The following is a 72,089-nucleotide window of genomic DNA, read 5'->3' on the forward strand; positions in this document are numbered from 1 at the left end:
TTTCACTCCTGCATTTCTGCTTTCTGTCCAAAATGTTGCTAATGCTTTAGTCCAGCCCTGATTTGGCAGGAATTGAGGGATGACTATATTCTTTGAAAGAAAACTTAGGAATTCCATTGATGAAATGGAATACATCTATAGTATATGATAAATAAATTTTACATTTATAGATTTATACATTTCCAAATACATTTATACATTTATAAGTACATTATACATTTACATTATATTTATGTTTATATAAATACATTTCTACATCTATAGGTAGATTTAGCAGATCTTTCTAGTCCCAGGCCCAAAAGCACCATTGTAACCCCCTCCTGCAGGTTTTTTCCCTGGATGTCATCCTGTTTTTTCTCCTGGAAGCCAATCAATATGACCTGGCCAAACTGGACACAACCTAGGCACTGTTCTTGAAATCTGGATTGTCAAAACATGAATTTTACTACACACCCCATGCAGTCAAACCACATGAGCTCCATGCCTACTTGTCCTAGATTTCTACCATTCCTAGTCCATCTGGGCTACCAGATATCTGTAAATCCTCCAGACCAGTGCCCTGCATGGATTGGATGAGGATTAATATTAAAGCCCTGTAGTCCTCCAAAACTCATACATTGCATGCCTCTCTGTTACACAAATAAATCTTGAGTCTGACACTTTGTTTATTCTCTCAGGGCAAAATTGACAAGCAGATCAAACAAGGGGCTGTATGAACTTGTTCTGCTAATGCAGACACGAGGCACTCAGCTAACATTTGTATAATGCTTTTCTTGTTTAAAAGTATTCGTGAAAGAAGAGCAAACCAGGTTTGCATAGCCTGCAAAAGATCAGAGTTTAAGTTAGATACAAGATCAGATTAAATTCAAATGGTAAAATTCATTTTGACAAAAGCAGACAATGTAATCCAAGGAAAGAAATGTTGATTTCTCCCCACCAGACACACCTTTGTAAGACACAATTTTGTTGAAACTAAGAATGCTGTGACTTTGGGAACAAGTAATGAACTCAGTGCGGGGTTCTTTTAAAATTACTTCCTTAAAAGTTTTACATTTCTTTCTAAACTCTCTAACTCATTTACAGTTACATTTTCATCTGTACATATTAATAAATACATTTTATTAAGAGTTGTGTATTATGAAATGTATTGGGTCTGACTGGGAGGGGGTCAACTTTCCTCACAGTGCCTTTGCAGGGCTGTGCTGTGTATCTGCAGCTAGAAAAGTGTTGATAACACACCAGTGTTTTAGCTACTGCTGAGCAGTTCTCCCACACCTTCATGGTTGTTCCTCCAAAGTGCCACCACCCTGTCCCCAGCCCCAACATCTGGGGCTGGGCAAGAAGTTGGGCCATAGCCAAGACAGCTGTCCTAAACCAACAAAAGGGATATTCAACACCATTTAACTATTCTGAGACATTCTGAGAAAGGGAACATCAAGAATATCATCGAGGAAGAGGAGAAAGGGGTTCTAAATAGAGTAGACAGAGAGAAGAGGAAAGCAGGCCCTGAGGCCAGCAGAGGAAAAGCTGTTTGCAAAGAGGCACAGACAGTGCAGCTGCATTCTGTGTGGTTTTGTATGTGTTCCCTGTTCAACACAGTAAGACCATCCACTCCTTTCCTCATGGTGCTGCCAGAATTAAACTTTTTGCTGATGATGATGTTTGAGCATGCTGAGCTTTTGTGTACCCGAAATAATCCGAATCTCTGGGACAAAACATGGGGAAAAGGAGCTTATCAACTAACAAAGAAATGAAATTTTTAGTTTCTTACTTTTAAAATTCAACTTGAGTCATCTTCAGCCACCAAGTTTGGTCTTTGTCAACAGAAGTTTTCATCCAATTCCTCTGTACTCCAGACACAGTATTCATCTCCGGCTTGGAGGTCGATTTTTAGCATTTTTTAGTATTGTCTGAAAAGCTGTCATATTCTGTGGGAACAGCAGCTTTTAAAGCCGCTTCTTTATCCAAGAGGATCTTTCATGCAGGAAAAAGACTCTTTCTTTCTGCTATGAATTGCATTGGTGCTATGCCCTGTTTTCTCCCAGCTGCTTAGGATATAAATACTTGTTACTAGCTCCATTTTAATGAAACACAAGTAGGAACCATCTTTCGTGCCAGAATTTAAAAAGCTCATTTATCATGGTTAATCTCAGCAGGTGGAAGCAATGCTTGTGCTCTGTAACTCTTGCCACAACTTGAGTTATGGTGCTGGGCAGGTGAGCAATCTGTCTTTGAAGATCATCATTTTCAGTAGATGGTGTCAAACATGTGGATGGACAAAGCCAGCCCAGCCCTAAAGGTCCAGGCATTTGTTGGGAAAACAGTGCTTTTGCAAAGCACTTCTGTCAATAAACACTGAAGGAGTTTTTTCTCAGTTCTTGGCTTTCAGCATGTTTCTCTGTCTCCCTGGATTGTAGCTCCACTTCAAGGCTGTTTGAACCCGACAGCTGGGCTTTTTTGTGTTTGGGGTTTTTTTCTGCATTTTTTGCCCCTCTGTGAAATTCCAACAGACTGGTTTCAAAGAAAGGCATCTGTTACCTTCAGTGCAGAGCTGTTGCAAAGCAAAGTAACTGCCATTCTGTGCCTTTGGAATAGTTTTTCTTTGGATTACCTGCGACTTTTATGAGTCAGGATATGGGACTTGCCATATCCCAGCTGTTCATGAGGCTTCCATTTCTTCAGCTGTGAGATTATTTGAAATAAAACAAACTTCAGACAAACTCAGCCTGACTGCAGAGGAATATACACAGAAGAATTAGGACCTGCAGAGTCATGTAATGCCTGATGGTCCCCTGCATCATTTAGGGTTGTGGTTAACTGGGAAAATGCTGAAATGTTGGCAGGGCTGGATAGAGAGAGGTCGTTAAAACATTTCTACTCTACAAAAGGAAGATAACATACCATCACTGGCATACATGGTTAATTTTTTTCTCTCAGATTGAAGTTAAAATATCCATTTTCTTTGCAGTTTTCAATGCAGAAACTGAAATTTATTTCTCAATTGATTTTTTTCTTTTCTACTTAGATATAGGTATTTCCTAGCTGTCGTCCATGGTTCACCTGGTCAATCTCTGGAGAATGTCTGGTCCATCTGTTTGGGCTTATGACTCTAAGTAGAGTTTTTCTGAGGCCAAGAAATATAATTTGTACAGTATCTTGCACAATAGAGACTTTTCTCTATGCCTGGATTCATCATATGTGAGAGCAAAATAAATGTATAAATGTTCAAGATGTTCCTAAAAAATGTGTGCTGTGAAGAAACCTGTGAGGAGCATATTTCACCTAGACCCTGCTCTGTGCAGTCTTTTTTCCACCCTATGCAGGTTTTAACACTTCCCTTCAAGCTCCTTCATCCCCCTTCCAGTCACTGAACAAACACCTGCAGCCTCAGCTATCACTCAGGGAAAGCCTTTCATGGGACAGGTGAGAAAAATAATTTCTGCTTCTGAGCTCTGTTGCTCTTCACATTGCAGTGGTAGAGAGATGATTGCTGTAGGTGTTGGCATACTTGTCATAGCTGCTACTCCTTTGCCCACTTTATTGGGCAAGGTGAAAGCTGAATTGGGAACATAAGAAGGAGCAGTAGCTGGGTGAACGCTCCTTCAGGTCTGGCTTGGGTGCTGAAGGAGCTCTGTTTGTGGGGCTGGTCTCTGTGCATCAGACGTATGGAGAAATAGCTCAAGATTTGCACAAAGGGTCTTCTACACATTTTAATCTCCAAGGTATCAGCCTGTGTACAGTACACTGAGATGTCTTTATCTGTTAATATATTCTCATGCAGCTCACAGCTGTTTGATCAAAGCAGTGTCTCAATACAGCTGAGCCATGTGAGCCAACACCAGAACAGAGAGGAGCAATCTATATTATTGAACTTTGCCTTTTGTAGTATCAGAGGAGGAGGGGCAGCCCAGTAGTACCACTCCATCCCAATTCGTCTGTGCCTCCCCCCATTCTTCAATTCCCAGCCAGGAAAACATTTTGGTTTCTTTAGCTGTTTTCTCAGCCCTATTCACTCTATTAATTCTTCACACCCTTCAGCATGGATATGTAAGGGAAAATTTACTTATTGAGTTTCATTCTATCCTTTCATATTTCATATTTCAGTTTTTTCTCTTGGGAAGATCCTAGTGTCTGGTGCTAGAGGGAGCTCAAAACCAGTATGAAATCTCATCTGGGTTAGTGGATAAAAATCAGTGTTGAATGTTACATAGAAAAATTGTTCCTTTCTGCTGTGATAATTTTTTTTTGTGGGTTTTTGGGGTTTTTTTCTGCATCTGTTGCAAAGAAGGAAAAAGAAGTCTAACCTTGATGGTTTTTTTTTTTTTTCCTCCAGTTATTAAATTTCCCTTATACTGGTGTGACTTACAACAAGCTTTTGTTATTTTCAAGTGAAATGTTTGGATTTAAGTTTCTGGAACATTTCACAGTGAATAATTTCCAGCTCAATTTCTGATCTCTTTGCACTAGTACAGGCAGTCTTAAACTTACCATAAAGGTATAAATGAGCAAACATTTCATTAAAAATGAAGAGGCTTATGACAATACCTATTCTCCCAAAATGGAACCACCTGAGCTTTTCTAATAGCTGGTGACATCCATTAGCACTTCTCTCAGAAATTGAAAACGTTTTCCATCTGTTCATACACACTCATTACAAAGTAGTTAAGAGCCTATGGGATCACACAGACACATTTTTGCAAATTAAAAAATATCAAGATGAGTTATTGAAGAAGCAGGGATGACTTTGTAATAAGCATCTAGGCCTTAAACTTTCCCTTTCCTCAGACACTGCAGACACCCCATTAGCTGAAGCCTGTTTAGTCTGTAACCTTCCAGAACATGACATTTTGAAACTCTATGCTACACATCCTGTGAGGAGTCCAGCTAGCCTTGCCCATTTACACTACTCTAACAAAGAGCAGAAATCAGTCATTTTTTGGCAGACATCCCTAAGGTCAAGTAGCTAAGAGAACTCAAATAAAAATGGAACATTTACATAAACAATGAGATCAGACAGAATTGTATTGTATTAATATGCAATAAACTTCATGAATAATGTGTTTGCATGTTCTCATGCCTGAAATTATCTCTAACCATTAAGTTTGGATTTGTCTTTCCTGAAGGAAAATTTATTGGGAATGGACATTTTAATAAATTCCTTAAGATGATGGAAGATCTGTGAAAGGCTTCTACAGGCTGGGCTTCTAGAATGACAGAGAAGGCTTTGTTGGAGAGGCATGTCAAAACAAATAAACACAATATGCGTTCAACTATGTTTAGAAGTCTTCCTCAAAAATTAGTCTTCTTGGGAGTGATTCCAGTACCATCTCACTCTATCTATGTTTCTTCACATAACCAACCTCTTGGTCAGACTTCCAGTTTGTACACATATCTAATTGATTACTGAGTACAAATTGAGGGTTACCATATTTTACATTGTTGGGTCCTAAGCCTGATTCAGAGCTCCAAATCTTCTGATTTTTTTTAAGTAAAGTGGTTGCCACATGTCATGATCTTGTGGACATCTTGACAAATTAAATTCCTGAGCAATCACCAGCTATATGAAGTTTAACATGAGCCGATTCTGCACCTGGGATGGGGCAACCCTGGATGTACCCACAGAGCAGGGAGCACGTGGCTGGACAGCTTGCTCAACAAGGAAATATTGTCTGGGGAGACATAAATGTAACTGTGAAGGAAATATAGGAAGGAGGAAGAAGCATTTAGTGTAGGAACCTTGGATTATCCATTAGTGGTGCACATGCTATGCCATGTTTCAGTCCAAAGTTAGTGTCAGCCAACTCCAGGCTGTAGAAAAAAGGTCAGTATGAGCTCACTCAATAAATAAAACATTTTTGGATGTTGCACAAACATACATAAGCATAAGCAAAGAAGGAAGCATAGAACAGTGGTGGGTCATCTGCAAAACAATAGGGTCCAGATGTTCTTAGCACTCATAAAGCAAAAGACTCACTAAGATATTTCTCTGCACCCTTCAATAGTTTCTGTTAAGCTGTGTGATGATGGCACATCTTCCAGCTCCAGGATTTTGTGTTTTACCATACCAGGTGCTGTTTGGAAAGTGATTGGCTTGTTGTATTACATAAACACTGAGATTACTAAAATCTTAACCTGAGCCAACATTAGGGCAGTCAATTTTCCACTTCCATTTTATAGATCAGATTTTCTCAGTCTCTGTTACAAACAAGGAGTTAGTTGCCAGAAGCTCCTTTTTTTTAACGTCGCTTAAATATTTCTTCTTAGTGGCCAACAGAGAAAATAAAGAAGCATGTATTACATAAAACTCTTAGAAGGTGGGCTGTAACAAAGGACTAAATCCTTGCTAAATGTTGACAGATTGCCAGCAGCATACAGTAACAATGAAGACAGTCAGAATTAAGGGCACAATTTGACATTTTTTGCAGAGTAACAGCAACTGCAGTTGCTAGAAGATATCTTTCAGCTGGTTGGCTTTATGAGGACAGAATGAAGACTGAATTATAAGGGAAATGAGATTCCTCCTGTCAGCTGTGATGTATGAGGAAACCTTCTATATCTTAACAATGAAATCCTTTTCAAGCATTACAGGCATGTAAAGATGAGTCAAAGAGAGGTGATGTCATCCATTATAGAAGTGATATATAATAGATTACTATGGGGGATTATGGCCAACATTCCCCAAAAATTATTCTCCCTGGTCTGTGTTTAATCACTGAATGATCTTAGCCAAAATGTTTAAACACAAACACATTAAATGAGCCTTTAATGGTAGAGTTTTTATAAATGCCCAAGTCATCTGAATGTCCCTGTTTCATTGAAAAATGAACTGTGCTTTCATTGCACTTTCATTGTCTCTTGATTAAAGTCTTGTACACATAATGGAGTGAACAGCTTTGAAAATTTCTCTCCTACATTTGTGATCAGTCTTCCAAATATGTATGATATTGGTGAAAACATGAAGGATGAAACCAGCATGCATAATCAAGGCATGGTGTTTTTTAAAGGCCTGTTGGACCCTGATGTTTTTGCTAACATCACTGCTGCAGCCAGCAGAACAGACAGGCCATGTGCTGTGGGTCCTGGGAACAGGCAGAGTGAGGAGATACTTTGGGAGATTTCTGCATGACTATTCCTACCAGAACCTGTCTGTGCTGGGGCTGTAGCCTCAGCTTTCACAGCTTTTTGCCACTGTTGACATTTCTTCATCAAAATCTCCCATGTTTCATACCAAAACCTGAGCAACCCTAAATTTCAATGCCAACTAACTGCCAGTTTCCTGGATAAATAACTGTGAGTAGACTAAGAAACCTGCAGGCCCAGGTTTTCATTTATTAAGACTCAATATATTTACACTGAGTTTATCTGATCTGTAATAATTTTTATCATTTGATGATAGATCTTCCTGTTTAAGCAGAACCACATTTCTACCCTGCCTATGAAATCCAGAGCCTGCATTGCCTTCAATTCATGCATGGGACCTTCAGGAAAACTGCATTTCTTTTTACATGCTTTTGTATTTAAAGGGATAAAAAGAACAAGTCATCTGCTTTGGAGCAAAAGTGCTGTGAACTTAATGAGACCACACTATCAAATTTACTTCAGGATGATACATTTGTTCATTAATTATGATATTTTAGGTGAATGTCATACTTTTCTTTATATGCCTGCTTAACTACACTTCAACCTTTTCAGAAGGTTTTCCACTGAATCATTTTGTGGTGTAAAAGTATTGGAGCCATACCTCCCTTTTCTTTAGAAATACCTCTGCAGTTTTCCTGACCCTACTACTAGCTGGGAGAATAGATTAAAACTTCTGAGCTGTGAGTTACATTAGTGATTTCTATGGTTATCAGTGATAAAGCAAAGTGTTGGCATGTCACATGAGGAACAGACCTCTTTCTATATTAAATAACCTTTTCTTATGGATGATGAAAAAGCCCTGCTAGAATCATAGAAAGATTTGTGCTGGAAGGGTCCTCTGGAGGTTTGTTGTTAGATCAGACTTCTGAGAGGCTTGTCCAGGCAAGTGCTGAAGATATCAAAGGCTCTGGATTTAATTGCAAAATAGTATCCATTGCAGGATTGTCATTCTACAGCTGAATCACATAACAAGCAAATGCACAGCAGGGCCACCATTAATTGAAAGTGAAAGCAGCATCCAAATGAACCCTGCTCTACTTCAAATGAAGCCAAAGATTTGCAATCCTGCTCACAGTGGACCTAAGCTTTCATCAGCTATTTTGCACCCAGTATTCAACTTATTCCATTGTTGGCTTCAAAGGAAAATCCCAGGGATAACAGGCGGGCAAAGAGGGAGCACCCTAAGTCCATGAGCCGAGTGAGAGCCTCCCTGTGCTGATGTGCTGGTCCTGCTGGACCATGCAAGAATCCTTTGTTGTACAGCCATGGTACTGATTCCAGATCTGGAAAACTGCTTTACAGGGAATCATAGAATAGTTTGGGTTTGAAGGCACCATTGCACATCACCCAGTACAACCCCCAAGCTGAAGGATGTAAGGAATCCACCTTAATTAATGTACAGCAAAGCCAACACTTTTAAAAGGAGTTAGAGTGGTTAGGTAGGAGATAGTTGGTTATGTATTACCAGTCCTAGGCAGGAACTGCAGTCAGGAGCCACATTTTCCCAAAACCTCTGCACCCAGCAACACCCCATGCAGAGAGGGAATCAGCAGTCATGAATCAGTTTTACCCATGCTGGATAAAACACAGAGACCTTTGACTCAAGCCTGGAGACAGAACACTCTGTCTGAGCAATATAATTAGAAAAAAAAAAAGGAAGCCAGAAGGTTGGCTGAGCTTATGTAGATATGTATTCATGGCTTTGCTAGGAAAAGACTGTTAAAGATGTGTTCTTTTTCTTTCTAAATGTCAGATTTTACTGAGCAATCCTTTCTGCTGCCGAATGACTTATTAAAAAGAGAGGGCCTTTGAAATGCTAAGCAAGCCCAAGATCCCAGAAAGCTGCTCATATATATTTATTTATTTACCCACAATTTTTTCTCTTGTGGTCAGCTTAGCTCTTGCCTAAGAGAGCAAACAAACTGCAGATGCAGAGCTGATGACATTGGGCCTAACAGAGCCTTCAAAATAAAGCCATAAATTGTTTCTTTGAATTGCCAAGGAAACAAGACTTTCCAAGTCTAATTTCAGAATAGATCCTAAAGTCAGTCTCAGTCCAGTATGCGTGCTGAAGCTATGAGGCTTCAATGCTTTGAGTAATTTTTAAATTTCTTTTCCTATTAAGGATACTCCATCTCCTACTTTTTGTAGGTCTTTACAAAGTAAGGTAATACTAGAGGAGATGCTGCCATCACATCTTTTTGTGTGTATTAAGTTACTTATGAGAAAGACTTACAATTCATAATTTAAAATATAAGCAAAAAGAAAAGCACTCTTGTTATCTTGTAAATTTGGGGGCCATTTCTGAACTGATGTTTCAATTATGCAAAGTTTTTTTTACTAGAACTACAAATCCAAACTGGAAGAGTGTTTCCCAATTCCTTTGTTCCATAATATAACCAATACATTTTTATGCTGTTTGAATTTGAACTGGAAGTTTTATCTGATTATATCAAAAATTGTTACCAATATCAGATTGTTTGTTACTTCCTCTGTACAATGAAACAATTTGCCAAAGTCAGTATTACATCTGTAGATGTAATAGAACAGCCACTTGTTCATGTTTTGTTTTATGGATTAGGAGCACTGGGATAAAAAATGTCTTTCATAGTAGTCTTTAATTCAGTTGCTAACCTAACAATGAAAGCAAAGAGTAAAATTACTGTAACTGTAATCAATTGGGCAGTGGAGGAGGAAACTCATTCATAACATGCTACATGCAAAAATTCATCATGTAAGGTCTTTATACACATAACTTTGTATTTAATTGTTTTGCCATAGTTAAAGAGGCTCAGATCCAGGGGAGAGGTTGGTGATGACAAGAGGAGTTAGATGGAGAGGGTCAGTTTGGATTTTGCCCTCTTTATTCCAACCCTCTTTTTCTCAGGCAGCACTCAGTCGCTGGATTTCCTTCCCTTCTCCCACCCAGCCATTCCCAATACCATTTATCCTTCCTCCATCCACTTTCTTACGGATTTGTCTCATGATCTTCTGGTTCCAGAGTCCCTCAGAGCACAGGAAGGCTGGGCTTGCAGCTCCAACAACACCAGGATTCCACTCCATGTCCACTGAGGCCTGTCGTCATAGGGACACTCAGAAAGAATTTTTGGCACTCATCTCTGTGCTTTTTCTACTCTTACATTCCTCCATGGAATTGCTTTTGGACACTGGTAGGAAGGAGGATGGGAGGGAAGGCTTTTGGGACATGTCAGTGCTTCTAAAAATTCGTTCCAGTTTTCCCTCTTGCCCAGAGTGAGGAGCAGCACCCCATCAACTGTCCTGCTTTGTCCCAAGGGCTTTGGTGCATATATTGAGTTTTCTCAGGAGTATATCCTCCTTTTATCTTCTAAAACAGAGAAATTTCTTTTCTGTGTCTGCATTCTGGACTGGTTGTTTTCCAGCCTCCAAATTTACTGTGCAGCAGAGTAAACCAAGAATGCTAGGCTGAACCTCACTCACCTCCTGATATCCAGACACATGGAGGATCTTAATTAAAACAGGAAACACCTGTTTTCTGTGGGCATTTTTTCCTTTTAAAAATCTAAAGTCAAGCTGAATAAAACTCTTTTTTGTAATGATTTTCATGAACAATTGGAAGACTTGTTTAATAATATAAAAAGCCATAACATTTTGATGTTGGGAGGAAATTCTTTGAGTGTTGAGAGGCGCTGGAACACATTTCCCATACAAGTGGTTCTCCCATGCCTGGAAGTGTTCAAGACCAGGTTGGATGGGGTTTTTAGAAACCTGGACAAATGAAAGGTGTCCCTTATGGTTGGAGGTCTGGAACTAGATGATCTTCAAGATCCCTTTCCAACCCAAGCAATTCTGTGACTCTATGATTTATGCTTTCTACAGAAAGTTAATTTCGGTCACTTTAATTTGGTTGCTATGTAACAGGACTTTTGTTTGCATCGACAATGCACCTAGTTTTTCTCCACTAACAAGCAACTCCCAAGGGCAGGCATAGGAAATCAGGGACCACTGTGGTAAATTCAGTAAGTGTGTGTGAGTAGATATTGATGGCTGTAAGCTTTTGGCTGCAGCATGAAAGAACCAACAGCAGCAGTCTTACAGGTCTCTGGAATATTAGAGCACAGTATGCCAAGTGCACAACCTTATGGGATTCATGAGACATTATTAAAAGAAATTAGGTATTTGCATAGCATTTCCAGGAGCATTATTTTTTGACATCACTAAGAGCAGAGTGGCTGAAAGTTCTTAAAGCATGCTCAGCATCTGTGATTGTGAAGAAAATTGTGTACTGTGAGGGATGGGCGGGCAGACATTCTAAATCTTTTGGAGCATAATGTGGCCAATTTTATCTGAAAATTATTAGAATTAATCACAAATCATATCTTTAAGAAAGGTGAGTGCTACCATTATAAAATAATAGGTGCATAATATACTTCATACAAAGTCATGACTTCAGCACATCTGAGTCCCTGGCAAAGGGCCCTTGCCAGCACTCACTAGAACAAGTTCATAGAAGAAATTCACAGAAGAAAATCCATCAGGGTTATTTAACAGTATAATGCTACTACTTGCTCAGCTGCACATTGCTGGTAGCTGGGAAGGTGTAACTAGGAAAATACTACTACATAACCTGCCATAATATTTTTCCTCCAGGCACCCACTATGGTACATTATTGGATGCATAAAGCAGACTTAATGGAATCCATTCAGCTATGGTTGAGATACAAGGATTATGAGTACACAAAATAGGTTTATGGGTTATTTATTTTATTCTGTCGCTAGCATGCCAAAGTTAAGCAGACTTTCTTTAAAGGAAATGGAATGGAAATTCATTCAGGATAGATTCCAAATTCAAAAAAGTCTGAAAATGGTGGGAGTAAAGTCAGGGCAGTAATTCAACCTTGACTGTAATCTTTGCTCTGTCTACCACTGTAATCATTCACTCCCAGCTCTTGGATGTTGGCCCTAGACTGACCAGAGTATAAGAACTCCCCCTGAGCCCATGAGGGTCACCAAGATGAACAGTGATAAATCAACATGTTTTGCTCCTACCAGCTGTGATGGAATAATTGCTCTGAACATTGTAGTTATTAAAATCACATTTGTCATGGGAAAAAAAAAAAGGGAAAAAGAAGAGATCGAGGACTCAAAGGGTCTTTATTTATAAGTCATGTTTTTCTGTAGGGTATCTAATTTTCTTTTAAGAAAAAGATAACTCCATTACATTGGATTAAGAGAGGAAGAAGAAAGACATGTGGGAGAACAACCAAAATAAATTCCAGTTTGTGGTATTAGTTGCTCCCTCCCAGTGCCAGTAGCTAATTGTCATACTGGGCATACTGTGAGGACACTGAAAATAGCTCAAATGGCAGCAAATGCCTATTACATTGTTTAGATATGCAGGCCTCCTACACCCTGCTTGACTTGTTTGTCTGTTTGCAAATAGTTTTCTTGGGGATCAGGTTTTGCAAGTGTTTAAGCATTTTTTTGTGTGTATTAAATTCTTTGGTAGGCTACATAGAAATGAGGAAGAAAAGAGAAACCAATGAAGAGAAGGGAAACCAATATTTCTAAAATCTTTTCCCCAGGTGACTTGCTTATGAGCAAAGGCCAAACTGTGTCCAGGGGGTATCTTCTGATTCTCTCTGATGGTGAAGAAACCTGAGCTGAATGAAGTGTGGATACTCACCTATAGGCTGGTTTGCATACACCCATATCAGCAATATTCTCAAACAGGACTAAGGTAGGAGATACTAAGAAAAGGTAGGAGATTATTTTCTGTATTCGTAACACAGAACAGCTTTCAGACTGCTCTGAATTAATCCAAAGATAAAGCTGATGTCAGAGGAAGTTAAAAAAATAAAATCACAAAATCTTCACAGGAACTATGGGGTAATCTTGGAGCTGTGGCAACAGGGTGCTGGAAAATGGAGTTGTGAAGAGTTCTCAGGAGCAGAACACCATGTGAAGAGGTCCTAGGAATAGGATAATGTAAAACCTTATTTCTTTGACAACTAATTGTTCAAATAGGTTTAATCAGAAAGTATAGTAGAGTATAAGGTTAAATAATTACCATGTGGTGTCTCCTGGAGTGGGTCCACTGGAAGATGGCAAAGCTGATTAAGACACTGGAGCACCTCTTTTGCCAGAAAAGGCCAAGGGAGCTGGGCCTGTTCAGCCTTGAGAAGAGATGATTGAGAGAGAATCTCATCAATGTCTGTAAGTATTTGAGAAGTGTCAAGGGGATGTTTCTAGGCTCTTCAAGCAATAGGAAAAGAGGCAATGGGCAGAAAGTGAGGCACAGGAAATTCCACCTGAACGTAAGGAAGAACTTTCTTCTTTACTGAGCTAATGACTGAGCCCTGGAACACATTGACCATTGAAAGGTTGAGGAGCCTCCCTCACTGGAGATATTCAAGAACTGCCTGGACACAATCCCGTGCCATGTGCTCTGGGATGACCCTGCTTGAGCAGAGAGGCTGGACCAGGTGACCTGCTGCTGTCCATGCCAACCTGACCCTTTCTGTGATTCTGTGATTAGCTGATTTTGTCCAGGGTGAGTAACACAAAATACCAGCAAGATTGCTTTTCAACATCCAGAATAGACTGAAAGAAAAAATAAATGCTTTCTGCCCACTGTGTGTCACATCATATATCCTGCCCTCCAGCAATATTAAATTCTTCTTCTAGGATCATAGTTACTCGCCTCTGCATGAGTCCTTGGTTCCCACAAGGCTTGTTCAGGTGAAAATTAAATTGACATTTCCTAAGAACTAGAAAATGAGAAATATATGAAATTATTATATAAGCAGGGAAATTTTTTTTAGGTGGGGTCTTTTTTCCCTCTGGGTTTGCAAAGATAGTCCTCCTTTATTTCCTCCAAGATGGCATCTGGTCAATCCCATCTTGGAGGAAATAAAAATGTCAAAGTTCTCATTTACAGACCTCTAATTATCATTTTTGACATGATGAGTTTTGTATTTTGCTAAATTAAAATATGAAATCTGAACCTGTTGAAAAATGCAATAATTTCGGGGGGGGGGGGGGGGGGGGGGTTCTCCTTTTTGAATGCAGGATTGATACCAAATAAAGATCAATAGAAAATTAGATTCCTCTCCTACCAGACCATTGTTATAAAAGGTAAAACAGCAAAAGCCACTTATTTCTGCATGGAAAGGGTTACTATCTATGCGAAATTATACAGCCAGTATACAACAGTCTTTTATTCCTAAAGAGCAGCAGAATAGGAATGCTCCATTTTCTGAAACCTCAACATCAACTTCAAAAGAAGTTTGGTGTGAAAAGGTGGTTGAAGTGCCCTCTAACTCAGAAAAATACTAGAAACAGAAAAACTGCTTCTCTGCATTGGAAAGGCATAGCAAGGAACTCAGATCAAGAAGCAGAGACAGACAACATTCAGCTGACAAATAAAAATGGATTTTATGACATAAGGATGAGTGAGGAACAAACTCCTGAGGGATGTTTTATCTTGATTATCTGCAGAGATGCCTTTCTGGAGGGCAGGATTAATACCAGCACAGAAGATATTGCTTGATGTAAGAGTGATGTACATGAGATTCTCTGCCTTGAAGTAAGATTGGATAATCATAAGGAGCCTTTTTGTCTTTAAATGGCATGACTGATTTCCCAGGCATGCATAGCTCTGAAGAGGAGTGTGTTTAGACTGTTTAATCTACTCAGATTTTCAGGCTGGAGTTGTGGAAAATGAGTGAAGCCAATATATTTTAACTATGTTTTACAACCAGCTGTGGAAAAGAGCATGGAAAATATTGTACCATGCTAGACAAGCCACTCTCCTGTGTGTTAAGATCTGATTATTGTGAGATGCCTCTACACCAAAAAAAAAGGTGCAAACAAGACCATATGCCGAAATCAACAGTGTGGATTTTATCTAACAGTAAAATGTGAGGTAGAGAGATTGAAAGAAATAGAAAAGGGGGAGGGGGTCAGAGAAAGAGAGTGAGAGAGAAATAGACTAAGCAGAAAGATATTCACCATGCTTGTGGATACAGTTCACCATGTTCTTCTCTGTGATGGAATTCCTCCTGTCCCTCAAAACTTCTCATCCTTTATACATTTTAGCAAACAAAGGAATCAATGTCCATGGGCTGCATGATTTTCTCAATTCCAATGCTAGTAAGTCTCATGATCAGTCTTTCTATTCCTTTCAGTTGGTGGGTTTCTTATATGGTTCCCCCTTCCAGACCAGTCAGAGCTGATTTTCAGCACAGTTGCTGTGTTGGCTCTCTTCGTGTGTTCTTTATGTCCATTATCAGTGCTCCACCACTTTATTTGCCCCTAGTTTGAGATAATCAGACAATAGCACCACCTTCACCTTATCTCAGGTTCCAGTCAGGCGCTTATCTAACTGCCCAAACTTCCAGGAATTTATGAAGGCATATTTGGGTGGAGGGGAGGATGTGTTCAGGGGTCACAGGTGATTGAGCAGCTTCTCCTTTCTGCAGTTTGCCATAGTGGGCATAGTCCTTCAGTGATCTTAACAGTGTGTGAGGAAATTATGATCCATAAGTCTCTTACACTGTGGGGCCAATGACCATCCAGGTCTCACCCTTTATATCCTGACTTTGGAAAACTGAGTACAGAGGAAGATGTAATACTCTCTGTTCCCCTTCAGCAGCATAACAGGAATGTGTTAGGGATTATCTGACACTCCCTTATGCTGCTTCACTGAAAAATTCACCTTTCATGTCAAGATAAAGGGTAGTGAACTTGTTTACAACATACAGAAAGATATTATGAAATTGAGAATTTAAAAAATTATCTCAAAAGGGGATTCTTATTGAGGACCCTCTTCCTTTCTGCCCTCATAGGAATGAGGAAGAATGTTTGCAGGAGAGAGGAACAACTGCCAAAAGTACATCTTTGTGCTTCATTTTAGCAAACAAGAACAACCTAGAAGAGTGGTTCAGTTTTAAGAGAATATGTCCTCAAATATTTGTATTAACAACTTGCTTACCTAATCCAGAGTTAATTGGAAGAAAGGAGCTGGTCCATGACTGACAGTCTTACATGGCCTTTCTAATCATGCCTCTCTCATTATTTGGATAAAGATTTGTTGGATGGACCTATATAATCTTGCACTAAATTCCTATTTTACAGAGAGGAGAAAGTGTACTTCATACTCATATTGTAATATTCAGATAACCATCTTTGTAATTATATCTACCTATAGGACTTACAAAGAGCAGCCTAGAATCAGGATACTAAATCCATACTCAACCACTATAACTGATGTAATAACTGAGCTGTTTCATAAAAAGTCAGAGATTTTCCCTACTACTCATTAGTTACCTGCATGGCAATCCTGGGAATGTTGATTGCATGGAGGGAGAAGCCACAGAAATGGGCAAGCCAAACAATTAGGATTCCAAAATACACTTTTAATGAGTTAGTTTTATAATGGTGATGCAAGAGCCTTGTTTAATTTACAGCTGCATCTTAGTTTCTATTATAAGTCCAACATTGTTTTCTGATTTTATTACATAAATTGTTGATAACACTGAGAATTAGATTTTAATCAAGAAAAGATTACTCCTGGGCACTAAATCTCTGATTAATGCAGCAGTCCAGGAGAGCACTGTAGCATGTAATTTTATCCCTGCTTAGTAGAGTACATAAAGTCATGCTTAATTTGGAGACTGTGAAAACTCCCATTGACTGCTAAAATAAGCAGGTTTATGAGAATCCAGAAGAATCCAGAGCACAAATTCAGTAGTAAATAAAATGAAAACAAGAACAGTAAAAGTTGCTGATTTATTCTCTCCCATTCCCCTCCCAAGTGGCAGTTGTTCTGCCGTCACATTAACGTTGTTTATGATTTGTCAAGAAGGATTCTTACCATGATGCCTCTTGTGGATGCTGTACAAACCCCAAAAGATAAGAAGCCCACCCCAAGTGGTTTGCAGTCCATTTCTAGCTGAGATGCCTTACCTAAAGGACATTGAAACCCAAAGTTTCATTGAGGCTTGTCTTCCTTGCACTTCTGCATTTTTATTAATGATTCATGGTTTTGCACAAAAGCTGAATTTGTATGTCAGACTGTGTTCTTAACATTGCCAAAAACCCAAACATTAAGCTGAATTCATATACAGTGTCTTACAAAACTGATTTAAAAAATTAACATGAATTGCTAAGTACTGCCCAAATTAACACAAATCAGAGTTCATTACGTAGCATTAGGAGGCAATTTATTGCAATCATTATGCCTGCTGTTACACAGAACCATATGCCAACTCTAGAAATAACAAGCATTCTGAATCAGGGTCATTGCTGTCATATTTGCATGTGAAACACATTAATTGATCTCCTGTGCACATTAAAATTTAAATCCACACTTTGTTGCTGCTGAATGTTCCATCCTAACTTTGTTGTGAGAAGGGACAGACTTGGTGGTGAGAGAAATGATGTTTTAGAGGAATACTTATCCCAAACTGTGGTAGGTAATTTAGTTAAATCCATCCTGCTTAACTAAATGAGGTCCTAAATATCTTTTGGTTTCCACAGTAGAAAGATATCCAGTCTTACATGTCAGACATGTGAAATAACATGATCTTACCCATGTCATCTTGTTCTGGTGGTCTTCCTCAGGGGGCTTTATCTGCAAGAGCTAAAGGGTGGGCAACATGGTGTTTAGGAAAGTCTCTTCTGTAAAGGTTGTTGTGCAATGGAAAAAGGACAATAAATCTCATTGTTCAGTCACAAAGAGTGAGAATGTTAGCGTGGTCTTCAACTGTAACTCCCAGGAGACACTGCTGCAGTGCAAATTAAAACAGCTTGGAAATCAAGATGTGGATTTTGCTATTTCAGGTTGTATCCAGAATTTACCTGTTGTCTACAGATAAATAAAAGGTGAAAAGAAAACCCTTATTTGAAAAAAATAAATATAACAGTGCTATCCTTTCCCCTGAGCACTTTGATGAATCCTGGACAAAGGCAGCAGGAAACTTCACATTAAAAAAATTAAAAAAACAAGAAGCATCTCTTTCCAAGGCAAGGGGAGATTATGGGAGAGAAGTTGGATGTGAAATAACATGGTGGAAAAGTCTTTACTGTAAGACAGGTCATGGAGTCGATGTTAGAGAGTTGACTTTTAGAAGGGGGGTCAAGGAAGGAGGAGGAGATTAAATATTTTAAGAAGAGCAAAGAGATGATTAAATTAGACAAGCCCTACATTGAAATTGGACAGGAAATTCTGACATGGGCATGAGGGATGAAAAAAACACCTGAGAGAACGGGTCACTGGGAAAGGGGTTTGTCAACAGCCATTTAAGGCAAGATGGGAGCATTAAGCAGGACATGAGAAGAGCAGAAATAGTGGCTGTTCCAGATTGTTTGTCCTGCAGTTGCTTCCCATTCATTGAGCATGCGGAAAATCTTTCCCTCTTGCCCCTTGAAAAGAAAGATGTATCTCTCACACTGTCTTCTGGAACAGTAGCCCATAAGAACTTGCTGTTTGGTTAAGGTTTTCCCTGTTGAGTCACATGGGTTTCTCTAATCTCTATTTTCCTTGATTCCTATAAGCCACTGAGAAAATGGTTTGAAAATGCACTATGATTATGGATTGTTTTGCTCCACTTTGCTTTATGTGAGAGCACATTTTTCTGGAGCACATTCTCCAGGGTTTACCACTCCAGCACAAAATTGTCCTGCCCTGTGAAAATAAATCACGTGCCTATCTGTATATCCTTTACCAAGTGAATACAGCATTTCTGTTGTAGCGTGTGTCTGTCATCCTTAACAACAAAAATGGAAGTAAATTAGAAAATAGTAACTTAAATAAACAAAATCATTTTACCAGCATGAGCAAAATAACCCAGAAAACCTTAAACTTTTCTCAGTTAATGTGCAAATAATGGCAGCTCAATGTTAGCAGTGCAAACAGCTGTTGTGCTTACCTAGAGGAGGGCAGCTTCTCTGTAATGATGTGGGTTATTTCAATCTTCAGAGATAACATTATCAGGAGCAGCACACAATGCTACAGCATTTATCATTCACCTACTCTGTTTTTGTCAGTGCAGAGAACATAAACACATTGCTTTCCAAGCAGGAAGTCAGATAGGCCAAAGCATGAATTTGAGAGCTGAGTGTCTTTAACCTTCAGCAAATGTGAAGATAGCAGATATGCTTCAGTGATTGCATAAGGAAAATCAGTCCCTGCAACCATGTTGTTTTGCACTTAGTACCAGCAAATGTGGGTACTGAGCTCAGCTCTGCACAGACACTTGCCATCACAAAAAAGCAAGTGATGTGTTAGCGATGGCAGAGGCTGATGCATTATGATTCCTATGGGAAATCCAAGAGACAAAAAGATATAGAGACAAGGGATTATAGTCAGTAAAGCATTCTGCCATCACCATGACACCCAGAGTGCTCTGTGACCATTCAGGTTCCCTGTAAATACATTAGTGAGCTGAGCAGCTCTGGGTAGGATACACATGCTGAGTGGGGAGTCATCCACAGACAGATGGCAGGAAGGAAAGGGCTGAAGCCCTAAATACAGAATGCTGAACTGACCTTTGCTACATCCCTTACCTATACAGCATGAGACACACCTTATGGGGTGTTAGACAAGGAGAAACGTTGCTTTTGGATCTGCTTTGGGTTGAGCTGGGAAAGAGTGTAGGCAAGAGGTGCTTTTCCAATAGATCTAAAGATCAAGAGAGATGCCTAGTGCCTTGTAAACCAGCCATATGAGTTCCCAGAGAGTAGCGGTGCAAACAGAGCCTTGATTAAGTCTGGGTCTATGTCTGAAATGCTTCTGTTTCCATATTTTCCAAAGTGTTTATAGGTGGGGTTACAGGTAAAGCAAGTGATGGTGTTTCCTATAATGTCCATCTGTGTCCCAGGATGGTGGCATGCAGGTTCCTTTGAAGTGTTTTCTCTTCCTGACAAAGGGAAGTCTGATGAGGTCAACATGGTGATAAGGGAGCTCACAATTTGCCTTAAATTCTGCTTAGCCCATATTGCAATCCATTCTTGACAAATGCTCTTTGTTTGTACATATACTGAGACAAAATCAAAATATGTTTCAGATGAGTCAATGTTCATTTCCTTGCTGATTTCATAATCTGAGACTATCTGTTAGATTACAGAAAAATTCAAAGAAGCAGAATGAATTACAACTCCTTTCAGTTTAATGTCTTCTCAAAACCTGATTAATACTATCTCTGTCCCATAACATATGAAAATGATAAATAATAAAAAACAAATAGTATTAAAATAATTATTTAATAAAGCCTAAGATAGTCTTCTCATATCTGTCCAGTCTGAGAGTGAAAGACATATATTGTCAGCTTTGTGGTGGTAGGAAAAGAGTAATGCCTCTCTATCAATATTGTACAGATTTCTGAAAGATTCAATAAATCTGAAAACCACTGGATTAGAGAAGCATTGTGGTTTAACCCCTGCCAGCCCAGTACGTAAAGGAGATTCCTTACTCCAGAGTCAGTCATTCTGCACGAAATGAAATATTAAATTCCTGGAAAAAATGCTCTATCCCTTGCATCACTGACTGTTTGGAGTGCATGTCAGTCTGGGCTCAGAACATAGCCAAAAAGTTTTGTGCTTTTAACCTTTATCTCCTCCCAGACATCCTTCTGTACAGCCCCACAAGCTCTGGCCGTGCTGACAGAGGTGTGAACTGCAGCAGCAGGAGCGGGGCAAGCTGCTGACAGAGAATGTGAGACCTTCCTGGCTGCTTTGCTTTTGGGTAAATCTCTCGGTTTTTCCTCCTTAATTGGAAACATGTGTTTACCTGCAAGGAAAAGAGAATGTGGATATAAAAGCTCAGCATCCTCACACACCAGTTTTTTCAGCCAGCTATTCATAAGCAGAAAAAAGATTTCTCAGGAATAAGTAAAAATATTTAAAATCCAGTACGACTCTTATTATTTTAACTTTTTATTAATTTTTTTTAATCTTAGCAGGGACTCTTTATCTCTTAAGTCTATAAACATGCAGAGAAATTAATAGCTGTTTTGTGTAATAGAAAAGCAGCAAAGTGCTCCAGAGAGCAGACGTATTTTGTTTGGACTTTTGCCTATAGGAAATGTAAAAGACATTCGTTTTAAAAACCCACTGAAATCTTTGCTTCACTTCTCTGACTTTGATGCTAGATTGGAGCCTGCGCTGCCTTTTTGAAGGAGCTCATAATGGAATGGTGAGACATCCTTAACTGCAGCAGATCAAGTGATTTCCCTCACAATGCAGCCCAGCGTGGGGAAGCAGCAGCAGTTAAGGAGACTAAAGGAAAGTGCGAACTGTCCCCAGAAGCCATTACATTAGTGAAGTTTATCTCAGCCGGGTAATTCGCCTCAGTCAGGAGGGGAATTTAATTTACTGTTGGAGCAGCAACAGCGGCAGCATCGCAGCGCTATTTGTGTGCTCTTTATCTAAGGTGCTGTATATTGTGCTCAGAGATAAAAAGTCATCCTTTTTTTTTTTCCTGGAGGAGACAAATTAGATATTAGCAATCATAAGAAAGTGTCGATAACTTCTTGTATGCGCCTTTGCATTTGTTTTCATGACCCTTGGCCTTACAGCTCCTTGGAAAGGTTGTTAGCAGGAATCTCCTTCCCCAGCTTAGTGGGAAAGAAACACATGGACCAGTCATGAGGACAGTCCCTAAAAAGACATCATGGTCATCTCACTAGAAAGGAAAGTGCTTTCTGCAGCATTGCAAGAGGTGAAGATCAAAGATACCATCTAGGCAGATGAGTTTTCAAAAATTTGTACCTTTTTGGAAGATTCTAATTTCTAGAGGAACCAAGTATTTCTTCACTCTCAGCATGAATATCCCAGCTTTGTAGTGCTCCAGAAATAAGGCACTCCTTAAGAGAAGATAAATTACAAGATTACAGGGCAGCATTTCTTAAACCCCTCCCCTCAAATTTCCCCACGGCAAATTGACAGCAGCTTTCATGTCACCTCCTTGGTTCCAGCCCTCAAGCCAGACCATGGTTTGTCCTGTCCTGGACACCAGAGATTTCAGAGTCAACCCAACCATACTGCGGCAACAAGTAATCCATTTTCATCACAGGGGCACTGTGGAAACAGCAATCCCCACTCCCTGGGATGGCTGGAGCCTGTTTATTCCTGGTGTGGAGCCACTGGAAGGGCACAGGGTGTTTGTGAGATAGCTGGTCCAAAGGCCCATCAGGATAATGAAACATTTCCTGCTGCAATGGAAGCACTCATTTCTTTTTTCTCAGAGTGCTTTCAGGTGTACACAGAGCTACCAAAATACTCCGAGACACTTTCAGAGGTAGGAAAGCACCCAGGATTTTAGGCCAGATACTCACTTGAATTCTGTGAACCAACACTCCCTCGTGTGGCTTCCAAAAACTGAGAGGAAAGAAAGGTGCACTTAGAATCTTCAGTCAAAGTGAAAATACTGCCAGTGGAGCTCATCAATGGGATAATTCAGAGCAGGACTGCCAGGAGGGCAGTGGATCTTTAGCAATGTGACCAATCTGGGCTAGACTCACTTCTGTTGTCCACCACAAATTGATATAATCGTGATGAAACTCTTTAAAGCCCTTCACCTCTATTTCCTATTTGAAAATGTGGCCTTGAAGATACTCTGCTCCTTCTAGCCTGAGATACATATTTTACCTCCTTCAATTAATACACTTTCTGGAGATTCCCATTTTGCCACGGTCATTTTAAACACCATCATTTTATTAATTCAATCATCTCAGGTGATGAAAAGATGTACTTTTTAAAAGCTGTTAGCAGTTCTTCCCTTTCCTAGGCAGAGTGGAGCTGTTTGTGCATGTGTCCAGACAATTGCCAATTCACTTAAATGAATGAGAGCAGAGTATGGGAGGAAGGATTTGCATGATTGATGGAAAAAATGAATTACTTCCAGCCACCCAGCAGCACAGTAATTGATGTCTGGGAGGCAGCTGCAAGTGCCACATAATAGCTGTCAGTGTCACAGATGGTCTGAGTGCTTTGGTGTGGAGATAACACTGTGACAAAGGGGTTGGCATGGTGGGAACACCACCACAGTTCTTGGCTGGCCACCTCCAGCAGCGCTGGCAGCCCTGCTGTGCTGTCCTGCACAGAACGTGTCTCTGACTCTTTCCTGCATCTGAAAAGATGATGATGTCTCTGGAAAAGAAAACTGAGAGATGAAACCAGCAGCAGAGGTCTATAAAACATATGTGCCTTTTTCTCCCACATCCTTTCAGATTCCAAGAAGTTAAGAGGTTTTGTTGTTGTTGTTGTTGTTCTTCTTCTTCTTCTTCTTTTAATTTTTTGATGCTCTGGGACCATCTTGGAAAGACATTTTCTTTCTAAAGACTGAGGAAAATTTCTAAGGTTCTCACAAGGTATTGAAAGGTAAAAACACCTAATGAGTTTATTAATTTGCTCCCATGTCATCCTCAGAAAGCACTTTCAGATAGAAGAACATCTTACCCAGCAGTGTGGCTGGGATTACTGCATCACACACTTTTGTTTCTGCACTCTCCTGGCATTGGAAAGGGCTCCCAGGGAAGTGGTCATAGCGCCAAGCCTGACAGAATTCACTCAAGAAGCATTTGGACACCACTCTCAGGCACATGGAGTGGTTTCTGGGATGTCTGTGCAGGGTGAGGAGCTGCACTCAATGATCCTTGAGGGTTCCTTTCAACTCTGGATACTCTATGGTTCTATGATTCTGTGGTTCCATGATCCTGTGATTCCATAATGAGTACTGTGATTTTAGAGATCAAAACTCTGACTGTGTGCTCAAGTGACTGACTCAGGAAAGGAATCCAATTCAGAGTAGTAGGAATTAGGCTGTTTGTTTAGATGTGGCTCTCAATCACTCCTTATGCCCCTACTGCATGATTCTTTATTTATTTGCTATTTATCTTGTCTTGACTACGAACTTTGGGCTCACCATGTGGAACAGTCCATCCTTTTTATTCTCAAACCTGTGGATGGAAATCTTAAATGCTTAGATCTCAGTTTTCCCTCGAAACCTGACTTGCACTCCTGCATATTTTAGAGATGTATTTTGCTGTAATTTTTGACAGTATATTAAATAGATCACTAATCCTTCATTAAGGATGACACTTTTTGAGGCAGACTTTAGATTAAAACAGAATTTTATGCTAATTCTGGCTTAATTCTTTCCTGATCTTTACTTTATACATGGAGGGGTCACTCTAGTTTGATAAGATCTGGGAAAACATCATTTACAAAACAAAGCAGCATATCTGGATGCCTCTACCCTCAGACAAAATTAGTTTGCTCATAAAACCAAATATTTATTTAACACTTATTTAAGGTTAATGGAAGATTATTTTTAAAGATAATAATTTATTATATAAACCAAATACAAGTAAAGAAGAATTAAATTATTAAATAGATGCATGAAACTGATCTGTTAACATTCCTTTAACATGAATAAACAAAACTAGTATTAATAATTTGCAGTCAAAGTGTGTCTGCACTTGTAGAATCCTAATTATGAGCTGAACAGCAAGATAAATATTGCCTCTCTCTTTTTATATATCTAACTCTTTTAGAAAACAAATCACTCAAGATGCTTACGTGTGTTAATTGCCAAAACCATTTTGAAAAACATCTCTGAATACTGACTTCACTCAGTGGGAACTGCTACGTCACACCTTTACAAAAGATGGTACTCCCTGCAAAGTGACGGAGTTGCCCCAGTACAAAGAGGTTTTTTGGACTGGGGAAAGAGATCCAATACAGCCAGTTGAGATAATTTCTTACCTGGTAGAAACTCCCTGCATGATGTTGAAATACACAGGATTGGGATGTTTTGCACAAACCGAAAGCTTGGCCCTGAGCTTGTTATTTCTGAAAAGAAATGGAAGAGTAGTCTACAGCTGAACATTACTAATGTAAGTAGAGAATTTCTCTCCTTCAGAATGCAGAGAAGCCAGCTTGTGGTACTACTGCACCAAAGCAGAATGTGATTAATTATTCCAAATGGTATTTAAAAGAAAGCTAAAACTTGGTTTTCAAGGCTCCCAGGAAAGAAAAGTCTTTATTCCAAAGTCTTAATTAGCTGCTCTTAATGTGAAACAAATTTTGTTGAGAGACAAAAACTGAGCAAAGTATATTTCAGTAAATAATCTACTGTCTCATTCACGCGTTTTTCATATCTCACCCATTAAAGCAGAAAAGTCTTGGCACATCTATGATCTCACATTCTAAAACACAGAAACCATTCAGTTTTGATTAGTAGGTGATATTAGAGGAGTGTTGTAAAACACATCAATTAAACTAAAATACATTTCACAAAATCTGTTTCAGTACCTCCACTTTGAGTCTAAGTTTATAAAAAGAGCTTTTCATCCATTAGAGAGAGATGAAAAGAATTGGCACATAGATTATTCACAAGGTACATTTTGAAGAAAATTTAATTAAAGACAACAGCAAGCAAATAATAATAGCTCATGGTTCAGCATATTGATGAACATGGTGAAGCAATTTAAGTTCTGCTTTCATTATGTTTGTCTTCCAGAAAAAAGCTGCTCTTCTTCTCCAAGCAAGAATGCAGTGGCTGTGAGCTGCTAAATCATGATCTCCCACCTTCTTTTGAAAAGAGACAGGAGGAGCGCACAGCAGGGACAGTGAGGCCAGTGGTTCTGGAACTTGCTACACCACAGAGTAGTAGTAAGCACTACTTGTAATTAGCTGTCTTGGTAGTAGGCACAACCAAGAGAGCAGCAAGAAAATCATAACGAGGCACAAAACCCCTGCCTCTGCTCACTGTTGGATTTTTGGCATTACACAGCCGTGGGCTTGAGTTTCCAGCTGGAGAATCAAGTAATTATGGATGTGTCCCTCGAGGCTGAGGACTGGGAGGTGAGAGAAAAAGTTCCTTTATAGATAGCTTAGGGGAACACCTTGCTGGATAGTGGTTGATTAGCCTTCCAGTTACCAGAAGGGCATTCAGTCACTGAAAGAGTGTTTCAGGACAAGCATGTCTGGTTCCATGGATTTTGATGGCTCCACTGGGATAGGATATTGATTTTAGTGCTGGTGGATTTGCTCTGCCATGTTTGCTTTTGCATTTTGATTTTTTCAGTTGTAGGTCTTGTTCTGTGAGAATATTTCCTCTAGTGATGGATTTTGTGAGTTTAGGGGTATTTGCAAGTCAGCAGGAAGAGTTCTGAAGACATTTCTTTCGAGCCATGAATTTCTTTTAACACATGTAATGATTTTTTAATGACTTTGAGAATTTCAATACATGCTAGTTAAGGTCTGTGCAATGTTAGCAGATTTCTTTTTGTCTTGTAATGCCTGGTATTCAAGGAAATTCTTCAAAAATTCAATCTGTTTCTCAGAAGATGCATTCTTTACAGGTTTGTGGTTGACTTTACATTAGTGAGTGAATGTCAGCTGAGACTTCCATAGAGCATTTACAACAGTATTGAAGGGTTTTGCTATACATTACAGCTTTCAGAAAGGAGAATAAAGAATACTGGAATTCCACTTAAACCCTCTCAAATGTCAGCATGTGAAGGCAGAAACCACATAAGTGAGGATATTGCCAGTGCTCTAAAGGATAATAGTGATGAGACTTCATGAACTTGCACGTCAGTGATACCCTCTGCTTCTTACCTATTTGCCAAAAAATTCCTCAAAATCAGACAGATTGCTCTCTGTGTCTCCTGCTCTCACTCTTGCTTGTACCCAGGCCAGTCCTCATAGACCTTGAGTTAGATATGCCCTAATTTTTTTTGGCTCCACTTTAACTTTTCTACATTAAATGCCTGCAGGGCAAATACTGCATCACAGCCTGTTCAAGGAGGACACAGCATGCTGGCACGATCCATCATCCAGAGGTTAAGCAGGACTGGCCTTTCCATTCCTACCTTTCTGGTTTCAGGCTGGCTACTGACACTCAGGGAGTGGGATGGTGGTGTGTCACTATCATATTTTCTGAAAAATCCCTTTGCCAGGATTTCTTCTCCTGGGAAGATGAGAAGCCTCAGAAAAGAATGAAAATGATAATTATCTGATTGCTTCTCCCTGTTTTGCTGGAGATTGTTTACTAACTGGTCAATGTTTGATTTGTTTCATGTGAATTGTTTTTACTTAATGACCAATCACCATCAGTAGTGTCGGACTCAGAGGAGTCAGTCATGAGTTTTTCATTAACATTCTTGTTAAGCCTTCTGTCTGTATCCTTCTCTTTCTGTAATATAGTTTTAGTATAATATTCTTTTAATATAATATAATAAAATAATAAATCAGCCTTCTGAGAACATGGAGTCAGATTCCCCATCTCTCACCTTGTCCTGGGGACCTCACAAACACCACAGTGGTGTAGGGCATCTTGAGAAGTATCTTTCTGAGAAACTCAACGTCAGTGAAAGTAGGATGCAACAATGCAAGGAACTTGTAAAGGCACAAACAGCAGCAAGAATTTGCTTAATCACTTTGATATGAGCAATATCCTTCTCCTGTACCTATATTGTCAGGGCTTTTTCCTCAATCCAAAGCCCACTGATACCAATCGAAAACTTTCCATAGGTTTCAGAGCTTCAAACTGGGGCACAGAGATGATGTCTCCAAGCAAGGAGATAACTTTGGCCTCCTTTCTGCTGTTAATTATTTGCATTCAGAGTGTAAGAAGCATCCTGGTGTTCTGGGCCAGGTGCTCAGCCAGGTCTCTTCTTTGACATATATATAAACTTCACAAGTTAAGTACCCAATCGTCAATAGTTTTGATTGTGCTTGCATCCTCTATTGCACAAAATTATGGGAAATGTAAATGCTTTTCTTTTACAGTGATTTTTAAAATCAGACCTATGTTTTATATGTGTAAGCTCTCCTATCAAGCTAGATAATATGGATCTATGTTTCTAAAACTTCAGAGAACTCCTGTTACATATATTATGCACTGATTTTCAAAGTGCACATCTTGAGTCTGATTTTTATTTATAATTAAGTTTCTATGCTGGTGGCTAACTGCAGACTACCCTTAGAAAAGGGTTTTAATTGTTGCCAGAATTTTCCTAAAAGACCTAACCAAAACCAAGAATATGGTATTTCCAGTTCATCCTTGAGCAAATTGCTATAGATTTGTGTAATGCATGGCCTTCATCAAAAGTGGTGGAAAAAAAATAATTCACTTTGAAAAAATTATACCTCTGCTTTCTGCTATTTTTACTCTGATAGTCATCTTATGATTTCAGTTTAGACATAAGTGAATGAAATCCTTCTTCTCAAGGAAAAAATCACAATATTCACCTTGAGTTAGAATGCTGATAACTTAAGGGTAATCAGATTAAAGAGAAAGAAGGACACTATTAACAAAAGCACCTTGTAGTCTTCCCCGATTTTTATATGAAGTACAATACAAAAGGAAAGTGTGGTAGAAGTAAAGACCGTGACATTTAGAAGTAAATTTTAGCCAGCCACTGATTTTTGTGCTATATGGATGTATGATGGATTGCACATAAATGTGGTCCAGAAGCAAAGACCTCCTGAAAAATGACTATACTATAAACTTCCACTACTTGTACAAGACCACATTTGGATAGTAAAAGTCTCAGTTCTTAAACCTTCTTGCCTTTAGCATCAGGAAGCCATAAGCAGCTACAGAAAATGGTGAGCAAGTTTTATAGTTTTTATCTGTGGTTTAAGGTTTTTGTCCTCCTCCTTGGCTCCTTCCACAACAATCTGACTGACTACAACATCTCCCTGTGTCTCATGAATGTCAAAGAGCAAATTTCCAAGGACTCTGGTTTCTCAGACTCCTTTATTTATTTCTTTATTTTCTATTTCTTTTCTACAAAACATTTTTGAGGGTCTCATATGCCAGGCCTTTCTTTATCTTCTAATTTTTCCAGGTATTTTTTTCTTTTACTTTTCTTTGTACTTATTCCCTTGGTATTGATCAGGTATTTTCCACTCAGGGATACATATCAGGCTGTATCTCACTTCTAAGGAGATATTGCAAATTTTTTTCCACATTCATTTTTGCTAGTATCTGGTGTATGTCTGGTAACTACCTAGAGATCTCAAATTCAGCAGTGCCTTTACAATACAGCAGCATTTCCCACAGACAAAATACTACACATGACTTTGCTGTTTAATTCAGAGAGTGCTGGTACTTTTGCCATGACCTGGATGTAGACTTCATGTTGCATAGATTTGTTTTTAAGCTGAGACAATAGGCAATAAGATGTAAACAGTCCCAAATTCTCAGTAGATTTTACTATAAAAAGCATATGGGAGAAAACCGTGCTGCATTTTTTACCCAACACTTACATAAAACTTGCAAAGCACAGGGTACTCCTCTATTTTAAGACCATGCAACAAAATGCAATAAGCTAGAAGGCATAACATCTTCCAGGGTTTGTAATCAATGCATCAAACTCTGTTTACTACTGAAGCCCTTTTCAGTCAATTTTTTGTTAGTTTTCTCCTATGGCCTCCAATCTGTGAAAATGTTTAAAAACACAGAGGTGCAAGTGAAATGTAAAATATCTGCCTTGGAATGGAAATTCTGTGAATGGCAATGTCACCTTTGGCAATGTTTTGGTTAATTTTCATTAATAAGAATGAGTAGGCCTATTTTACTGCCAAAAGGACACGGCTGCTCACTGGTTTTGCATCTTGGTGTTGAGGTGACAGACTGAAATATGTTGTTTTGGAGATACAGTTCAGCAAGATTTAAATAAAAAGCATTCAGGGGAGCATCTTCTCCATAAAATTGATACAGCTCTTTCATCTTCAAGGAACAAAAACTGATGAATGCTGCATTTCATACAAGGCATACAATGCAATTTTCATGCTTGTTCAATTCCAATAACAAACATGAATGTCCACCTTTTAGGGGACAAATTGTAAATGTGTCACCTGAGGCCTTGAGAACATCAGTGAATTACAGTAGCATGAAATACCTGCTTTAAAATATTTCTTTGTATTCATCCATCTCTTCTTGGATTTTCAGGTGTGTGACTGTAAATTTTCTGTCCTGCATATTAAGTACAGATTTCTGGAAGTGAGACCCCTTCCTTAAATAAATACAGACAGAAACACAAACACAAAATGCAGACCTGATGTAAAAGAATATAGCTATAATCCCTTGAAAGACAAAAATGGCCTTATTTTGTGTTTCTGTGTATTCTGGTCTGATTTCCAGAAGTAGATTTGTTCCTGAGAAAAGTTGTAACTGGCAGATTCAACTGATTACTGACACTGGACACCACACAGGGACAATCATTTTACCTGGAGGTTACCCAATGTGTATTTCCCTCTACCTCTTGTGTCTGTCATTTTTTGGAAGCCTTCTTTTGTCTAATAATTTGTGAACTATTCTCCTTGGAATTCAAAAATGCATTTCAAGTCAGGAGAGAAAATGTTGCAGTGGGCCATTTAGGGTCAGACTCCAATGGCAGACATTCATTATTTCACCTAAGATTTTTGATTTCTGATGTGCCCTGCAAATTACTAGCCACAATTCTCCCAGGATGAAGAGCTCTGTAGTACATCAGTCTTAGTAAGAAACTGGAAATCATCAGAATCCCATTAAGTACCTAAACACCTCTTAAAACCTATCCCTGTTGGTCTTTTCACTCCTTTTTTCTGATCTACAGTACACATGACACATGAGGGTAGCAAGAATGATGCTACTGATAAAAAACAAGTATCGCTAATTTTTAATATCTCTGACAGTGGCTTTTTAAATTGTGTACTCTCTAAATTTAAAGCTTTGCTTCTAAACAAATTGTGATGATACTTGCACATACCACCTGAAAGAGTTAGAAAATCTCCTTTCCTTCCTAATCCTCCTAGGTCCACAGAGATATTTTGCCTGGCTTCTAAACAACCCTAGCCTAGTTTATAGAGACAATTTGTCTGTTTCTTCTACAGTTCCTCCATTTTTTTCTTTTTCTTCTACTCCACCTCCAAAAATACCAATAAAATTTCTTTTTGTATGCCTGAAGAAACTGTTAGGGACTTGTTCACATTCTCTTTTTGTATAAGGAAAAGTATGTACATCTTTGAACAATAAAAAGAGCACACTTGCTAGCAAGAGAAAGTTAAAGAAGCTGCACATAGAAAACTTTTGTATGATTTTAAATCACACAAACAGAGCATGAACCTCAAGGTTAAAGTGATGTTATTGCCATACAAAAGAAAATGGAAATAAAGAGGCAAAGCTGCCACTCTATTTTCAAAAATAAAACAAAATTGCACACAACTTTTCCCACAATACTTCACTGTCATAAAAGCACCAAGTCTCTTGTAGCTTTATGGTAAAAACTTCTGGTAAAAACAAAGACTGGACCAGGTTGCCCAGGGAAGTTGTGGATGCCCCATCCCTGGAAGTGTTCAAGGACACTTTGGACGGAGCTCTGAGCAATCTGGTCTAGTGGAAGGTGTCCCTGCCCACAGCAAGGAGGTTGGAAATGGATGGTCTTTAATGTCCCTTCCATCCCACGCCATTCTATGGCTCCATGACTGTCATGACAAACATCAATGTGGAGGAACCTAAAGAAGGTGGGGAAAGGATCATTGATGGGTTTTGCCTAGGCTTATGTCTGTCAAAAGCTACTGCAGTCCTCACTCTGGTTGCTCAGGGTCAAGTCATTCTGAAACTGTTCGCTGGCATAATTGCTGTCACACAAAACACAGAGTTCATGTTAACCACAGCTCTGAACATGATGGTAAAGACCCTTAGACAGACCTTTCTGGCACTGTTTATGCTGACATTAAATTTCCTATGCATATTTTTGCAGTAGAAACACCACATTTTTTAATTTTGTTTTCTTTCCCATATTGTTCATAATGCTTGTCAGAGAGGTGTGTGACAGCCAAGAGAAAGGAGCAAGAAGCTAGAAGCAATATGAAAAGTTACAAACCTGTGTCAAAATTGCTCCTTTATGCAACATCAATGCTACTGCTGTCATGCTTTTAGAGGCCACCTTTAAATGTCACACTGAGAGGTGAGCAGTATGGTAGAAGGGGCAGTGAAAATTGCTGCCAATAAAATGCAGTTTTCCTGAGGGACAGCAGCAGGGACTCAAAAGGTGACACACACAAAGTTACTATTATATTTCTCTATTTATTAAAACTCTTCACACTCTCAAAACCTCCAGTCCAGCATGTGTGGATAAAATAAGTAACTATTGCAAAGGAATATTATTAGTCCTTCAGGCAGAAACTATGATGTTTAAACATGCTGTGTTCCAAAAATTAATTCCAGAGGTCAAAGTTTGTGTATGTCTGTAACATGGAACAGAGCAGGTTATGGATCCCAGGCAAGATTCAGGGCACAACATTGAGATATAGTGGTGCTGAGTTTAGCCATCTGTAGGTAATAGTTTCTTTTTGAAGGAGAATTAAGCTTGGAATACTTGATTTTTTTGCATTGCATCTGGGTAAGACACTGATAACTCCCAGCAGAGCTGTGGAGGGAGCTCTTCCAGGCGCCAGCTCTAGCCTCTGGATCAGACTCTCTGCCAGGAATTATTTCTCCTGTCATAGCACAGCCTGCTCTGTATCCTGATCAATTTTCATTTAATGTCTATGTAATAATTTGACTTCTCCTACTACATCCATGACAAGAGAGATATCACCTCTGTATAAAAAATAACTGCATATTCTGGCCTATGCTTTAGATTCTGGTTTTGGATATTAGTTTCAAGACTGACCATGTCGTTTCCATTTTAAAATTATCTACATTTTACCAAGTCCATAATTTCATATGGTGGTGTTGATTTGAAGCTAAGATATGCAGTGAAAACATGGGACCTATAATGAAAATACAGTCTCATCAGCAAAATAGAAATTATGGCATTTTAGCGCAGCTTTCAAACATGCAAAGTGACAGGAGCAACATTTTTTCTGCAGATTGGTTCTCTTTTACCCAGTGTGCTCTGCTTATGCATAGAATGAGAGTTTTGTTCCTGGTTGGTTTAAAATTGAGCTTCTTGATTCAGTTAGGTTTGACACAAGAACTCTCTGAGAAGCAGTAAGAAATATATATTATTTTTCCTAGTGCTAAATACACAGTCACAGTGAGGGAGAGAGATGAAAGGAATTTGAAAGAACTTTTGTCCCCTGAGAGTTGAAATATCTGATCTAAATCTTTTCTTATTCTAAATATATGAGATTATCTTGTCTCCACTGGAAAATGAAGGATCTGTTACATGCCCTTACTATATTGTCTAAGTAAATGAGCTCTCTAAATCATCCAGGAAAATCCACTTCTTGCTGTGCTGACATGAGTTAAACTAAGATATTAGGTCTGTACTGCCCTGGCTTTTATATCTGTGAAGAAGATTGATGTAAGGGGGAACTTCAGACAAGTTAAAGGTCTCTCGGCACAAGATCCCAAATACCTCTTAGGATCTGGACCAAAAACCATTCCAGCACAAATTCCACATTGATATGAAGGAAAACACAGCATCCTGGGTAGCTGAGTTCTCTGGCTGGAGCCCACAGATGTAAAAGTGAGAAAATCAGACTAAGCCCTTTCTTGTTTCCAGATTGAGCTCTAACACTAATGCAGACTAATTTTCAATTTAGGGAAAAAAAATGTTCAAATTGATTTCACAAAAGATTCTCATTTTCTGTGGAAAATGCACAGAAATCTGTTTCTGATCATGAAATCCAGTGACCATAAATATTATCTGCCTTTTTATAGTAAAACGTGGTAGAAGAAAACTTTGGAGAGTTTCATGGAGAGTTACTATACATATATACATATACACATGTGCACAGTTGTCCTTGCAAACCAGAGGTACCTCATTGTGAGATACAGGGCTGGTGGGAAAAGAGAGACTATATTATGGGATGCCATGAGAGTCAAAATCTAACCTTTGGGACAAAAACTCATGGGAGGCTTCTTATAGTACTTCAGAAAATATCTCTATGTTAGCTGAAATAATCAATGTTTTCTCAGCCTTATGATTGTGGGATGCTGTTTAGAAATGAGCAGGGCAGGGAACAAGATCTGCTGTACATTTCAACCACTCTGCTATCACTGAGGACCTCTGAAACATCCAAGTCATGGAAGACAGCCAGGAATGAATGATACACCAGTGAAGGGATCATATCACTTGATAAAAACCAAAGCCTTCTGTCCCTGTCATAATTGTCATTGAAACTGGCATGGCTGTATTTAATCCTTATGAGTTTCCCCACACCTCAATTCTAAGCTGCCATTTTTGCCTTTCCTGCTGAAGCTAAAGGCACTCTGAACCTTGTGCCTTGTGCAGTGAGTTATGAGACATTTTAAATTATGGTGAATTGAGGAATAGTTTACCTCTGGCTCTCACAGATTTGATCTGAGATTTGTTCTGTAAGCTGCCGTAGAGTGAGAAATTTGCAGCTTAAAAGGATTGAGTTGTATTTATGTTCTGACTTATCCTCAACTGTAATAGACTGAGGAATGTTTTATCTCTAACACTTGCACTTTGCTCTGAGATTTGCACCTTTTAAAGGGGACCGAAATTGTGCTTGTACCTTCTCTCTCTCTGATAAATGGCTTGAGTTTCGGAGATCTTAAATGAGTGCCATAGTGAAGAAATGTTAAAAATTAATAGCATGTAATTCTCTGAGACACAAATAAGACGCTGACCTCTTTTCATTCAATATGCATTGATAGAAGGAGTAATTTGGGAAGGGAAATGCAGAGTGACCTTAATTTGAGGGATGGTGTGCTGGCAAGGTCCCTCTGTCTGCCCTCTCAGTGCAGGTAGGGGATGGAGATGGATGCTGCGGCAAAGATACAAGAGTGATTGATGCATTAGAAACTGCAGAAGAACCTGAGAACAGCCACACAGGAATTCAGGCTTCTCTTCCCTAAGGGGTGGCAGGATCTGGAGTGCCTCTACACCAGTGCACACAGCGTGAGCAACAGACAGGGGGAGTTCAAAGCCATCGTGGAGTGGAAGAACTTGGATATACAAATAATCCCAGAAACGTGGTGGGATGACTCACACACCTCAGGGGATGGCTATAGGCCCTCCAGGAGAGATATGCAAGGAAGAAGAGGAGGTGGGGTAACCCTGGATGTTTTGACTGTCCAGAGCTCAATGGTGGCAATGAAAAGTTTGTGTTTATGGGTAAGAATCAGGAGGAAGGCCAACAAGGCAGGGTGGTGGGAGTCTGGTACAGAGCACCCAGCCAGGACAAAGAGGCAGACAAAGCATTCAACTACAGAAGATGATAAATGGCCCCTAGAAAATGTTGGTGTCATTCTGCCACAACATGGAAGACTAGAAAACGGTGAGAATTTTCTTCTTGCTGGGTCTGCACAGAGTAACTGATGTGCCTTCTTTTCACACATGCAACATTTAGAGGTCAATGTAGTGCTTAATAGAGAATGTAACTGAAGATAAATCACGTAATTCAGCAGTGTTAGTTGCTTGTGTGCACCTTGAAGCTCTGACAAAATTGCACTGCTAAGTCCCTCACTTTTCCCTGAGCTTTCAGGAGCTTAAAATAGCTCTGACCACCATTTTATGACTGGAAGGATGATGCAGGGTTACATACAAGTGTCTTATAATCCAAACTTTTGATCATCCATTTTGTTCAACCTACAACTGCATTAGAAAAAGAATTTGTACCTGTTAAGAGCAAACAGTAGACTTTCTGTCTAGATTAAAACTGTTTGCATAGTACAGAGTCCCTGCCTTGGCAAGTTTGTGTAGGAAGGATCATAAGTTCCACTTCAGATTTGGCCATTTGCCCTAGTTCTCTTTCTGTGTTCAAATAAATACAAAAAGCTGTGATAATTAGGTGGCTTATCCCCACTATTGCTGCAAGTCTGGGTTAGCTGGGTCTGTGGGCTAACAGACCACATGACCAGAAATGGTGACAAGGTCTTCGCTGTCACTTCGCTAATGAGTGCCACAGTTATCTCCAGAAGAGAAGAGGCCTCATGAAAGAGGAGGCAGAAGTGAAAAAAGACCAAAGAACAAGCCCCATGAGAATCTCCATTAAATCTTGCCTACATTAAACATTTACACAGCAACAATATTGCAAATGTAAGGTGTGAAATGAAAGGACTTGCAGGCCTCCATGACTGTGACAGGTTATTTCAGAAGCGTTATCATCTGATCAGGCATTCCCATGCTGTCCTAAAAAATACCCTTAACTTTTGAACAGCAAATCCTTTTGCCTCTTTCTTGTTTCAGGTTTTGCATATATAAAATCATGGAGTCCATCATGTGTTCATAACAGAGGGAACATCATGATGTGAGGGAACATTAAAGTTTTACAAAGACAGCCCCAGGCTTTGAAAGGAATTCCAGTTCCCTGGAAGTGGTCAGGGCACCAAAATATGCTGGCTTTTGGTCTAAGGTAGAAAATACCTCCAAAATGTTCACTGGCAGTGATGTCAATAGTCTGGGTTAACCAAGAACAAGCTGCTCAATATAACAAGTGGTCAGAAGGCAAGGAGGTCAATGCCCAGCCTCTCTCTATTACACACAGAAAATGCTTTTGAGCCTTGCTTTGTGTTTCCAGGTTGCTGAAGGCTTTTGGGAACCAGCTCCAACTGTGAATCAATGGGATGTGATGATTCCATCTGAATGAGTGACTCTAGGTAACAGGGGATTTGCTTGATTTTAGGAAAACAGAACAAAGTGCCAAAAAAATTGGTCAAGACCCTGCTCTCCCTTTCTAGGGAAAGCAGGGAAGACAGAGGGACAGCTGCAGGAAACTGGGAGACATTTATACACAGATGCCAGGAGAAAGAAAGGAAGGTAAGAACCTTACTGAAGGGAAGCTTTTTGTAGATGAAAATGCTAAGAAATGTACTTAGACATGACAGGGTGTTCTTTGCTTGGAAGGAAAATTTAATTAATCTTGGTATTTTAAACAAAGACTTACTTGTTATTTCCAGACTTTCTAGGGAACTTGTGCCATCACAGACCTCTGTGAGTCCTTGGAGAGTGTGGTTTTGGAAGGTAGAAATTTCCAAGTGAAATGGCTGCTTTAGAGTTTGATTCTAATTTACAGGGAGGAATTTACTGTGAATCCAAAAAGAACAGGTAGGTGGGATGAAAGCCAGCATGGGGATTTATTTCATTTAAGAGGAGAAAATGCAGGATAATTAAAGTTAACATTAAGCATTTGGGAGTGTGTCAGGAAAAGCTATTCAAATGTGATGGGATCACAGCAGAAAAGTGTGGCACAGTTTCCTGTAGCAAGGGTTAGTAAAGGAAAGGGGAGTGGTTATGCAGACACGCTGGGAATGAGATAAGTGCAAGCTCAAATATGAGACAGGAAGATTTCTAAGGTTTTTGGGAACTGTTTTTTATAACCAGAAATGGACTGAGAGTGCTTCACCTTGCCTCAAAAGAGGATTGGACTTGGAAGGTCCTTCCAATTTCCATTACACTTTGCCTTTCTCTAATCTATGCAAAAAAATCAGGATTTTTGCCATTACATCACAAAGCAGCAATTAATCATTGTCCTTCCAACAAGTGAAGTATTTATTGACATTTAATAACATGTATTTGGTTCTGAAGATAGCAATCCTTGACTGAACAGTGAATTGCTGAAAGTATAAATCAGTAAAAAGTACGTATTTTTGAGGGAGGACAGGACTCATTGTTTTGAACAGAAAATACTTGTCAAGTCAGATGGGAGTGAAAATTGATGCCTGTTGCTCCTTGTCAGCAGTTGTGTGGCAACTAGCTGCCATTCACCCATTTCCAAATAGAAATACTTTTCAAAGTGGGAATGCAAAGTGATGATGGTGCCCAGCTTGAATTCACAGTGGGAGAAATTGTGCTCCAAACCTTGAGTTCTTCCTGCTGAGATCACTGAGTTATTTAATTATGCTGCTGCACACATTGCTTCAGCATTTGATCTTTTCCATGGCATCCTTTAACAACTAACTTTTCTCAGTCAATGAGAAAGCAAATAAACACTGCATTGCCTTTCATGTGTTTTGCCAGTTTCAGTCATCTACATCATACTCAATTATGTCTCTATTAGCCTTCCTCTCTGTGCCTGTTTTCCTGCTTTGAAGAAGCATCTTCACTGTCTTCTTGGATGCCTATGGGTCTAAATGTCTTAACATGTCTAATCTCATAATCAAATGAACTAGACTTTCATTCATAAGTAGCCATAACATTAAAGTGTCATAACAAAATATGAGCTTAATGTTGGATCTTTCTCCCCATGTAGACACCAGCTTAGGATTTCATGTCACAGGTTCATGTTTAAACAACCCCTCTTTAGTGCTAATTCTAGTCTACAGAATATCCCATTTACAAACACAAAACAATCAGCAACATTTCACAGGTGGTGCCTCAGTAAGGCAGTTTCAGTCCTGCTGCAGTTCCCTCTTGTAAACCTCTGTTTGATGCTCATCCTTCCCTTCTTCCTACAACAAGACATGAAGGAGCAGGACCTCACTCTCAAAGCTTTGTTATCGTGTGATTTTCTTAATGACTTTGGGGTCTTGTGTTTGCCTTTTTATTTTTTTAAAGAAAATTGCCTGTCAGGTGTTGGCCTAAATATTTCACTAGAAAAACATAATTTGAATATTTTTCTTCTAAAATCTCCAGACCCCGGAAGCTTAAATAATTGATCCTATACTACAAACAAGATGAAATGAAATTATTTGTTGAGGAATGGGCTGATGGAATATGGAATTTGGAATATGCTCTGTCAGTGCAGAATCTTCTAGGTATTTCTGTTCCAGGACTGAAGAGCAGCCTAAAATAGCTGCAATCATCATATCAGCCTAATTATTTGAGATCTGTAGTTATTTCAATGCACCTGTACATGTACAGGCATGCAGACACATGCACGCACAGAGGAATATTTTACTCAATTTTTTAGAAGAGAGACACTGATAAAGACATGGAACATTCTAAGAACACACCATTTTTCAGCTAATTATTCCCTTCACTGCATGAAAATTGTTATTTTCATTTCACTACAACCCAACCCAGTTTCTTCCCCAACTGGAGTCCACATATTGTGTTTCATTGTGGTTTAAGTATGAGAAGATTGAAGTGTTTTATATTGTTAAGATAATTTGAATCAAAGAGAAGGTAAAGACCATCTTAAAAGAAATTTCATGTGTTTTAATTTAGAGTCCAACTAGCAAGCTGACTTGGAAATTCTTCCTAGTGAAATTCCCATGGAAGTAGGCTTTTCTGAGTGTCCAGCAGATGTTTTTCATTACTAGATACAGTCAATTTCTATCCTCCCAATTGATGCCAGGGTGGTTTGTGCTTTGAACCACGAGTTTACAGACTCTTATCTTGTACCCCATTACTTCAGATTCTTTGCACATTCTTAGTGCTGTGGAATTTACTTTATAAATTAAATTCCAACTACAAATTCTGCAAAGGCTGCACCAGCATTACAAGTTTCTGATTGTAGCTCTTCTTCTACAGCTTGCCACATTCTTCTCCCACCACTATCTCCTGCTCAGACTCCCATCACCAATTAATTTCCTTCTTATTAGTAAGCCCTCCCAAATGTCTTTAATTCCAAATGTTATTTCATCTAGAAGTATTGCTACTATAACTGCACTAACATAGTATGCTTTACCTCAAAATAATATCCTGGAGCTTTCAGGCTAACATCTGTCAAAAACTGGCATTGGACACTACCCTTTTTGCTATCAACAGTTGCCCAACAAAAGGCACAATCTGCATTTATTTTTGAAGTGAGCTGTTTATCAGATTTACTGAACCCATCCTACTTTTCTCTACCAAAGCTATGTGAAAACTTCTGTCCAGGCAACTTTAAGAGATAAGGCTTTTCACATGCTGGCTTTTCAGCTGAGTCCCAGCTCACTGCTGGGAGAGGCAGCTGAAATCTCTGTTTAGAAGTTCAGCAATTATCCATCACGCTCTTTATTCTTCAAATTCAAGCTGGAGGCTTCATTTTACTCATAGCAACACAACTGTTTTATCTCAGCCTCTGCTGAGTTATTTGAACTGTTTTTGCTGGTTTCTGGTGGGCTAAGGGTATCTCTGCTTGTGCTCTGAATAATAGCATTTGCTCCAAGCAGGCTTGTCCAAAGGAACAGGGTGTTGGTTCTTTATTGTTAATTGGACAGAGTTCATGTTGCTGTAATTGGGGCTTCTCTCAAAGGCTGCTGATGCTAAAAGGGACTATTGATAATGGATTTCAGCCAGGTTTTGACCAGGTGTTCTGTCATTTTCTCACAGATTTACAACCTGTATTATTATCAAACACTTAAATTAGAACAACATATTCTCAACAGCTTCTGAAATCACAGACATAGTAAAAGAGGGTCAGAGGAAATAAGGTGAAAAAAGACAATGTGACTTTTATGATTAGATGAGTTGCAAACAGCAGTTGCCATTCATAATGACAGGCAATCATACCACATGTTATGCTAGTTACACACATCAATTTCTTACAGCTCATTGTGGATTTTAATGCTTAATTAGATCAGCAATTATTTATTCATTAGAGAAGAGGGAAATTTCAAATTTTTATCTTCTGAAAAATCTCCACTGTGGATTTTTATGCCAAATTGATGTGAAATGATCATATTACTCAGAGACTGGGCACCAGGTTTGTGACATGAGTCCTTGGGAGCCAGCCAGAGTGATCTGCCCAAACCCACAACTAATGCTTTGCTACACAGTGGAGTCTGAATGTTGTACCAATATCAGCCTGAAAATTTATTACCTGTGGAAGCTTAGAAGGAGCATTTTGCTCTCTGTGAACAGGGGATTTTACTTCTGAGATTGTGTGTTATTTTACCCCATCTGAAGCCCTCCAGTCCGATTGTGGCTGTGACAGAAAGCAGACGGTGTTCCTAGGGAGCACCAGCTGTCCAGTGACAGTCCAGTGGCAATATCTCAGTTCTGTGTGGCCCTTTCCTCTGGTGTACCATGACTGAGCCTTTTCAGGATGATGCTTGATGGTTTTCCAAGTTGACTGGTGTGCTGTGTCTGAAGGATAAACCAGTGGGCCTGAAAAATGTGCAAACTGAAGCTTAAAAATAGCCTCTAACAGATGCAGATGGACAGCCCAGAAATGGGGTAAAAAGAATCTTTCATCCTGGTAGCTATTGATTCTTGCTTTGGATGCTCATAAGGAATAACAAGATGCAGCCATTGTCAGTCCTTTTCCTGTTGTCTTAAAGTTCATTTGAATGAACAAACCTCAAAACTGAAAACTCCAGAAAAACTGAAGTTACCTTTGACAGTCTGCCAAGACCTACAGTCTTAAAAACTCCTAAAGGTCCCAAAAATATGTAAGTTTTAAGACCCTGAAGCAAGATCAGTGTGCAATTTTGGCTTGGATTACTGCAACATTTCCAGCTATTGTTTCACACTGACAGCAGATTCCTACTAAGGTCAGGAGGCCCTGTGCATCTAGTTCAGGAATTCAGCTGCAGGTACACTGGAGTATCACAACAAACAATCAGCAATCAAGCTGTCATACTTAAATTTCCACTCAAAATTAACTTCTTCCCCTTCACATACTTCCTCCTGCCCCTGAGAAGATTTTGTATTCTTTGAGAGAGGGGGAGGAATGAAACTACTTCAAGAAACAAGGTTGATGGACCTACAGAAAAAAAAAAATTGAAATTCTCATCTGCTTTCTAAGTCAACTAAATTCTAATTGGAGGAAGTGCCTCACATAACCTGGAGGCTGCCCTAGGATGGGCCTCTAAGCTCAAAAGGGACACACTGAGCAGTAGCACATTCATTTCTAGCTTTAGTATCCCTGTACCCAGTGAGAACAATTGAATAATGAGAGGTCTGACTCTGTAATGATTCCTGCTCTCTCACTATTCCTAAACAATAGCAGATGCCCCTGAGGTGTGAATAACCCTCCTGAGGTGGCTCCTGACTTTTCCATTCATTACAGCCCCTGGGCAGGCAGTTAGCTCAGTTAGCTCCCTTTCATCCAGCACTACTCATGTCAGTCACAGAAATTGCATCCCCAGCTAACCCCTTTTCCCGGGGGATGGGGAGGCATTTTGGAGGTCTCTTCTCTCAGGGCTACAACTTCATGAAACCAGATCCAATACGAGCTAACCTGGAGTGATGTCTGCACTGCCTAATCTACACCCTAATTTGAGCAGTGGGAGAGGAGTAGGGATGGATTTAGCAGATTTGCTAACTGAACTAGAAACATTGCAGATGTCATCGCCAGCTCAATTCCTTCCCAGCTCTATCATGCCACCAGTCCCTTCACTGGGCCACCATGGCAGGAGAAAGCAAAGACCTGAAATTTGGGAAAGTTTCCCATTTTTAACAGTATAGTCACTTGAGGATAACTGCATGGAAAATGTCCACTATGCAAAAATGCTTCCTACAAAAGCTTCCAGCACAAGTACTCAGAGGAGAAGATGGTTAGGATGGGGAATGATGTCAGCTTCCCAGGATAGCTGTGACTACAACATGCCATACATGTAGAATCTGATCATCAAGTCCTCTTGCAGTCTCTGTTAAATAAGAGGGCTTGAATATCAACACATATGATCACTTAAGCTCCAGAGCTGCTAATGTTTTAAGAGGCCAAAAACTGCTGCTCCCCTTCTCCTGCTAGAAAATGGGCCTATACAGACAACTGCTCACTTTGCAAGATGTTCAAGTAAACAAACTTGATGGATTGAGGTGGCAAGATTTAATTTAAGGGCAGACATAGAAAGGTGTGCAATTATTAGTCAATTACTCATCCATTAATAGGCTACTGCACTGAACTATTAATCATGCTTGAACTTAATTCTTCCCCCTCTTGTTCTTTAAAGGGCAGCTAACCCTTTTAAAGAGGGAGAAATGCAGTACTTCAGGGCAGTGGCAGTCCTGTCGTCAGTAGGGACTTATTTTGAACTCCCACATACAGAGGCATTTATGGATTACTGTTTCTCAAGGGAGAACTGTAGTGCACTGCATTATAATTTGTCATGTTCATGCCCTCAGCTTTTAGGAACTGTGGAGTGGCTGTCTGGAGTGCTGGTTTTTGTCACAGTTTTATATGCTTTAGATAATGACAGTCAGGTGGCTCACAGATGGTTCTTTAGGATATCTCTGTCCTGGAGGAAAGAGCCATGAAGTTCCTGGTAGATGTATTTCCATACTTTAGCCCTTTGACATATATTTCTATTCTGAGGATCTTTGCATTTTAGCCTTTAAGAAATCATATCCTCTTTATTTTAAGCCTGAATGAATTAGTTCAGGGGAGAAAGGACTGAAGGAAATGTTCATTCTATCTCTAGCTGCTCTGGAGAAGCCAAGTGATTTTGAAGCCTGGAAAAGGATTATCCCTATACCTATAAGAAAAGATTTTTCTATTCATCCTCGTATTGTGGAACCCAGGGGTAGAAGAGTTCCAACAAGTGTTTTAAGTTTTGGTAGCTTATGCAATTTAGACAGCTGCACTGTGTGAGTATATCCAGGGCTAAAACCAGCTGAGGACTTTTAGGTTTGCAGAATTTCATTCCTGCTGCTTGGTTTCCCTGTCACTGTAATTTTGGAATTTCCTGGACTCTCACCGGCAGCCTGCTTCACCTCATCTGCAGAAGGGAAAAACACTTACTTAGAAAAGGCAGCTGGAGACTTTTGTGGGAGCTGCCTCTAAATAGGAGGAGTTAGGGCAGTGTGTGTGAACCTTTTCACTTTGGAATAATGTTATTAACTTTCCCTTCGTCCCTTGCTTTTGCAGCAGTATTACTTTCTTATTCTTGTTTTTTAGGTTGTGTCTTCCTCTTGTTTCCCCCTCCTTCCTAAATATCAAAACAATTCCAACAGAAAAAAAAGAGACTACAAGAAGCAAAGTACAAATGAGAATGTTGTTCTCTGTAGGTAGAACAATTTGTCTGCAGATGTGGAAATAAGTGATTTCCTTGGGAATGGGTGGGCAGAGGAGCTTGCTGCTCTACCTGCAGACCATGAAATATGGAATAAGATATCCTAATTCATCTAATGAATAGGAAAGATGGAAGAAATGGATCAGGTTCATTTGGGCATAGGAAGGACACTTGATTCAAACTCCAGGGGTCCAAACTAAAAAGGCAGTCTGTGTGCTACCTCCAAAGTGAGACATTTGAACACCTTTGGGGAAAATCCTCCAATCACGAGACCGAGATCTAAGTGAGATGGGTTTAATCCAAATTTTAGGAAAACAGCAAACAAACTGTCAGCTGTTCAAGGAGTTAGTCAATAAGATCCTCTGGGTAACTACACTTGAGAACATGGATGCAGGACAAATCTGCAAGACTTTGAAGGACACTTTCCACAGCACAAGAACCATCCATCTTTGTGAAAGAAACCAAAGGGAAGAGACTGGCATGGGTGAATCAAGACCTGCCTACCTGAGATTAAAGGGTAGGAAGCAAATGCACAGGCAGTGGAAACAAGGGCAGGTAACCTGGGAAGGGTGGAAAAATGAAGTTCAGTTGTGTTTGGATAAGGTTACAAAGGCAGGGTGAAGCTGAAGCTGTCTGATTGGAGTTGGGACACAAAGAATAGTAAGGGCTTCCAGAGGTACATGAAAAAGGAAAGGAAGGTCAAGGAAGGCATATTTCTCCTGATGAACACAACTGGCAAACTGGTAACAGCAGACAAGGATTCTGAGGTACTCAACAACCTCTTTGCCACACTCTTCATTGGCACCTCTCTCCCCACACTTCTGGAGTGGATGGATCACAAGGTGAGGACTGGGGGAGCAAAATCCCTCTCACTGTAAAAGATCAGGTTCCATTTAGGAATGACCATTTTAGGAACTTATCATATTGAAATCTATGGGACCTGGTGGGATTGATCCCAGAGTCCAGAGGGAAGTGGACTAGATGACCTTTAAAGGTCCCTTCCAACCAAAACTATTCTATGATTCTATTAGCAATGGGCTGGATAGAGGAACAGCAGAGAAATAAGCTGAAAAAATACTACCTATTTGATGTTGTGAATTAAGAACAAAATGAATTGCTAAGTAATTTTATTCAAAATGTAACTGTCATGTTAGAGGAGTTTACAACTCGATTGTAGAATTTTTCATTGTAAAATGCAATGAGACCTTAGAACAAATCTGGTATAATTGGCTGATGAGGATTTCTTTTGTATAAATTAGCATATTGAACCCCTTTTAAAAGCAAATAAATGCAGAAGCAAGCAGTTCATTGCAAGATCATTCATTGTAAAATGATCATCTAAAACTACAGATATAATGCCAAAGGGTCTTATTCCTTAGTTGTGTAGAATGATTTCAGGTTTTACCACAATTCAGTTGAGCAAAAAGATTATTGTAAAGAATCTAAATGATTTTTGCTGAATGTGCTTAATGGGTACTTCTCTTAATCTACATATCAAGATGAGTACCTATCCCAGTAGAAATGTAATGTCAACTCTTTATGGCAGATCTTCTGCCTTGCTTCAAAATTCTTCCGTGGTGGCTTTAAAATATCTGATTAGGCTGACCTGTTCCTTGGGAAGGAAGATTTATAAACCTCATGGAGGTGAAAATTATTTTAAAAAATTAGTATTCTTTTCCTCCTCATTTTATTTCCCTGAAAAATGACAAACAACAAGAATAAGGCAAAAGCAAAATAGAGTGAAATTTAGAGAAAATGTAATATTTTCTTAAGTCATGGGAAAAATTTGTCAAAGATAATTCAGCTGCAACCAAGTTTTGTTGCAAAACCTTTTCAGGACAAATATGTCATCTTGATCTATCAAAGGACATTGGTTTTGTCGTGTTCAATATATCCTTCAGTGTCATGGAGAGCTATCTAGCTGTCCTTTGTCTGATTTGAGAAAGTACAGGGCACATCCCTCTCTCCTGGTGAGATTTCAGAGGAATCTTGTTCAAAGACATTTGTCAGCAACATGTAATGATGGTTCAATTCCTTCTCCTATCTTCTTGCCACCAGTAACTCCTAATGGGGCAAAAATTACAGGCTGCTTTTCTCTGTGCTGGGAGGAAGAGGGAGGGACAAACAGGCAAGTACCAGCAACTCATCAAGTTCTTCAAGTTGCAGAGAAAACTTTTTTCAAGAGGTCATCAGGCTTCCCCTGCACCTTTATGTGCCATGGACTGTATCTGGTCTCAGCAGGGAGTGCCATTATTAACAGTGTCAGGAAACACAGCTTCTCTGTGTGGCCTGAATTCCAAGATGCTTTCTGAATTGCAAACAGATTTTCTGCAACCTAAATTACGAGATTCTTTGGTTTGATGTCTGAAAGTCTCCCCCAATTACTCGATATGAAATTCACTCAGCTCCCAAGCAAAGGGAAACAAGCATAGCAAAATGGTATATATTGCATTGGCAACTAATGTTGAAAGAAGCAGAGTGCATTTTTAGCTGTCCTCATCACAGCAACCTGGATCTTTGCAAGAACGCAGGTCTGGAAGAGGTCACCTGCTTTCTGAATCCAGTCACCTGTTCACTTTTTCCAGGGAGGATTTCAAACTTGAATTTTCATCTCTGTAATGACTCACACTTAGCTTTGTATTCCCTGCATTACAGCCACTTAACAAGCTCTTACTGGTCAGATCATAGATTTCAATAGTTCAAAAACACAATGAAAATATTGCTGGAAAATTTGTGTGTTGGTAACAATTTTTAATGCACAAGTTGAAGCAGTGTCTCACAGAAAAATGTAAAGGCGCCTCTTCTTAAATAAAAAATTATCTGAAGTCCTGAAAAGGCAAAGGCTTTTGTTTTAATCAACATTTTGTAAGTCTAAACTGAGGAACTAGATACCGCTGCAACTTGGGCATATGTGAATGATTGATGTTTGCAATTGCTAAAAGGAATTTTAGTCAAAGTTTTGAAACATATTAGTAGAAAATCTGTGACTTTAATTCACAGTGAGTGTGGTATCTAAACCAGTTCCAATTAAAGAGTTCCAAATGTCACAGCCCTCACAGGCTAAAAATCCTCTTACCAACATTTGAAGTCTCTAGGTTGCTACAAACAGTAGAAAACTTCCTTTCTGGCCTTTACTCTTCCCTCACTGCATCTTTCCAGGCTTTGCTCTTCACCTGCAAGGAGCGGATAGCACATTGCTTGCAGACAATGGATGCAGGGAATGCAGAGTTACTGAATGCTTTCCTAGCATGTGTCTCCATAGGCTGGACCAGCCCTCCAAAACCTCTGACACAGGAGAACAGGATGAAGCACGTTGGAAGGAAGTCTTTGGCAAGGTGGAGAGGGGTGATCCTGCCCCTCTACTGAGAGGGAGTGAGGCCTCACCCAGAGTGCTGTGTCCAGATCTGGGCTCCTCAGGAAAAGAGAGGTATTGAGCTCCTGGAGTGAGTCCAGTGGAGGGTGAGAAAGATAATGACAGGACTGGAGCATGTCTCCATGAGGAAAGGCTGAGAGTGCTGGGTCTGTTCAGCCTTGAGCAGAGGTGACTGAGGGGACCTCATCAATGTCTGTGAGTATCTGAAGGGAGGTGTCAAGAGGATGGAGCTCGGCTCTTCTCAGTGGCCAGGCAATTAGGATGAGAGGCAATGGGCATAAAATGGAACACAAGAAATTCCACCTGGACATGAGGACACAATCCTGTGCCATGTGCTCTACTGTGATCCTGTGCTGGACCAGGTGACCCACTGTGGTCCCTTCCACCGTCATCCATTCTGTGATTTTGTCATTCTGTCGTTCTCTGATTTTGTAAGCAGCCTGAGAGTTGGGACTCTTATGTAATTAGTGATGTGCTTATAAGCATAAGCCTTTTCAAGGAAAATATCCCACATGTTGAAGACTTGACAATGTTCACTGCCTGGCATTTGCCTGCTAAATCTGTTCCCTTGGCCTAAAAGTAAGAAAAGGGGCACTCAGCACCTTTGCAAAACCTTGTCACCATCTGTTACACACCTCCACTATGACATGAGTCTTCACTTCTCAACATCTCAGGTCTATTGTTTGGGACAGTAATTATCACTTACTGTGGGAAGGTGAGTGGGCATGAGATACAATTAATTAGGATGTATTTAGTACTTGAAGAGTCTGATGAGTGCAATATTTAAGGGACACAACATTGTTATTGTGTCCTTAATATCACTGACTGCTTATTTCCAGGACTTCCTATTCGTGTCAAATTGTCAGCCAAGGCATCCAGAAATGGCATTTTTAGACTCATAAATCACAGGAAACCTGACAGTCTGCATGCATGGCCTTCCAAAGGATCAAGTCACTGGCCATTACACAGAAAAAGCAGAAGCACTTTCTTCCATTCAACAAATTACTGCTGTCAGTATCCCATTAGAAGAAGGAAGTTGGACTGGATAATTCCTGACACCAGCATTTCTTTCCTTCCTTCCTTCCTTCCTTCCTTCCTTCCTTCCTTCCTTCCTTCCTTCCTTCCTTCCTTCCTTCCTTCCTTCCTTCCTTCCTTCCCTCCCTCCTTCCCTCCTTCCCTCCTTCCTTCCTTCCTTCCTGGAAAGGTGACTGTGCTGGGAGGAAAGCAAAAAGATGAGGTTCTACCTTGATTTGAACAACAGACCTAAGCCCTGGGAAAAGGCAGCACTGATCTGCAGCTGTCACAGGGATGATGTTGCCAGAGAGCAGGGAGAAATCATTTTGCTACAGCGAGAAATGTTCATCACTTGCTGTCTGAAGAAAATGCTGAAATATTTTGACGTGGCTACATTGCTATTTGCATAAGCAGTTCAAGCAGGTGCTGACAGGGTTGAAGGCATGGGCATGGTTGTTAAGTCCCTTTAACCAATTCTGCATCTTCTTGGAGGACTTTACTGTTCAGATTTTATTACAGGAAGGATGTCCAACAACCTGTTTCTTGTTTGTACTGAGACTTCCCTATGCATCTTAATCAGGTAAACATCTGCTTCCCCAGGCTGTCCTTTCATGTCTGGAAAAAAGCAGCTGGGGAGTTTAAATCAGCCTCACATTGTGTCAGAGCAGAGATGGCCTCTGCTCTAGCTTTTGAGATATGCTGAAAGGCAATAATTTTCCAGGTGTGGATATCAGAAGCATTCAAAGAGCTGAAACAGAATTTCCTACCCAGAGAGGTGGAAGGCAGGGGTGGAGAGGATACCCCAGTAAGTTCATTTCCTTTGATATGAATAGTGCCAGTTTAGACTGTCATTTCAGATTAGCTACATAACTACACACACCCTAGAATGGAATCAGTCACAGAATCACAAAATCAATTAGGTTGGGAAAGACCTTTGAGATCATTGAGTCCATCCTGTCAGCTAACACCACCTTGTCAGCTGGACCATGGCACTGGGCGCTACACCCAGTCTTTCCTTAAACACCTCCAGAGATGGTGACTCCCCCACCTCCCTGGGCAGCCCATTCCAATGTCCAATCACCTTTTCTGTGAGGAATTTCTTGCTAATGACAAACCTAAATGTGTTTTGATTCAAAGTTTATTCAAGCAAGAAAAGTCTTGACCCACAGGGTGTTGAGGTAATTATTTGTCACCTAAGTTGCCTTACTTTAAATTGGAGAGAGATTGGTTTTATACCAAGCAAAATCTCCTCTCCCTACCCTGCTCTGCCCCTACTTTATTTTTTCCTGTTGTTCATTTCTCTAAGGAATGTCATGGTTTAGCAAGAAAAGAAAACCAGAGACTGAACATATTTGCTCTTTGAGAAGGAAGAGGATACTTTAAATATGCCAGGGAAGAAGGTTGGCTCTCAGCTTGCTGTGCAACTAAACGCAAAATACAAAAGCTTCTACTTCAGCGTCACAACAATCTTCTTGACAAAACAAGAGAAGCAACTTGGACTTCAGAAAAGACCATTTTTTGGTAAAGCAAATGTAAAACAGCTTCCTAATCTTCTGCTGTTTCCAGGCTGTCTTCCTGCAGAGATGTACAGCAAACATTGCTGTCTCTTCCCACCCCCTCTGCAGAAACCCCCCCTGCAGTCTCAAGGCTGTCTCATAAAGCTCACACAGGATTTTAGAGCACAGATCCCAGTGAAAGCTGGTGATGCCCATGGCTTCCCCAGATGTGCAGTCATGCCCACCTGCTCCTCTGCTTTCCTCTTGCTGCTGTACCCTGTAGGGAACCTTCTGAGGGGGCATCAGGCCAAAGAGATTCATTGCTAGCTGCCCTTCAGACACTGCAAGCAGTCAGGAAAGCATGGACATGCTCTTGGTCACAAGCAGCAGTGCTCTACAAGGGGTGATAGAAAATAAAAAGACTGGCACAACAGAAAGTAATTGAGCATGTTATTCTTTGAGGCTGCTTTTCTTGTGATACCATAATGCAGCAAGGTTTGATATTCGTTTTGATGCACGACCCAACTTGCACTCTCATCTCTGCAGCTTTTTGCTTCATTTCTCAGGTTCAGGACCAAGATTTTTATCTTGATTTTGAGCTTTTTGGTTAACATTTCTTATAGGAAGAGCTTCTCCCTAGAGATGAGGTAGCACATGGCCACAGTACCCCTGGTACCAGTGGAACATCAGTGATACAGCTCCCTGAAAGCACTGGCTTTAGTTTAAAGCATACTGGGCTGGGCAAACCTTCTACTGCCCTCAGCCTGATCATGGTCAGATAAAGAAACTTTAAAGTCTTCCTGAGAATTAACATAACCTCAATTTCCCCCAGGCTAATTTCAGAATCATCCAGGTAGTAGAAAATGTTTTGCTCACTGTTCCTTAAGACCCGACAACCAAAAAATCATATAGCTTCTTCTCACCCTCCTCTGGGTTGCCTGGATACAAACTACATCTATCCAGGGATGATTAAATATTTATATGAAATGCTGGGCAGTTTTAGTCCTCATGAGTTCCACTTGGAAATTAGCTGCTTCTCTAGGAACTTATCAAAAGGCCATGTATGTCTGCTTTATTTCCATGTCTCAGGCAATTGAATGAAATATATTACCTCTCCCTATAAAGCCAGCCTCATATAATTTGATTTTTATCTCCTTTTTTCCTCTATCACTTATGGATTTTTGGGGTTTGGACCAGTGAAGGCCCAGTGCCACAGAATAAATCATTATTTCTGCTCCTGTGATTCTTACTTACTCTTTTGTACTCTATAATCAACCTCAATCCTATCTTTGCTTTCCCGTACCTACACCACATCTGCTGCATCTGCAGCATTCCATGTGATTTGCTTTAAGTGAACTGAAGATCAGTCAAAATCTTTATAATTAAAATATCATTTATTGACCAACCAACAGCATTCACAGAAAGAGATTGCTTGGCTCGAAGTTTATTTTTTTCAATCAGAAATTGAAAACCAAAACAAAACACCACCACCATTACCCCCAAAAATCCAAACAAACAAAAACCCAACACCCCACAAGAAATCCAACATATTTCATTAATGAACTAGAAATTTTTCAAATGTAACTCAAGAGAAAGCAAGAGATATTAATGTTTCCTAGAGTGAAAGAATTTCTGGCATGGTGTTTCTTCAGACAGAAACCACCTACAAAGTCTTTTGTTTCATTTTGCCAGAGGATTCAATCAATGCTACTGCAAAGCAGACCAGTATGATCATATTGAGATGGTATTTGAGGCTTTTATGTCTCATCAGTGCTTGGTTTTCTTTTATTATGACCTGTCAATTTTCCTCAAGTGATTAAATCATCAGCTTTTCTATTTATAGATTTTCTTAAACTTCTGAAATTAAAGGAGTTATATAAACAGTAAAACAAATATCTTTCCTGTGTTCACAGGGTAGGAGGTGAGCAATTTGTCAAAAAAAAGAATACAAAGATTAATTTTCTGCAGCCACAGAGAAATTTTTCCATCTCTTCCATCAGAAGGCCCTCCCTGGGAATTGAAAAATGTTGTGCCTGCTTCATGTGACAGCAGTAGCCCTGTATTTGGCAGCCAAAAGAGAAGCATATGGCAGGAAAAGTGACTCTGTAGCTGAATGCACCATTCTCCAGTCACTGCTCATAGGCATTGTGAGGAGAAAAGAGGTGCTAGAGGAGGAATTCAGCAATGGGCATCTACTCAGTTGTGCTTTTAAAAGTTTGTGGAAATATCCATTTTTCAGAGCAGAGAAAAGAGCCAGAGCTGCTCCACAGTCCAACCAGAGGCCAAGTTCTCATGTTAATGGAGAAAGCTGGAAGCAGAGAGAGAAAAAGTAAGGGAGGGAAGGGAATTATATTAAAGAAAGAGAAAGAAGATGCTTTTAATGTTTCTAACTCAGAGAATGGGGAGTTGCTAGGGAAGCAGTCCAGATGCTGAGCAGGGAATTAGGAGCTTTCCCATTCCCTTTCCAGTGCAGGTGTGGGAAACTCAGCATCCTAATCAGGTCCTTGCACTGCAGATTTTCATCTGGGGTAGTGCTCATTTTCTTCTTAGCAGCTGGTACAGGGCTCTGGTTTGGCTTTAGTACGAGAATATTGTTGACAACACGCTGATGTTTTAGTTGTTGCTCAGTGGTGCTTGCTCTAAACCAGGGCCTTTTTAGTTTCCCACACTCTTCCGGTGAGGAGGTTCACAACAAACTGGGAGGTAGATGGGTCAGGCAAGGAGTTTCCTAAACTTTCCCTGAAGTTTAGGAAAGCAGACTTCCAGCTTTCCAGGGAGATAATCATTTTGGGGATCCCCAGAGAGACTGCCTTCAGGGACAAGACAGTGGAACAGAGCTGGCAGATTTTTAAGGAAGTCTTCCAAAGAATGCAAGAGCTGGTGATCACCAAGAACAAGAAATCTAGCAAGGAGGGCAGGAGATTGGCATGGCTGAGTAGGGAAACGCTGGTCAAACTAAAGGGCAAGAAGCAACAGGTATTGAAAGCAAGGACAGGTGACCTAGGAAGAGTAGTGGTGAAGTTCAGCTGGGTAGGGATGGGATGAGTAAGGCCAAGGTGAAGCTGGAACTCAATCTGGAAAGGGACACAAAGAATAATTGGAAAGGCTTCTACAGGTATGTTCTCCAGAAAAGAAAGGCCAAGGAAGGTTTGGTCTCATGAAAGGAGTCCCTTACCATGGCAGAGGGGTTGGAACTGGATAATATTTAAAGTCCCTTCCAAAAATCTGATTTTACTGGACTGGCTCCCAAGTGACAGGTTTGTCTCATGACCTATGCTGAAAAAGTAATTCTGAACAGAAAAATGGCATTGCTCTTCTAGATAAACTGCAACAAACAGGAAACAGGGAGGCCCCAAGTATCATTCCATAAACACATACAGCTGACAAGTGAATTTAGCTGAGTTCTTTTAGGGAGCCCCAGTTAAATTTCTTCACTCCTGATGTCTGGTCCATTTGAAACATCTCTGTCTCCCCCAGGAGTCTCCACCTAGCCCAGCCACCAGCCCAGTGCAGATGAGGCTGTGGCATGTCAGGCATGGCAGGCAGTGGTGGTGGCAGCTTCACATTCCTCAGGGCACCCTGAGTGACACAGAGCATCTGATTTGAGTCCAGCTGGGTGCTTTACTGTAAATGTGACCAGAGTTGTCAGAAAGAGAAACTGCTGCCACCTGACCCCTTCAGAGGCTTTACATTTACAGACAGCTGGTGCCTCTTGTTTAGATTCTTCATTTGCAACTCAGCTGAACTGAGACCTGACTGTAAAGCCACTGCTGAGACAGGAAAGATTTGATTTTAATCTAAAACAAATAGGCTTTTCAATTTTTTTTTTTTTCCCCTGGTGAACTTCCAATACTTTGGCGTTCATTTTCTCGCCATGAATTGTGGCCAGCATTGCTCATATAGATAAGAGTCCTACCTGCATTTTCTCTTCTATATATGGAAACATTTCACCTCAGTTCAGTTCCACACCAAGTTTTTTCTCCTCAGTTGCTGCCATGACATCTGTGATTTGTGGTTTCTTTGCGTTATGCCCCAATTCTTCCCCTCTTCCCACTGTGACACTGCAGATCCCATATGGATGCCACATGGTCACAAAACTCCAACAAACTTGGTGAGCCAGCTAAGGGGTGGCAGTGGTGCATCACAGGATCTATTTTTTAGCATGGGAGTCCTTCCAAAAGAAAGTGTAAGATACTGCACTATGACACAAATGAAACCAGAACTCATGAGAGCCGCAAGTTTGCAGAAATCAAGATTTAACATTCTCCCTTGCTAAAATCCAAGCAGTTTACTCTCTTTCTCTTAATGCAGCCTGACAGACTCAAGACACTTCCCTCTAAAATATGAATTCTATTTTATCTTGTAATTCTTAATCTATTTTCATTGTTTTAGTTAATAAATGTATTAAGGGATGACTCTTAATGGAGCTTAATGAGTCTATGTCAATGCTATTTAGCATCTTACATTACTGTGATAGCTTCATCCTCCACTCACTGTCAGCACCCCACGGCAGAAAACAACTGCATCAGCATTTTAATAAAGCAAGAAGTAACTACTTTTATTTTCTTTTATTAATTGTTAAGAAGAACACATAATTTGAGAGCTTTTCCGAATACCCTGTTGTATCTTCTGCATCTGCTCTGTAGGTAATGTATTTATCTCTAGCAGTCTCTCAGGCCTTTATTGTAATTCTGCAGTGCTAAAATATTTCTATAGCCTCAGCATATGGTAAAAAATGTAAGTGCTAGCAGGGAATCTGAGAAGGACTCACATTCACACACATCATCTTAAAACCAAATACATTTTCTAATAAAACCTGTGAGGGCAGATCTCATAGCTATGGAAGATAGATGTCAATAATAAACAGATAGTTTGGGTTGGTTTAAGGAATCTGTGCAGCAGATTCACTCTCTCTGTGCAAAGCACTACTCAACAGGAAAAAAGGTACACCTAGAACAGTGTTATTTTTCTACCAGTGATGTAAAAGCACAGGTTTTCAGTGTGGGTTTTTAAAAAAAAAACAGTAATTTGGAGCCTATCTAGCAGCTTCAAGCTCAGAGCAAATCCTTCATTTTAGAGCAGACTCTTGTCAGTTCTGGAAACAGGAAATTGCTTTCATCTGCCAGAGGCAAAAAATACCTCAAGAAAAAATGCCAAAGGTCTCAGCCAGGTGGTGGGACCCTCTGGAAAGCCTAGGAGAGCTGTCTTCAGAACAGTGGAAGGTGGTTTCACAACCTACTCCTGGAGAAGGGGACAGGTAGAATGCCATCCAGCCCTGGTCTGTGCCTTGTCTGTGTTCTGTGTATGAAATCCAGCAGCAAGGAATGTGGACTAAAATGAGCAATCCCTCATGCTGGAATCCTCTGTCAGGGAATAAACTGTTGTGTCTTTCCCAAAGACACAAAGCCTTTGTTTGGTGTTCAGGGAAAAAGGACTAATCCTTGACAAGAAATATGGGACTCAGCCATCAGATCAGGGACTGGAAGGGTTTTCTAACATCTCCATCTTCAACAAAGTGCTCACAGGTGTTACTCTGATGGTGCAGATGCCCCAGAGCCAGAGTTATTTGCTCTAACTGTGATTATTTTAGATTATTTCTTGGAGCATTTGGCACAGAGTACTGCATTTATTCACACAGTATCTCCACGTGAGGGATGTGCACTTTATTGCCTTGGAGACTGATCCTAAGCACTTCTATGCAGTCATTCTCTTCACCAAAATCCTGTGCATGAGCAAACACATTTTGAGCCAGAAACCTTGTACAGAGAGCACACCAACATGGTACTCCTTGATGTCTGCTGCCAGCAGCTTCAAAACCAGTACAAAAGGAGATGTGACTGATCTGCCTTGTGTCTGTTTGGGTGTAATAACTTACAGTTTAGGATCTGATCCAACAGGCAGGTTCTGAATGAGAGCTCCTTCAAGCCTTGGGGCTGACATTTAGTTAGATGAAGAGAAAATCTGTTTGGAGGAAAAACTCCTGTAGAAAGGTAATGTGCCATTTCCACAAAAAAAAAAAAAAAAGGTAGAAAATCTAGGCTAGCCACCCAATTAGTCATTTACATGTACCAATAAGAGTGCCTGGGCTTTTTCTGCTTCCTCCTAACCTTCTCTGTTTTGGTACAATTTCATCTGTTTTTCTCAGGGAAGTTTATTTTATTTTCATTTTTACTTAGCTGATAATAAATCTGATGGATTATTATTCATGTAGTATTCATTCAGATTACATTGTGATTTTTTTATTTCTTTTCCTATTCCAAACACTAAGAGAAAAAAAATCTATTGACATTTTAATTTAGTGCAAGTGTTCCCTATTCTCTTGCTCTGTCATGTAAACTGAACTGCTTCCTATGGCTTGCTGTCACAGAAAAATTTGACTGTTCTGATTTCTAGTGCTATTTTTAACTATATTTGAGATATCCATATCTGTGTAACTGAAACTGAATTTTTTTCTTCAGTCAAGTGGGGACACCCAAACACTGCTTTTTTCTGAGTATGAGATATGTTTATGCTATCAGAAGCAAATGCAAGATGTATAAACACCATGGAAAATCTTCCTAGTGTTTCTAGAAAATCTTTACATCTGTCCAAACAACTCAATAATCATGTACATTTTAACAGAAGTTTTAACCTGGAAGCGTCTCAAAGGCTTAATCTTAATTAGACTTTGTCTCTATGTCAAGAGAGTACCTGAGCTGGTTTTCTGGACTCATTCTATAGAAAAGTAGATATTGTCTCCCTCTGTACATGTTAGATGGCAAACATTGTTCCTTATCTCAGACCCAAGGAAACAGGAATCAGCCTTTTATATAAATATTACTTTACACAAACATTCAGAGATGCCCCTCTTGACAGGACACATCTACATGACCAGCTTTTACCTCTTACACATGCAAAGATACAAAGGTTTCCTTTCTTTAATGAATTGTATAAAATAGTACCAGAAGATCATGGCAGTGAACTAATTCCAACCACCTGCCTTTCTGCAGGAATGGCAAAGGGACCAGTATAAACACTGCCAGTCCCTTGCCTTAAGCAAACATACCTAAGTATCCTGATGACTTGAAATTAATTCCATATTAATATTGAAATGACAGGGCCTAATGTTTACTTATTTTGATGTGCTTAATTAACACTCTGATCAAAATACAAGCTTTGATCTGCATTTAAAATGCAGACAGGATGCTGTGACTCTAGCTTAAGTTATGAATCCTTTTCTATAAAGAAGGCACCTATGAAAGCTTTTATCCTCAGCATTCAAGGCATAGATTCTGTATCTCATGCAAAAACTGCCTTTACCACCAACACAACAGCATATTGCAGAAAAGAAGCTCTGGTAAAAATAATAAAGGTAAGCAATGTCCAATCAGATTAACTTCTCAATGAAGCAAGGGAAATTGTGCTAATGGACTGTAATGGTAAATGAAAGCTTAAAGAAATCTAGACTCTCTAACCTCCACTATCTGCATAACAGCCCCTGAACTTCAGTTAGGAGAGAGGGAAAAAATCTCCAGGTGTGAAAAATATTAAATTAAGGATGATCAAGAACAAGTCTGAGGTGTGATCCAGTCTGTCCTTCTGGAAACAGGAGAGCACCATAATTCAGCAAATGCTTTTTAGTGAATATGAACTTCTAAGAAGATCATTATATATGGGGATTCTTCTCATGGTAAGGGCAGTGTGAATCACACCAGTGTTGGGTTTAGGAGAGAGATGCCTTCTTTTCAGGTGATTTATTTTTGGGTTGTACCTATTAAGATACCGCTAGATTTATTGGCATTTCCCTGGAGGTTATGTATTTAGATCTCAGTGTCAGTAATGCAAATAGCAAAGAACAATTTATTTTTAGCTCTTGTTGATTCATCTGCATCCTAAGCTTAATTTCTCAACTCCAACAATTACATTTGTTTTTTTCAGGGACAAAAAGAAGTTGTCCCTATTCTCATTTTGATGCTGTTCAAGCTTCTCTGCTTATCTTTTTATGTTCTGGAAAGTCAATAAATGACCCAAAAATCAAAGCTGTTGATAACTTCAGTGAGCGAGAAGGGAAAGAAAAGGACATCTCACAGATAACAAAAGCATCATAGAATAAATAAATATGCTGGGGAGATGATAATTTTGTGTACCTGTTCACTGCTCAGTGGGTGTTGTCATCCACTTCATTTGTTCTGTCACAGCAACCAAGCCTGAGACAGTATTTCACCAGATACTGTGAAAACACCGACTAAAAGGCAATTTCTACCCAGAGGTTTGCCAGGCTGCAAAGTTTACAGGATCTTTTCCCCCAGTGAGCTCAGTTTCCAACAGATGACTTTCAGAACTAAACACTTGCACAGAGACCTCAGAACAGGCAGTGAGCATGGGGTTCTGCAGAGATGCTTGTGTAGCTGTCACTGGAGGTGTCAGAGGGGGAAAAATGCTCTCCATAGGAGGATATGACCATAGCATTTAAATGTTTTTGTCTGCTTGGGAATTCTCCAATCCCACTGGAGGAAGGATGGCTGGATAGACTCTATGTCAAGGAAGCAGCCTTCTCCCAGGCAACATTATGGGATGAGGTCACTATCTCTAGCAGGCACCGGGACTCAAGGATTTGTTTTGCCCAGCCGCTGGACACCAGCCTTGTGTGGCTGAAGAGCCAGCACTCCCTTCTGTCCCAGGCTGATGGATATGGCTGATGTTTTCCAGTTTTCAGGTTCAACCAATAGCAAGTATTCCAGAGATCCACACAGAGACAGGGGGAACACTTACAGGCCCTCCCTCAAACGTAAAAAATCCTCAAATCCATCCCATTATCCCCTTCTTGGCAGTTTCCAAGTGATCAATTTGTGACATGAGAGTTTGGGTTTTTGCCATTGTCTCTCTTATAACCTACCCAACATGTATCTGCCTCTGGGTGTGGTTTGTTTTTTGGTTTTTTTTTGTCACTTCTCTGTTATTTATTACTCCCTTTGAACAGAAAAGTTTTTCCATGTGAAAATCTCAGTGAATTGGACATTGTTACATTTTAAACACCCTTACTGGTCTGAATCCAGTGGTAAGAGCCAAGAGAGGAAAGGCAAGATGCTTGCCTGTATCCAGGCACAGGCTGGCATTTATCACTGCAAGGTCTGCTGTCCTAGCACATCTCGTCAGTGAGACATACACCCCATTTCAGTAAAATGCTGAAATGCCTCTCGTAGGCATCTTGCAGAATCTCTAATGTTTGGTTGTCAGAGCTGTTCGGTGACTTAAGTACAGATGCAGCCAAGGCAACTTTCAGACTGTCATGTGTGACAGAGATAAGAGCTTTCTCCATACATTTACAGCTATTTGAGGTTTGCAGTGGAATGTCAATGCCTGCACTGACAGGATGTAGGGGATACATCCTCATCAGTCCTATTAGGCAAGAGCCAAAAGTCCCTATGGATCTAGGGAGACAGGCTGGACATATACCAGCATAGCAAAGTGGGGGGATAGGGAGGTTGGCATGACACAGCAATTTTTTTCAATAATTCTGCTTATAAATCATCATTCAGTGCTGAAGCTCATCCTCATTCCCTGTCTTCAAGGGCAGAATCCTTGTTTCTTAAAGGATCCTCTGCTTTTGCTGCTTATTTCTCTAAGTCAAATCAATTTGCAAAATAGTAGGGGTTTTGTGGTAGAAATCACAGACACACAGAAGGGGTCAGGTTGGAAGGGACCACTGTGGGTCAGCTGCTCCAACCTCCCTGCTCAAGCAGGGTCATCCTGGAGCACATGGCAGAGGATTATATCCAGACAATTCTTGGATACCTGCAGCTGATAACTCATAAAAACTAAATCTCTGAGAATTTTACAGCAACTGGTATAGGTAAGTAGCCATTGCATGTTATTAAGCCAAACTTTGATAGTCTTATAAGCATTAGGGGTGCCATATTTTAGCAATTAACTGCACCATTATTTATATAAGAAGCTATAGATGCAGTGTTACAGCTTGGTAATGGCACTGAAACATACATCTGTATGCAGCACTGGCTACTCACATTTCACATGGATTGTGGTCTAAAAGATACATTTCTGTTTCAAATTTTTCTACAGTGCCTGCAATGACTTCATAGCACTGTCTGTTACTTACAACTGATTCTCAACTTCTCTAACTAAACATTAAAATAACAATCAATTTTCAACTCATAACCACCAAATCACAGAATGGGTAAGGTCAGAAGGGACCACTTCCATGGAGGTAACGCAGTCCAGCCATCCTGTTCAAGCAGGGTCCCCTAGAACACCTTACTCAGGATTGTGTTCAGGCAGCTTTGAATATTTCCAGTGAGGGAAACTCTGCAGCCTTTCTGAGCAACCTGTTCCAGTGCTCAGTCACCTGCAAGTTAAAGATGTTCTTCCTCATGTTCAAGTGGAACTTCCTGTGCTCCATTTTCTGCCACTGCCCCTCATGCTGTTGTTTGGCACTAATGAGCAGAGCCTGGCTCCATAGTCCTGACGCCTCCCTTCAGCTATTTATGGACATTGATGGGGTCCCCTCTCAGCTGCCTCTTCTCAAAGCTGAACAGGCTCAGTTCCTGCAGTTGTTCCTCATAAGAGAGGTGCTCCAGGCCCCTCACCACCTTTGTTACCCTCTGTTGGACATGCAGCCGAAGATTCATGGAAGAAGAGCAAAAAAACTGAGGCTTCTCTTGTATTGAGCTGCTGCATCACCCAGTGGGACTCACTAACAGCAGATTGCAAGGAAAAGCCTCAATGCTGCTGCCCAAGGGAAAGATCCTGGTGACAACAATAACTGATAATTGTAACTGACAATCCAAGGGACACAGAGAAAAACTAAATAATTAAATGAACAAAGGAGATATGATCTTCTTTGATTTTTGCAATGGCCTTCAATGAGTGATATAAAATTTCCAGGTGGAACTTTGGTTCTTTTGAATTAATATCTTTGGCACCCTGAGCAGCTCTCCTCTCCTCTCTAATATAGGGAATGATAGCACTTCTCTGCCTGAGTCATCTGTTTAGTTTGCAGGCCTTTTCAGAAAGGAATTATCAACCAAAGTAATTCAACACAGCATTTGCCTGGGGCCATCAGTGCTTTTGCAGTACATTTAACAGTAATAGATGCAATAAATAATGAGGTCCTAGAGGAAAATTATAGTCCAGCTAAACATCCTTAGTACTCCAGGCATCTCCAAGGGCTTCTTGAGCCCATTTGACAGCAGATGCAGGATTGGTTTGTAATGACAGTGTTTCTCCATATGTTGCAGAAGGGCACTAGGTGAGCTTAGTGTAGCCCTAGCAACATATTCCCTTGTTTTTCAAAAACCTCACTTTTTTAACACTTAACATTAACCTCCTTTTGTCATCTATTGTGCTGTCTCTTGCCAATGTCATCCAAAAATATTTTCAACACCTCCTGTTGCTCTCCTGACTGATCTACAGTGTTTGCCCACTCTAAAGGTAAATGTACATTCAGAGAACAGCTGGAAATCAATCTTTTCCTTCTTTAATATTTCAGGTAGATTCATTATCTTCCAAGCTAGTAATTTGTCACTTTAATAAGTACCTGAAAAGTTAATTCATTTAATAGGAGCAACTTCTTCATTTATTAGCCAAGCAGCAATTGCAATTCAGGTGGCAAGGAGAGATTGATGAAGAATGAGTAATGCCTGAATGGTACAGTAAATGTTATTGAACTCATTTCATCTATTAGTTTGAAGATAATTAATCTGACATTGTCAGTATCTGGAGATGAACTGATCAAGCCTTGAGCTCTTTGGCCATTTTAACCTGAGGCTGACTATATTTTGTCAATGTGGAAGGGCAATGCAAAGTTAAAACAAGAAAAGTTTGTCCATAAATTAAAACTAATTTAGGATATTCAATATGTTGGGCAAAAATCCGTTACTTTGTTCCTTTCTGACACTTTTCTTTTTGATGCAAAAAATGTAGTTTTGGTGGAAAGAAGAATCTCCCTGCATTCTCTCCTCTTCACTTAGAAAATAGAAGGTCACAGAAGAAAATTTGAACTGGGTTTTGTACTTGAAGGAAGCTACAAATACATGTTGAATTGCTCTGTGCTTCGAGGTGGAGTGTTACCATCATATTTTCTGAAAAATCCTCTTTGGGCAGGATTTTCTCCTGGGAAGCTGAGAAGCCTCAGAGAAAAAGGAAAACAATGTTATCTCATTTGCTTCTCCTGTGTTTTGCTGCTTTGGAATGTGGTTTGGAGACTGTTTATCCAACAGGTGGTTGTTTCATTGGTTTCATGTGAATTGTTTTGACTTAATGCCCAGTCATGGTCAGGCTGTGTCAGGACTCTGGAAGAAGTAATGCGTTTTTCATTATTATCTTTAAGCCTTCTGGCTGGATCCTTTCTCTATTCTTTAGTATAGTTTAGTATTGCATTCTTTAATATAATATAACATAGATTATAAAATAATAAATTAGTCTTCTAAGAACATGAAGTCAGATTCATCATTTCCTCCCTTCATCCCGGGGACCCTGAAAATACCACAGTGGAGGCAGGAGAGAGAGGAGAAAAAGAAATTCTGCATATGCAAAACTGCCATGAGTTCAAAAAGACCATTGCAGGGACCACATTTCCTGTCATCTTCCCCTCTCCTCTGCTGAACTTTGGGCTGAGATCTCCCTTTCCCTAAGCATTTGCAATCCAGAGGTGGCTTTTCAGAGCTCCTCTGAGGACCCTTTCCCAGGACATGCTGATTGCACAAACACTCGTGGCTCCCTTTGGAGCCCGTCGTGTTCTCTGTTCCCACCCACTGCTCCCATCCTACTCCCAGCTATTGCTTATCCCCTGGAGCTCTCCTCCTCACAAGCACTGATCAAAACTCAAGGCTTCACAGGCCAGGGGAACCTTTGACTTCCACAAAGGCCTTCTTGGGCTCTGTTTTGATGTATGCATTTCCTGTGCTTGGCAATTTTATGCCTCTGTCTGAAGTGGCAGCACATTTTGTCTCTGGAGGTAACTAACCTCTGTCTTCTTCATCATCCCCACTCACCAAATATGCAAGAGCAGCTAAACTTTGGCTTGACCAACATGATGACATTCCTCAACTTTCAGACTGCAGCCTGCATACTTGTAAGACAAATACTGCAGTTGTTCAAGCACCTGAACACATTTCCTCACACAAATTGGTGTGCATTGGTGCACACACACAGTGTTCACAAGGAGAGAGTATATTAAGGTCAAGGGGGTTGAATTTTCCTTGTTCTTAAGCTTTACAGTACCTGGTATTGTCAGCTCTTTATTTTTCAGCAGACTGTGTTTGTTTGTTTGTTTCTACTGAGATCAGATGTTTGCATGAGAGTCTCAGGTCTGATTAAAAAAAAAGAAAAAAGAAAAAATGTATGTTGTGTTACTTTGCAGATGTATAAAAACGTTGAAATTGTGTCTTAACAAAGGGAAGCCTATCAAAAGAGCTCATATTTACCTGTGTTTACTTGTGTTTTTTTAACTTGCTTGTTTTGAAATATGCCACAAGTCTTGCATTTGCAGTGTGTTATGTTTGGGAAAACAAAGGTAAGCGTTGCATATTGATATCTCTCCAGCCTGCCTTGTCATGCTAACATTTATACAAAAAACTTGTCCTACAGAACCCACTCAGTGTAGGACAAGACAGGCTACCTAACTGTAAGAAATAACTGCAGAGATTATTTTTTTAAATAACTTTTTAGCCAAGAAACACAAAAGCCTCCCAGTGGAGATAAGTGGATTTTCAACTAGCCCTTTCCTATACAAGAAAAGGCCATGCCATGAAGAGGTGACACAGTTGCTCTCATGTCACTAAGAAAACTATCTTGCCCACCCAGTTTAATCATAAGTCTCATCAAGCAAAAACCTGGAGCTCTACAGATGTTTTTGAAGTTGTCACCAAATTCAGGGAGAAATCACAAAAGGAGTAACTTTGGGGAACTGCTGTTAGACTGAAAGAGAAAGGAAATTATTAATAGTTAGCTCATTAAACAAAGGGATGTGAAGGAGTTAAAATGGGGTATTTCAGCTTTCTCACAAAGCCCATAACAAAATTTCCTGAAAATAAAATAGAAAAGAGACAAAACATATCTGGAAATGGGAATTGACGTTTAATCCATTGTCACCAAATCATCTTTTAAAGTAAAATAAAATTTCTTTCCTGGTGGAAATAGTCCAGAAAGAGAAAGGACAGAAAGTACATTATCAGCCATTCTGTCCCTGATCATTAGCTATAATTACAGGCAAAGGAGGGAGATACACTTGTAATTAATTACCTTGTGGTAAGTAGAGTTTTAATAATTACTTCCTTAAATTGAGTTTTTATAATTGATTTCTCCTATAAGATCAGATATTGTAAGATCTTTAAAACTGCCAGATTTTAAACAATGTCTATTACATTTTTTACTGAGCAAAAGCTGATGCATGGAAAATTAACTGTTTTCTCCTCCAGAGTCCTTGGCTTTCCCTTGTTTGTGTATTAATGCCTTGGACAATTGGATCCAGTTGTGTTATATTCTGAATATAACATTTCTGCATAGATCTATCAAATGGACAGCAACAATAACTCATTCCCAAAGGTTATAGGTTTAGCAGATTATTCTTCTCATCTGGAAAGGAAGATGTAAGAAAAAATCCCCTAATCTTTGGCCCCGGAATTTAGGAAATAGATGCCTGTGTTATTTGCCTTATTTGTAGAAAGAGAAAACGACATTAAAGACAATTCTGGTTTTCAGATTTTTAATTGTCTCTACCTGGAGCTATAGGCTTTCTGCTGTCCTCAAAAGTCTTTCTTTTCCATGCATGAGGATATACACTTTTGGTAAATTGCTGATTTTCTGCTTGAGACTATTGTTAAATTGATGCTTCCATTCAAGAAATAGCAACAAAAGTGTCAACCCACAGGCACTTATAGGTATTTGATTTTTATTTGTATTTTTGCTTCAGATGTGTCATTGGGTGAGCTGGTGGGACCTATTATGTGCGTAGACCTTGCTCACATGTGCTGGGGAATTCTAGGTTTTCTGTTGTGCTAGCAAGTGTCTGAGAAGGAACACAGAAGATTTAATATGTCTGCATTTAGAGTAGAAAACACCTTGTTTCCTTTGTCTGAGGTAGATTTTTGCAGGAAAAAACTTTTGTCTATGTGCATTCATTTAGGTTGTTAGCATAATTAGACAAAATGTAATCAGGTCTCCCTAAAAACAGGGACTGTGACACACCATCCTCAGTGTTAAAACCCCACAGAGCTTTTTCTGGGGTCCTCTGCTCCACTGATCAGGAGTCTCCCAGCAGCTGTTTGGCCATTCCTTCCTACAGAGCCATCTGCATGCAGTAATAACTTCAAACCCAGGAAAAAGCACCTTGGTTTAATGGCCTAACGTGGGGAAAGATGTGAAAGTGATTTGCTTCTCACTGCTGACTGTGACTTCAGCTCCGGCCTCCCAGAGTTCAAGCATCTGGCAGAGTTAACCTGTCACAGTATCCCTCAAAAGAAATGAAGGAGTTTTGAATTTACAATCTTGAGGCAGGCCACGGCTTCTTTCTGTCTAGGGCCTGAACTCATCTGAGCTTTTCTGTTCTCTCTGAAGATGGATGGATTTAATCAGCAGACAGTGATTGTAGTGTGAAATCAATCCTTCTGGACTAAGCAGTGAAATTTTGAGTGTGACATTTGGCACAGACACAGTGGAGAAAAAAAACATTTCTGAAATAGAAAAGTGAATACTGAAATGCCCAGCCAGAACATGAGACCTTCCTAAGCCCTCCTCAGACCCATTGAAAGGCAGAGTTTAACTAAGTGCCATAGGGCACCCACATAGATGACAGAAAATATCCTTGTGTTGCATTATAAAATGGGCCCCCAGATCTAAGCAATTATTTATGGTTTGCCAGGGGTAAGCAAGTGAAAGGCAGAAGTGCTGGACAGGAGGAGACTGGGGCTGAACACACAATGAAACAGGAGTTCCCTGCAACCCTTCAGGTGTCTATTCTGGTATATTTTGCCTGCTGGCTATGTCATCACAGTTGGTCCTTGTACCTCTTTAATTACATTCTTCACATCCACAGCAGTACCCCTGGATATAACCCTGCAATAGCCCCACCTTGGTCTGTGCATAGGTGGGAAATTCCATTTATTTAATGGTTAAAATATGGTCATCTTATATTGTGTATATCACTTTACATCATATGCTACTGGAAAAAGAGCTGCAGGTTATAGTGCAAAATAAGGTTTCTGCTATTTTCCATGTGAGGGAACTTTCAGTACATTAAGTACATTAAATACTATCAAAATTTCTTAATGCTAACAAGCTTTTAATACAGAAAAATTAATGCTAACAAGCTCCCCAAGGAGAAATGTAAAATATCTTATCTTCAACTGAGGAGTATTCCTAAATTTCCTCACACTGCTAGAGAGCTTTAAATCCCTATTGATTTCACCTTTAGTTCTGCAAGGCAGTGCTCAAAGCTGGGTAGTTTATTTTACTAAATCTGTCTGAGCACTGAAATAAATTCATGACAGTTTTCACACAGTTGTAGAAATCAGGGATGGAAAACGTTGAAAGATATAATTCAGATAGCCTGAAATCGGCATTCATTGAAAAACAGGGATGTTGCCTTTTCATCTTCTGAATTTCCATTGCTAGACAAAGTTCCCACTTTCAAACCAGGACATTTTGTTGAACAAGCCTGAAGAATGAAAGATCAAGCTCTAACCTGGTTAGTAAAATCTTCTTTGCGTTTATTCAAAAAGAAATGGAGGCCAAAAATCTCTTGGGCATCTTCAGAAGCTGAATTTTCCATCCATTTTTTGGTAAGGACCAAATTTCTGAAGAGGTTTTTTCCATGCGAAAATTGTCATATAGCTCCAGCCTAAAGCCACAGAGTATTTAATTGCTGTCCTGTGACTGGATTGTTATTTAATGAATGGATCTGATCCTTAACTCCAGTAGTACAAGCTGAAAGTTTGCTTTGCTCTGTGTCATGGTTTAAGCCCAGCCAGGAACTGAGGACCACACAGCTGTTTGTTCTTTCCTCTTCCCCCTGCACTGGGATAGGGGAGAAAATTAGAAGAGAAAAAGTGAGAAAACTTTTGTATTGAGATAAGACAGTTTCATGGGTACAGCAGAAACCATGCATGCAAGCAAAGAAAGACAAGGAATTAATTTACTTCTTTCCATGGACAAGGAAGCCACATGTTTCCATCACAAATCAACACATAGACCCATACTAGCTGCTGTAAAGAGCATTAATGCTATCCCAGCCAAAATTTCAGACCCTTACAGATTCTTTCCTGAAGAAAGTGCAAGTTACCTTGTCTCCTGGTGCCTCCTTTTCCACCAAGGGCAACACTTGAGGCCTGACTCTGATTTAGTTTACTTTATTTTTACACTGAAATAAATTCCTGGTTTTCAATAAGCTACATGACAGCTGGAACCAAACTTTGATTCTGCATCTTTCCCCAGGGAAGCTGAAGTTTCTCTGAAAGAGTCCCAAAAATCAGGATGTCAAGTTTACCGGATGTCAAGTTTACCAGAGATGCCATGAAAGCTGAGGGCAAGCTTCAGGTCTTGTAAGACACATTATTTGATTTAAACGTGTCTTTAAACATTTAAACAATTTAAATGTTCTCTCAGCAAAGATCAATACATTCTCAAACCTTGAGCCACATACCAAGGTGGGAAAGTGAGAATGAAAAAACAAAGTTGCTTTGGTAATAATTTGCTTACTAAGTACCAAGGAAGATTGTCTAGCACTGTGTCATCAAACACCTATTTGTGTATGTACATACTTGAGTATTTACTTAGGCAGTTTGCATCCTGTTTTACATTAATGGCTTGTTCATGGCAAGAATAATTAATTATAAAAATATGGCCATTTTCCTCATAAAAATAAAAATATATTCATTTTTAACTAACAAGGCTATTGAGGCACTTATTCACCTGAATAGGAGCTTTGTGTGATCTATTCAGATTCCTAGACTACATTATTAATAATGCAGAATGATTCCAAGTGTCTGTGGTGCTTATACCAAGATAAGATTTGGAACAAAATTTTTAAAAAAGCAAAAGGACTTTGAATTTACTGCGCTTGCAAATCTGCTGAGTTTGGGAAAGTTCTTCAGATGATGTTTTAGAGTGACAGAGTGATCCTATGCTTGATTTCCATGGAAAATGCAATGTGTATTCCTGTCCTTTGAGGAATAATCAAAGACATCCTAATATAGACATCTTAACACTTTATCAATGTTTTATTTCAGTCTTATCCAGAACTCTCTGGCTACTAGAAGACTTCTTCCATTGTATGGTGAGCTCAGCAGCCATTTCATCTTGTAAAGCATTGTGTTATACAAGATAGGTAGTTCTCAAGATAGGTTGTTCTATAAATGAATGGATATTATAAAAATAGCAACAGGTTTACAGAAAAATCGGATATAGTTTGAACCTTCTGCATATTTTTCTGCAGAGATATATCTTTACTATGATACAGAAAATACACAGTTAAAGTTGTATGCACTTTGTCCCCTTTTTTCCCCTCAGGAAAAAAATCCTTCTTGCAAAGTCTTGTACTGTAATCCATAAAATATGTTATTTGTCTACAGGCAGAATTCATGTATAATTTCCATGCTACCTTTGTCCATCAGCAGAGGGGCTTTAGTGTCACTGAATTTGGTGTTGGATAGCAATGCCTGCTTTTGATTTAGGGGCATTCTTAAACTTCCTTCCTGATTGTTATTTTTCTGTAATTATAAACACAGGTTATAAAGAGCATCTGGTCCTCAGCAGACCTTCAAGAAAATCCTGTTCTCAATGATGTTGAATTTTTCACTGACATTCATGTGCACCACAATGAATTTCTTCTTTAAACCTCAGCCTCGGCAGCTGGGCCAGTCATAGAAGGATGGAATTCAGGTTGTGTTTGCACCTTTTCTTGGAGGAGCTGTGACATCTGTGTGCATTCAAGTAGGTGCCCGTAATTAAGCAGGGAAAAGGGGAAGGCTGTGGGGGATAAAGCGCACCTTTCCCCACCAGACTGGAAATCTACCTGGATTATCCATTTCTCATTTAGAAATGAGAACGTTATTCCATTCCACAGAAGCTGACTGGGTGCTAAACCTGATGTGTCATGCAGCCTCTTGCTCTACAATGTGCCTGTGTCCTGCATGTCTTTTTTAACAAAATACTTTCTTCATCTTGGAGCCCAGAATTCATAACCAGTTATCTTATTTCCAAGATGTGTGAGCACACAGCAGCTGGTGCTTTGCTTCTGATGGAAGTACCATACCACCTTCCTTATTTTGTGCTAGTTATTCAAACTTCATACTTCCTGCCTTCACTGAATTTATGTTTTGCCTGCCTTTAGAAAACCTCATCCACTTGTTCTTCCTGTCAGGTGGCCTACAGGGAACACTCACTATAAAGTCACATTTACACATCTTCTCTTTAATCCTATCCCATAAGTTCTCTGTTGGCTCCTCATCCATCCCCAGGCAGAACTCCATGTTCTCCAGCTGATTCCTCACCTCTCACACCAAGCTCACATGACACATTTCACATCTCACACCTCATCTCACAAACCACAACTCACACCCAGCCCTTCTTTCACCCTCCATGTCCTCCATCAAGCTCCCACCCTGCGGGACAGTGGGTGGCCAGCTTCTTCCGCGTGACAGCAGGGTCACCAGTGTGCCCACGGTGCTGAGCAGCTGTGAGGCATGTGATGGCACGGCCCCACTCACAATCAGGATAAATTTAACACTGCCTAGAGCAGGATTACTTCATTGACTCTCATGTGACCAAAGCTTGGAGCAAATTCAGATTACGCCATCAAGAATGTCATCTTCCAGGTCAATTTTAAAAAATAACTGCAAGCAGGAGCAGTCAGATATTGTTCATGCTGAGCACTTTGTAATAGCACGCTACAAATCTGTTCATTACTGCAACATCCCTGCCTGGAAAGGGACACAGATGGCCCTCCCTGAGAAGCAAGATTGGGTACAGCTTTCTGCATCTCACAAAACATGTCAGGATCTGAACAAAGAGCAATTATTTTGAGCTCTGTTTGCAATCCCTACGGTTTTCTAGGAGCAATACTAATCCCTGGCTGTTATCTACATTCTATTGCTAACTTACTTGAGCAGCTAGCTTGAGATGTTAATCAATGGTTTGACTCATTTTTGTTATCTAAACAGAAAACAATATTGGTATAATTTCATCCTCTGTGAGACAAAATTACACAGAACATAAAGACTCATAATTTTCTGAGAACTTGGAAACATCCCTCAAACCCTTCAAACCACAGTCTCACCAGGCAATGCTAGAGTGTTCCATGAAATACTGCTGCAGAAGTTGTCTTTTTTCACTGCTCTGTATCAACAAAATAAACTCCACATCCAGCTTTCCCTGAAACACAAGTAAGCCCAAAGAAAGCATAATGAGAACTGAAAATCCATACAAATTAACAACATTAATTGCCACTGTTTGTTTCACCCACAGGGAAAAAATACAATGCCACATTTCTTTCAGCAAGGATCATTAACAGGACTGATGGAGACAGAGTGAAGAAAGGATTGTCATGTATGGCATTTGGGAATTTCCCTTCCCTCTTTGTAAATGCAGATTTGATAGAAGTACTTATAGAGAGTGGGACTAATGCATAGCAACAATTACATCCTGACACACCCTTTTAGAGGAGCATGCATTGATCAGGTGCTAGGTGCTTCTTGATGGAGTTTGTTTATGGGGCTGAGTTTCACTGAAATATATTCTTGTCCTCGATTGTGAGATGATTCTTCTTTGGAGAGAACAGTGTGCACTGGCAGTCCTTAAAGTCCATGGGCAACCTCGCCTGTTCATCTGCACCACAAGTTCTGCATGGACACACAGGATTCATGCTGGACCTGCCCCATCACCACAAATTTATTTCATAGTTTGGATTCTGTTTCCTTTCCATTGGCTTAAAAAACCACCACCAAAAAAAAAAAAACTTTAGGAAAAAAAACAGAGCAGTGTTAGGTCTTCAACACTGTGATTAAAAGTTGCTATGCAAAATTCAAACAAACAGCTACAACTCTTATATTCCCTATGTATTTTTACAGAGTAAAATAAAATGTGTATTTTTATTTATTTACTTATTTATTTACAGAGTATTATAAAAATGTGTATATTCACATATATACTCATAAATTCCCCGATGTATTTTTACAGAGTAAAATAAAAATGTGTATTTTTGGGGTAAGTTGTATCTAAATCATCACTTTTGGGCAGTTTCCCTTTAGTAAACAGACTGTAATATGATATACCCATCTTCTGGTTTTTAGAACATCTATAAACGTCTGTCAGATTAAAGAGGGCAAAGCTCAAACATTTTAAACAACATAAAGAGGCCAGAATCAGAAAGCTATCTCCAGCATTTATTCATTGTTCTGTTGACAAGCACAATGCATATAATAACATGAGAAAGCAGCCCTTTGAGGTAGCTTTAAAAAGTAAACCCCTGTTAATAAAGTTGGTTTGTTGTTCAGCACAGCACAATGAAAACCACTGTCACCATGTGCTGTCTGCTGGGGCATTTGTCTCTGGCTAATTGTTTTTATTCTCTGCAATGGCAGAGAAGCCTGCTGGGGGAAGAACAGAGCCAAAAGCACTGTTCCCACATAGGATTTGCCAGTGAGGATGCACTGTGAGCGGGAAGCTCACGAGAGTCTGACTGCTATCTGTGAGAGGATCTCCCTCTGGGACCTAATCCTCAGCAGTCTCTGTTGGATTCTGGGCTGGTTCAGCCTTTATCTTCAACTGATGAATGTGGATGCTCTGCTGTGTGTCAGAATAGAGTCCTCCAGCTTGGTTTAATCCTCAAAATCATAATTCAATGCATGTAATTCCACTCTCCCTACATAATGACTAAGGCAACTGTAATAATAGCAGATAAAGATTCCCATTTCATGTTTTCTTCCTTAAATACCTTGCAGTGATCACTATGGAAAGATCTGTTGGTAGGGTCCCTACCATTTAAATATCAATTTAAGAGCACTGATATACTCCATAAAGACAGATTAAATTAATCCCACAGCTCAGAATGCAAATCCATTTGAGCAAGCTTGCACTTGGAATTTATCCCCCTACATACAAGAGAACAGTGGTTCAGTTACACAAAAGGTACAGGCAGGTAATGCAGAAGGAATATTGTTCAGGTAATATAGAAGGAATATGTTATGCATTCTTCATAATCTTCAGACCTTTCACATCCTTGCATGTGACCATGTGCCTTTTGCTGCTTTGTCAAGAGATATTCTTTCTCTGTACCTGTTATTTGCATTAA

This window comes from Melozone crissalis, unplaced genomic scaffold, assembly GCF_028551555.1.
Source record: "Melozone crissalis strain CALT ecotype California unplaced genomic scaffold, PUWL_Pcris_2 ptg000006l_1, whole genome shotgun sequence".
In the NCBI taxonomy this organism is placed as follows: domain Eukaryota; kingdom Metazoa; phylum Chordata; class Aves; order Passeriformes; family Passerellidae; genus Melozone; species Melozone crissalis.